At 42.4% G+C, this 60,948-nt stretch overlaps 1 protein-coding gene across 1 annotated transcript; it reads left to right on the top strand.

Annotated features, from left to right (window-relative positions):
- Positions 1-8,796: 8,796 nt before the first annotated feature.
- Utp23 (UTP23 small subunit processome component) lies at positions 8,797-13,335 on the top strand. The gene is made up of 3 exons (XM_059247298.1): positions 8,797-9,055; positions 11,537-11,711; positions 12,788-13,335. The coding sequence occupies exons 1-3, from the start codon at positions 8,868-8,870 to the stop codon at positions 13,166-13,168; spliced, it is 744 nt and encodes a 247-aa protein (XP_059103281.1). The 5' UTR covers positions 8,797-8,867; the 3' UTR covers positions 13,169-13,335.
- Positions 13,336-60,948: the final 47,613 nt, after the last annotated feature.

Genomic DNA, 60,948 nt, shown 5'->3' with positions numbered 1-60,948 from the left:
TCAGATGTCTCAAACCAGTAATCTAAAAACCCCTTTCAAAACCAAGGGGTAGCCAGGCGGTGGTGGCAAACGCCTTTAATCCCAGCACTCGGGAGGCAGAGCCAGGCGGATCTCTGTGAGTTTGAGGCCAGCCTGGTCTACAGAGAGAGATCCAGGACAGGCACCAAAACTACACAGAGAAACCCTGTCTCAAAACAACAACAACAAAAACCAAGGGGTGGGGAGGAAGAAAGGGAGGGAGGGAAGGAGGGAAGGAGAGGGGAAGGGAGAAATATACCTAAAACATGCTGATGAAGAGAAATAATAAATTACACAGGAGTACTGAGTATCCTCCAAAGATGGTTGACCACCATGGTTCCATTACATTTTCCGTGCCCCTAGAAGGCAGCGGGCACTGATTTCATTGCCAGTACTCAATTACTGGTTAGCATAAACGCAACCTGTATCTCCACTACATTCTTCATTTTTCTCTGTCATAGAACAATGTTTTTTTTTTTTAAGTTCTCTATTTGCTGGAAATATTTCAAAGTTAATTACACGCATGGGGGGAGGGGAAGTAAGAAGGGAAGCCAGGAAGTGGGGGCAGGATTGAGAGCCTCCAAACCCAGTTCAGGACCCCTGCAGATGTGTGATTCCTGCCTGGGGACAGGATGCTCCGACAGCCTGACTTTTCACCTGAGTGAAAGAGTGAAACACAAAACAAAAAGCAACAACAAACACCACCAAAGCAACAACAAAGACAAAAAATAGTCGAACTGGTTTTGCAGAAGCTCTAACCAGTAGGAAAGCACACCTGGTAGGGCCAGGCTGCAGATTCAGTCTGCGCCCGAAAACCAGCCTTAAAGAGCTGCTTGCTTTCTCCTCTTTGTCTAAGACTGAAACCCCTTTCAAACCAATAAAATCAGAGGATAGAAACACCGAAGATAGACCAAACTTCGCTTTTAACATCACAGCACGCTACTTAACCCTGGGGAGTGTTATGCCCGTGTCATGAGTCCCCCAGAGACCATCAGGAGTCCGAGTTCCTATGCAAAAGCAAAGAACATTTATTGCGATTTCAAGCTTGGGCTTCCCGTCTGTTCCGACACAGCGGTTGGATCAGGGAGAGCGTTGAGCTCTGTGATGGAGGGTTTTTAAGGAGTAAAGGATGGGGGTTAGGGGAATTCCGGATTCAGACGGAGGTTGAACTCCTGATTGGGCAGGAGTAGGGCAACAGAAGTTTCGTCAAACAGGGATTGGTATTGGCGCTGCTGTAAGGAAATTAGCAACTATGCACAAGTGATATAAGCTATCCTTAATGTTTTGGAGCATCTAATTCTTGTTTGTCTCAGTTCTGATTGGTCCCCTGCAGGGTACAGTTTGTGGGTTTTCCTGGTTATTGTAAGGGTGAGGCCTAGTCCCAGTACTGTTAGTCTGCAGCCTGTCATGGCCGCACTAATGTTAAGTTAGGCCTCTTGAGGGAGTTTCTTTTCACCTACGTTTTTATTCCTGTTTGGTTGTGACTGCTTTCAGAGGGGTGAGAGGTCACTCGGAACATCCCTCAGGCTTGCTTCTAAGCAAAGCCTTTGGTGATGGGGCAGAAAGAGAAAGATAGGGAACGTTTCTGCTTGGGCCTCCAAGCCAACCTCTACAGCACCTGTTTAGCTGTGCTCCTGCCTTGGTGTGACAGAACTGGGCACCTTGGTCTGATGGAACTGGGCACACTGTGATCGCACACTCCATCTCTTACACCTCCAGGAGACATGAATGTCAGTCCTCAGGCGGAGTGTGTTCTGTACCACCAATTACAACCTAAAGTGAAGGAGCAATGTTTCTAACAACGGAATGTTTAACAGGATTTATGTTGGGGGTTTAACAGGATTTATGTTGGGGTTTCTATTATTTTCTTGTCTGCGCAGATTGTGCCGTAAGAGGGGAAAGGCACAAATATCTTTTCTCTGGCTTTTTTTTTCTTTTTTTTTTTTCTTCAAGACAGGGTTTCTCTGTGTAGCTTTGGAGCCTATCCTGGAAATCCCTCTGTAGATCAGGCTGGCCTCGAACTCACAGAGATCCACCTGGCTCTGCCTCCCGAGTGGGGAATTAAAGGCGAGCGTCACCACCGCCCGGCTCTCTAGCTTTTTGAATGTTTATTCTTTGAGGTGAAGGGGAAAAAAAGCAAAAGTTTATAATCTTCATTTGTTCCCTAGAAAAGGACCGGTTTTTAATGCAATGATTATTCATCTACTGAAACATTAGCTGAGCCACTCCCCCAGGGAGGGAGTCACAAGTAACAAGAGTACAGGAGGATGTAGCAACTCAGCCTTGCAACACTACCTATAAGAACTATCAGAAACTCTCTCTTCTTGGAAAGGTTAAGAACTGCTAACCCGCCGGGCGGTGGTGGCGCACGCCTTTAATCCCAGCACTCGGGAGGCAGAGCCAGGCGGATCTCTGTAAGTTTGAGGCTAGCCTGGGCTACCAAGTGAGTTCCAGGAAAGGCGCAAAGCTACACAGAGAAACCCTGTCTCGGGAAAAAAAAAAAAAAAAAAAAAAAAAGAACTGCTAACCCCTCCTCCCCAAGAAAATAATACAAGGCCATCATAATTCACGAGCTAAGTCTAGGACAGGGAAAACAGAGTAACAAAGTCAGAAGGTACTGTGTTGGCCAGAAACCGGTCAGTTTTCCAAAATACCTCAAATAGTCAATTTCAGAGGAAGAAAGAAGCTGGGTGCGGTGGAGCGCACCTTTGGTCCCATCACTCAAGAGGCAGAGGCAGGAAGATCTCAGTGAGTTCAAGGCTAGCTTGATCTACATAACGAGTTACAGGTCAGCTGAAGCTACAGAGTGAGACTCTAGCTCAAAAGAGAGAGAGAGAGAGAGAGAGAGAGAGAGAGAGAGAGAGAGAGAGAGAAACAACAACACACACAATCCTAGCCCCTTAAAATATCTTTAGAAACGTAAAAGCATAAATGTCCTTCCAAAAGGCTTCTGGCTTTTTAAAAATAAGAGGCAACTGAAGGGAGGAAGAACTGATTTTGACTCATAGTCTGAGAGAACACAGCTCACCCTGTAACAGAAGGCATGGTGACAGACAGTTCCATGATGGTGGCAGTATGGTCTGGGATTCTTCAGCTCCTTACACCTCGGTGGGACAGAAGTTGACAAGGCCAGACTAAAAAGCCTCACAGCCCACCACTGATGACCCATTTCCTTCAGTTGCATCATCTAGAGGTTCCAGAACCTTCCAAAAACCACACCACCTGCCGCAGACTAAGTAGTCACCGTAGCCCATGGGAACACTTCATATTCAAACCACAACACCCGTCACAGGAAACATTTCCCCTTCGCTCTGCTGGGTATCAGTCGAACCCACACACCTTTTTTTTCTTTTTTTTTGGTCCTATGTGTAACAGGAGCGCAAGCTTGGAAAAGTTAAGTGATGTTTTTCAATGCTATAGAAAGAGTAATAGGAGGGTTAAGCAAGAACCATTAAAAAGAAAACAATATTCACTTCACTGAGACTCAGCGTGTGGCCATTTTCTATAAGTTTGCTAAAATAATAATTTTGAAAATGACATTTGACCTTTCTTTCCCAGTGTGTTGATTTATTACTTACGGACTAGTATTAAAACAAATTGAGCTAGCACTGAGAAAATTTCAAAGATTCTAAGAGTGAATTTATTTTGTATAATATCATGTAATTAATACCTCATAGTGGTGTAATTCAATTATAATTACCAGACTCTGTAATAATATTCTACTGGATTAATAAAGCACATTTATTTTCTTGCCTCCAGGAGTTCAGTTTCTACCCCAAAGTCCTCCTGCTGCTTAAAAATATACATGGAACTGTAAGTGAAAGGTTGTCTTCAACATCTTGCTCTACGTAAATAAATAGCGGTGTTAGAAAACCCTTTTAAAGCTGTAATCTGAGATAACTTTGAATCTTTAAGCTCATTTAAGGAACAGCACTAATATTTGCTTACCTAAAGTAATTTCATAAGGGCTCATTAATCCCTAAAATACTTCGGTGGGTTAAAATGATAGCTCCCTTACAGTGTGAACTTTGCAACTCAGTTCAGTTATGATGTAATTAAACTTCAAATGGCAACGTGTTTCCATCAAAGCAAAACATTTTTCTTATTGCAGCTGCTTCATTTTTACCAGGAAAAAATTGAAAATGGTTGCTACTGCTGAGCCTTTCAGTCCTCTCTACTAGTTTCCCTGACACACACACCTTTATAGAGTAAAATTAAAGTTCTGTAGAAACTCCAAAGGCAAGTACTGTCCAAACCATAGTGGAAAACTGAACTTTGTTCAGTTTAGTCAGGTGGGCAGCAACCGTGGATGATCTTGTCCAAATAAACTTTCTAGTCTAATTTTATAGTCATCAGACAAGAGTCATCTGATGACTAATCCTAGGAAGTCTCGGTTTGGAAGTTGGAATGAAAACAGTCTACACTGCAGGGGAGCTCCTTAGGCAGGGGGGTTAAACAACCAAGTAGTAGCGGTGGTAGCTTCTAGAACTCCCTGAGACTGACCAGATTCACCATTCTTCCCTGCCAGAGCAAGCAGAATTCAGCTATAAAAAAGACTCTCAGATAAGAACTTTAGACCAAATGAGGCACCGGGAAAGGTCACTTTCCAGCCTGTTTGAGATGCCTGCAGGCTGTGCGATGTGCTCCAGGTCCCCAGCTTTCGTGCCTTGTCACTCATGCTCGGTGGGCTTCAGTGACACAGCTGTCTCTGAGTCATTTCTGCCCCTGAAAGTGACCTCTCACCTGTATCCCTGTAAGTAACTGAAAAAAAAAAAAAAACCCGAAAACAAAAAGAAAAACGAAAAACCCTCATTGGGTCACCAAGTTTGGTGGTATCCGTACTTTGGTCTGATGTGGGTTCCCTATCTGGGATGAGTAGACATGTGCATTGTGTCTCCCCAGGAAAAGTTCTGCCACACAACAGGCATTAACATCTTGTATTCATTGTTCCATTTGTTATATAATTGACATGGAGGATTTTGTAATTTGAAACTTCAAAATATTTTTAATGTGTCACCTGTATATTTAATCTTAATAACACCTTCAGACAGGTAGGAAATTCCACAGTCAGGGAGTCCACATGGTTCTGTCCTACAGAACAAAATATATCTGTATAACTCTATCTCTCTATCCAGTGAAGAGCCTAATAGGACCTGACTATGTAGCAGTTTATCTAACTTGTTCTAAAATGCAATTTATTTAGCTAAACTATTTACTTAGAGAGAATGTTAGCTGCATAATTTCGGAGGAAAGTAATATTCTTGTTGAATTAATGCCATGTTAACAAATGTTTATAAATATTTACATATGAATACAAGGAAGATAACATCACAATAGATATGTTACATGCATCCCTTGATGTCCATGAAATTAAATAAAATTACACTAGCATTCATGAGTGAAACAGAATAACCTTTCTGAACTGAACTTAATGTTTACCTATTTAATTCCATTTAGACCATGAATCTTTCATGAAATAGTCTTATTTGGGTATTAGTCACACCTTCCAAGAATAAATCATTCTCCTGTCACCTTGCTTCATCAAACTTTCATGAAGAAAAAAAATCCTCCAAGACCATGTACGATAACGTCACTTTACAAATTATATTTGATCCAGACACAATAATGAATATAAAGAGTATTTTAAAAGTAAAGAAAAGTGATTTTCCACCCACCTCAGCTGAATGTAAATGTCTGGCACAGGAAGTACACAGTGCAGCAACCCAAGACAAAGCTAACAGGTAGCAATGTTAGGTAGGGTATTATTGTGCTTGCCACCGTAAGATCATATTTTCAAAGACTACTGTAGCTTTTAAAATGGTATCACAATATTTATTTTCAAAAGAATTAATTCATTTTTAAAACTTTAGACTTATATCCTAATAGTTTATTGAATAATAGCAATGTTTAGCTTCTGCCTTGGCTGTAACCAAATATTGACTTGCCATTAAAACTAGGTCATTTGGCATTTGGGCAAAAATGTTTTAGGTAGACCGCCTAGTGGAAATACCATACTGGATAAACAGTACTGTTTTACTGCAAAAGGTCAGTCAGGAACACTAATGAGCATAGCGATGACTTGGAGAAATTTTCATAATAAATGTGCCTTTCTATCTGAATACTATCTATACTACCAGCCTGTTGGTTATTTAGTAGGTGGGTAGAAGTTGAAACCAGAAGTCAGATCTTTGAAAGAGACATAGACAAGAGAATTTCACGTAAGTTTTTTTTTTTTTTTACAATATTAACTGCTCTATCTTATTATTGTTGATAGTTCCCTACTGTGACTGATTTATGAGTTAAAGTTCATCGTAGGCCTGTATCTATCGGAAAGGACAGTCTATATAAAATTTACTACTATCCACATTTCAGGTGCCCCCTGGAAGAGTCTAAGAACTTAAAGTAGAATCTCTCTCCAGCAAAACTAGGTCTGAACCAGAAATGGCTATCTTAAGCAAGCACACTAAGGCATTTTCTGCATGGGGATCATGTTTAAAAAAAATTAATAGAAAATGATCTCAAACTTGATAATCACTGTTATACGGTGCTTTTGTACTTTGTAAGAAGAATAGTGCAAATTGGCAGTCAAACACAGAACTTGAAAAAGACTATGCTGTAGTTCAGTAAATTAAAAACAACAACATCCCTAGAATATGATTCAAGTCCTTTCTGGTGTTGCACATCTTTTTAGAACTAAAAGGTGTCTAGAAGTTAGATCTAGATTGAAGATGCGAGTCTACTTTTTAAAGCTTTTATTGTATGACGAGTCTGGGGTGATATTTCTTTGTGATGAGAGTACATTCAGGACAAGGAGTGTGCATTCAGGGACAAAGGAAAGATTAAAGTAGAAAATAGTGAGCAATTATGCTTACGAACCACAAATCCAACCCTGCTACAGTTTCTCATGATTTCAAATTCCTAATTGTATTTTCAGTTAAGTGAAAGCAGCCTTCTCAGGGGAATGTTGGGATTCAGGTCAGAGTTAACTTTTCAGAATACCTTAGATCCAATTCCATAAACCTATAAACTGAAACAAAATGCCAAATGCAAGCAATACATTTCAATCACATTATAAGTCATTTAAAAAAGGGTTCTTTCAAACTTTGTCCAAAACTAGATCTGGGACAGATTCCAGGCAGAGACAAAAATGCAAAATCCATACTCTCCATTCTTTGATGATTTTACCTTAAAATGGATACCCTTATGTGGTTAATCTAATTTGAAAACTTCTGGTTCATTCTCTTCATTTAACCAAATTGACTAAGTAACTTCGAAATTATTTAAATTAGGTGTGTGTCTTCCTATTTTTAACCCAGTATGTATTTTTCTTATGTCAGAAACTGTGGACAGAAAAACATCTATAAAATTGAATCAACCTTCCAATTGATTTGAAGAGGAAGCTAGGCACAGCTGTCCTGGAGAGTCCCCAGCTCAAATGATCCAGGTTAGTGGTAGGATTAGGCCTCCAACTCAACAGACATCAGGGAAACGAAACCTGGGAATTCTTCTAAAACAATGAGTCATTTAGGATGGACTTTAGGATGTGGAGATACAAATAGTGGTTCTGTAACTGGCCTGACAGAAATAAGATATTCTTTTGTGTCCCTCGATTGAAACAACTGACCCCAAGAAATGGGAATTTCCCTGGGGAATCTCATGCTGGGAGAAGAAAAAAGCTCAGAACCTTTGTCTTCTGGGAAAAAGATTTTGTAGTCTTAACACCTTGTTAGAATACCTTGCAAAAAAGCCCAGAAAAAGAGGGGTCAATAGTGGGCAATAACCTACTGTTAACTGAGAAAATTTGGTGGTTCTCAACCTGTTGGCCGACTCCTGAGGGCCTAATGACCCTTCACAGGGGTCACATATCAGATATCCTGCATATCAGATTCATAAAGGTTGTAAAATTATAGTTATGAAGTAGCAATGAAAATAATTTTATGGTTGGGGGTCACAACATGAGGAACTGTATTGAAGGGTCACAGCATTAGGAAGGTTGAGAATCACTGTAGATATTCATCTCCATGGCTACCTATGTAAACTTGAATTTCATTTCAGGATCTCAGAGATTGACTGCATTGTGATGCTCACAGGTCCTCTTTGGCCCTGTTCTCCAATTGGCCACATTAAGCAAATCTTTTCACTGTTAATTTGGCTGTTTTAACTGGGTTCTCCAGAACAGGTTTATGGGGGCCAAGACTGTGACCTCGAGTTGGGTAACATTTTTACCATGACATGTGGCTCCTTGAAGGGGTCGATTCCAAGAGGGGTGTGGGAAAATACCTGGGAACATCAGGCAGTCAGTGTGACTTCCAGATGCTGAAGAACCACGTGCCCTTAGCAAAAGTGCTTTGCTTCCTTACAGACTAGCAGCCAGCAAAACTTCCCAGGTTAAGGCTGTCCAACACTGGCTCCTTTCCCTCACTTGGAAATTAAAAAACATGTATGGGGGTGATACACGGTAAATGGCAAATTACAGGGTGCCTGGGTCAGTGGTGTCATCACTGGTTATTTTCCTATTACTAGTGTTTTAGAGACTTCCTAAGTGCCAGGCAACAATCTTACACAAAGCAAGAACACTTTTATTCCAGCTCACAGTTGCGAACGTGCCAACACGCGAAAATTTGCAAGCTCTCTCTTAGGGGCTTCTGGGCACAGGAGGAAGCTCCGCCCCCTAGGGCTTGCGCTGGGAGGTGGGAGGGGGCGCTCCTCTGAGTGACATAAGCCAGCGAGGCGGGGCGTGTGCTTCCGGGCCGAAGGCGCTTCGCTTCCGGGGGGGACACGGGCTTCTTCTAGGAGTGCGGAAGCGAGGCTGGCGCCGCTGGGTCCCGGATCCGGTGGCTTAAGCGGGCATGAAGATCACCAGGCAGAAACACGCCAAGAAGCATCTGGGCTTCTTCCGTAACAATTTCGGAGTCCGCGAGCCCTACCAGATCCTTCTGGATGGCACTTTCTGCCAGGCGGCGCTGCGGGGCCGCATCCAGCTGCGGGACCAGCTGCCCCGCTACCTCATGGGGGAGACCCAGCTGTGCACCACGAGGTGGGCTTGCGGGGCGGGGGGGCGGGTGTGGCCAAGAGAAGTCTGTTACCGCCCACGGTAGCTGACGGATAGGTCAGCGCGTGGTACCCTGCCCTGCGAACGTTCCCCATTATCCCTGCGAAATCAGAAGGGCAGTTTTGTAGTACGCCGGCCTGGCTTTGACTCCTGGTCCCCATCTTAACGAGCTGTGTGACTTCGGGCAAGAAGTGACATTAATTGTGAAGTAGAGGGGATGACTTACTCTTCTTTTTTTTTTTTTTTTCTTTTCCGAGACAGGGTTTCTCCGTGTGCTTTTGGTGGCTGTCCTGGATCTCGCTCTGTAGACCAGGCTGGCCTCGAACTCACAGAGATCCTCTCGGCTCTGCCTCCCGAGTGCTGGGATTAAAGGCGTGCGCCACCGCCGCCCGGCGGAATAACTTTTTAAAAGTTGATGTAAAGTCAGATGAGGTATAGTGTACATAGGACATTTTCAGGACTTTTTCAGCATACAAAAGCCCCCCCCCCCCTTTCTATGGTGGTTGGTACCTTTAAGTTTAACCCAAAGGTTTTCAAGCCTTCCAACTGCCAGTGAGGTATCATCCTCTTCAATTTCTAGGAAAAGAAGTCAAGACTGGAGATTGAAACCTTTGCCCAAGGCCATTTATAAATCCCAACCAAATGTCAAGCGCTGTTCCAGACTCTGAGAACACTTAGTGGGCAGGACAGAGGCCCAGCCCTCATGGGCTTTAACGTGTATAAAGTCAACTCTCGGTGGTTGTTTTCATCCCACGTCTGTGCCTCCTCACTCCGTGGAAGTGAGCACACTTAGGGTGGAACACTGTGGGAGCAGGAGCCAGCGGGAGGGTGGGAGTGTCATTTTAAAAGGTTTCATAGAGTCGATGTTTGAGTCCTGAAGTTTGTTCTGACCCCAGGAGGGAGAGTCTGTTTTGAATATGTAGCAATGGTGACGCTACCGTTTGAGAGAACTTTTGAACAAATGCGGTTGGTTGACGCCTGAAGAAGAGGTTGTATCTAATATTGTGGGACATGAAAGTAAGGAAAAGGTGAACTGAAACTAGACCATGAACAACTCTTAAAAACTTTAGTAGGGCGGGAGAGATGGCTCAGTGGTTGAGGGCACAGGCTGCTCTTCCAGAGGACCCGGGTTCAATTCCCAGCAACCACATGACAGTTCTCAACCGTCTGAAACCTCAGTTCCAGGAGATCTAACACCTTCATACCAATGCACATGAAATAAAGTTAAATAAGTTAAAAAAAAAATTAGTGTTGCCCAGCATTGGTGTGCACGCCTTTAATCCCAGCACTCGGGAGGCAGAGGCAGACGGATCTCTGTGAGTTCGAGACCAGCCTGGTCTACAGAGTGAGTTTCCAGTTTTTGCTGTTTGTCAGCTGTTTTCATTTTATTCTTCTCTCATATAATACATCCTAACTGCAGTTTCCCCTCCCTGCACTCCTCCCAGTTCTCCCTAAACTACGCCTGTCCCCCAGATCCGCTCCTCCTCTGTGTCCCTTCAGAAAAAAGCAGGCCTCCAAGGGATGTCAACCAAACACGGCATAACAAGATACAGTAAGACTAGGCACAAACCCTCATATCCGGGCTGGCTGAGGCAAGCCAGTAGGAGGAAAGGCATACCATGAGTTAGAGATACCTCCACTCCCACTGTTAGAAGTCTCACAAAAACACCAAGCTAACAGCCATAACGTATGTGCAGATCTAGTGCAGACCCTTGCAGGCTCTGTGATTGCTGCTTTAGTCTCTGTGAGCCCCTATGAGCCCTGCTTCGTTGATGCTGTGGGCTGTGTTCTCCCGGTATCCTCAACCCCTCTGGCTCTTACGATTATGAAGAACCTTTTTAAAAATCAGGATTCAAACAAGATACGCAAGCTGCTTTGGATTCTGTGTTAGCATATTTTGAAGTTGTAACAGCAACCTGGAGTCCTGCAAGCACCTGGAGGTTCACTCTCTGGCACCTCTGTAAGAGGTATAGATTTGAGGATAAGTTAGAAATTAATTCAATTTATCACCTAGCTTCAGGAGTCATTTGAGGTTAAGCAATAACATATGTGAAGAGCACTCTCCATGCTTCCTGTACACGCAAGTGCTCAGTATATTCTGGCATTGATACTCTTTCTGCTTGGAGTATGTATTTTTCAATTCTTCATTTGAGAAGAAAACGGCAACCATACTATAAATTCAAATTTTGATGGTATAGTTTTACATTTTTTTTTTGGTTTTTCAAGACAGGGTTTCTCTGTGTAGCTTTGCGCCTTTCCTGGAACTCACTTGGTAGCCCAGGCTGGCCTTGAACTCACAGAGATCCGCCTGCCTCTGCCTCCCAAGTGCTGGGATTAAAGGCGTGCGCCACCACCGCCCGGCTAGTTTTACATTTTTAAAACTTGAGTATTGTGTTCTTGCTTGCTTTGTATAAATGAAAGGAATGCATCGTGATGGTGAGCTTCTCATGACTTTTTTCCCAACAGATGTGTGTTAAAGGAGTTAGAAACACTGGGAAAGGAATTATATGGAGCAAAACTGATCGCACAGAAATGCCAGGTTCGAAATTGTCGTCATTTCAAGAGTGCAGTGAGTGGATCAGAATGTCTCCTGTCCATGGTGGAGGAGGGAAATCCTCATCATTATTTTGTGGCAACACAGGTGATGTTACTTTTAAAACTGCAGTTCTAACCATTTCTATGTATACTTCATGTGGAGCTATTTATAATCAGAAAAAAAAATAAGTGGAAGAGATAATGTAGTGTTGGAATTTTATTTACTTGCTTATTGTGATGTGTTAGACAAGGATTCTATCACTTAGCTATAATCCACATTTCATGTTTGGACTTTAAAAATGCAGACTTTTAAATGGAACCAATAAAAGCAGTTACTTGAACATATAAGGAGAAAACCTTAAGTACATGCAGTTTCTTCTTCCAGAAGTTTCCTTGTAGAGGATAAGGAATTGTTAGAGTAGTGTGCTGATGGCCGCAGGTTCTTCAAGTGGGGAAGAAGTGAGGCAAAATCTCTGCAGTCGTGTTCATAACTGTTTTTCATGTTTAGAATTCATACTATTTCTCAAAAGATCATGGTGCATACCCTTTAAGACCAGCTTCAGGGGGCTGGAGAGGTGGCTCAGTAGTTAAGAGCACTGGCTGCTCTTTTAGAGGCCTGGGGTTCAATTCCCAGCACCCTCTTTTGGCCTCCAGGCCGTGCATGAGGTGCACAGATGTACACGCAGCTAAACATCTATACACATAAAAAGAAATAAACCTTAAAAGAAAAAGACCAGCAACACGTGGAATGTTGAAGGCATTTAAAGGCTGGGAGGCAAAAGGAGAGACTGTCGGGGTTGACATTGAAACACTCACATGCCGATTTGCTCAACTATACTTTCAGAACGATTTCTGAGTCGGCTCACTACTCCACTTCAACCTTTTCCCATGTTGATGTTGAGAGAATATTTTAGCATAGAAATGAGAAACTCCCCAATGCATTTACTTTTACATTAGTTGATAGTTCATGGCCCCTGAGTATTGGCCAGTCTAGCCCAGACTGCTGTTGCCTACCTTTCTTCAACATAGTTTTTATGATTCTTGTCTTCTATTATAAGATAGGCTTTGATTAATAAAACACACTGATCTGAGAAATAAAATCCAGTCTCTTTTTTTCCATATAGCTTTATTTAAACTCTTATAAACTGGATTGGGAAACTAAATCCATTTTCTTTTTAATAGGATCAGAATTTATCTGTGAAAGTAAAGAAGAGTCCCGGAATTCCCCTGATGTTCATTATTCAGAACACTATAGTCTTGGACAAGCCTTCTCCCAGAACAGTGGCCTTTGTGAAGGCGGTGGAGTCAGGCCAGCTGGTCTCCCTGCATGAGAAACAGAGTATCAAGCAGCTAAAGGAGGAACAAGGCCTGGTGAGGAACCCTGAGCAGAGGAGGAGGAGGAGAAAGAAGGTGGGCGGCCCCAATCCTCTCAGCTGCTTGAAGAAGAAGAAGAAAGCACAGGACACAAAGTTGCCTGCTTCAGAAAAGAAGAAGAGAAGGAAAAGAATCCGAAACAGATCGACCCCAAAAGCCCTGTCGGAGCAGCAGGGTGTGGAAGGATGATGCGTGCTGTGGATGTTCTGGAAGGCAGTGGGAAAACTGATGGACTTCTAAAACTGTCAAAGTGTTTACAGCAAAGGACTAAACTTAGTTTTGTAAATTAATACTGTCACATATACTTTTGCCTAAAATTAAAGATGGTTGCGTTTCTTTATCAGCATTCATCTTCAGTTGCTTTGGGAGGTGCTTTTCTATTATAAAATTATTGTCTCCTGTTTCTCTACTCCCACCTCCCAAGTGGTGTGTGTGTGTGTGTGTGTGTGTGTGTGTGTGTGTGTGTGTGTGTGAGAGAGAGAGAGAGTAGGTGTGTGAAGAGACCAGAGGTCAACATGAAGTGTCATCCTCTATCACACTCTACCTTTATTTTTGGTGCCAGGGTCTCTCACTGAACTTGCCAGTTAAGTGATACTGGTTGGCCGTTAAGCCCCAGGGATTCTGTCTCCTCTCTGGTGCTGGGATTCCCAGCATGCACTGCTGAACCGAGGCTTTTTGTATGAGTCCTGCGATCTGAACGCAGCTCCTCATGCTAGTGTGGCAGGTATGTTACTGCGCCATTTCCCTAGTACCATGTATGTATAGTTTTTTTTTTTTTTTTTTTTTTTGGTTTTTCTTTTTTTTTTTTGGTTTTTCGAGACAGGGTTTCTCTGTGTAGCTTTGGGCCTTTCCTGGAACTCACTTGGTAGCTCAGGCTGGCCTCGAACTCACAGAGATCCGCCTGCCTCTGCCTCCCGAGTGCTGGGATTAAAGGCGTGCGCCACCACCGCCCGGCCTGTGTGTATAGTTTTAAAAACCAGTCCTAATGGCTCACTGGGTAAAGATGCTTACTGCCTAGTTTAATGACTAAATCTGATCCCTGTGACCACATGGTGGAAGGAGAGAACTGACTCCCAAACGTTGTCTTCTAACCTCCATACCTGCAAAAAGAACAGAGTAATGCACTTTGTAGAAGTCAAGGGAAAAGGGGGATAAACTTAACCCCATTATTTTGTACAGTAAATATATGGCAATAAAAGCTTAATACAAGAAGTTCTAAAAGGCTTAAGACAAAAGTAGTTCCTTTGAGAAACCTTCCACATTCATTGTTTGAATTTCTATCTCTAAATTATACAATAGAGTGCTCTCAATAGATTGGAAATCATGCTTATACACCCTCCGTTTTTCTAATATATGTCTTGTATTATTTATATGTCACTAACTCATTTTCAGCATTTTTCATGGCTGAATAAAGTGGCATGTAGGGTGGCTGAATTTGTTACATTGTTTGCTGTTCCTGAAACTAAGGGCACCGTAATTGTCTTCTACATTGCCCAGTAACAGCAAAGGTCCTTACAACCTGATATTCCATATAGTTACACTCACCCGATAGTGCCAAGTCATTTTTCCCACAAAGCATTTGGCTGGGTTCTACTGATGCCCTCCAGTGTGTCTAGGTTTTCTAGTGACATGCTGCTCAGCTGTCATTATGTACTGTCTTCTCCAGAAAACTGTCATGTTGATTTCCCAGGCTTTCTTAATATTGATATTCTCCTGCTGTAATAAAGCATAGAGCATGGAAGGAATCTATATTTTGAGAATCTGTATCTATTGCCTGTACCAACTACATGATTCTTAGCTGAAAGACATTTCAAATTTCTTAAATCTTGTTTATTTATTGTCCTGAGGAAAACCTGCCATTTTGCAGCCCATGTGCTCATTAAGATGTTGATTTTTGTTTTTAATAACTGATCTGAATACTGCCCCTTAATGGCAAGAATTCTAAAGTAATGTTCTAAGACTGAGTATCCTGTTGAAGTATCCAAGTTATTCAATTCAATTAGGAATATTATATGTCTGGATCTATGTAAAACAAGGTGTTGTGATTTGACAGGATTAATAATAGTTTTTCATGTGTAGGTAAAATGAAAAGCTTAAAAATCTTCAAAATGTTTTAAAATAGCCATTTTATTGTGCTAACTTATACTAAGAATTTTTAGTTTAGATGTAAATGGAGGGAAGAAGGATTAGTTACTATCAGAAAGCCCTAGCCCTCCTCCACAGAGCTGGGGGAGGGTGTTGAGGTACTGTAAGCTCTCCTAACCACCTGGACCTGGGCAGTAGACCCATGAGGAGAGCTTATTGATGGTTCCCTAAATTGCCATAGCAGCAAACAACCTTTCACGTATCTGTGCTCACACCCATAAACAAAAAGGTTCCTAGCTGTAATCACAGCAACCCCTCTCTGCCATGAATGATGGTGAACACAGAGACTCATGCCTCCTCAAGATGCAGCAGCGAGAGCTGAGAGCCCAGCTCTAAACAAGACATTGTTACCACCAAGGCTCAGGGAACATTATGGAAGAGAGGTCAGGAAATATTCAGAACCAGAAGATGGGGTGAAGCTGCAGAATTTTCTAGACTGGATATAATCACTGCAATCATTAACTCAAAACTTGTTACCTGCCCTGGACCCACCCAAGAAGTTCCAGAATTTATAATTGTTAGACACACTTAGAAAGTGCATGTGTCGTCAGTCATGTTGTCTCTCGTGTAGATTAAGGGTCACTAGGGTAGGAAAAGTCAAGTGGAAGCTATTGGGATTTCTCCTTCCATTAGGAGAGTAAATGAAAAACCAGGCCCTCATTGGCAGAGTAGCAGAAATCACCGCCATTGTTGCATGCTTGAGTAAGACAGATGTACTGATTTCATGAGTGGAATAGATGGACAAAGGAGAGCTAAGAATCCACCCTATTCAACACAGTAAAATAGCGAGTCCTTAACACAAACAGATGCAAAAGAACAAATAATCCAATGGTTTAAAACCATCAACAAAACTGCAGGGATAAACCTCTTCTTTACATGATTTCTCTCATGTATTTGTCACAGGGAGGACATTAAAATTCTAATTAACAGCCACCAACTTTATATCTAACTACTATTTCTTTATTTCCTCTGTCTCATACGTGTTGTGATTTTTTTTTCCCCCTCTTGACCTAATGCAGAGGTTCTAATTGGCCAATCCTGCTTCTCACTCTCCAGATCTTGGATAAAACAGTCAGTTCCAGCCGGGCGGTGGTGGCGCACGCCTTTAATCCCAGCACTCGGGAGGCAGAGCCAGGCGGATCTCTGTGAGTTCGAGGCCAGCCTGGGCTACCAAGTGAGTTCCAGGAAAGGCGCAAAGCTACACAGAGAAACCCTGTCTCGAAAAACCAAAAAAAACAAAAAAAAAACAAAAAAAAACAGTCAGTTCCCCCTAAATGACATAAAGTGAGACTGAATAGGGGACAGTTGACCAAACAAACCAAAAAGGAGTTACCAATGCCAAGACAGTTAAAGGCAGACCAGGCCTTGAAGAGTCACATCTGACACTGTTGTCTTCACAAGCTGTGACACACTGAGTCTTTTCTTCACTTCAGAATTACTCTTTTTGCTTGTTTGCTTTTTCAAGACAGAGTTTCTCTGTGTAGCTTTGGAGCCTGTCCTGGAACTCGCTCTGTAGACCAGGCTGGCCTCTGCCTCCCAAGAGCTGGGATTAAAGTCGTGCGCCGCCACCACCTGGCACCAGCATCCCTCTTAGTTGCAGGTGAAAAGGCAAACAGTAGAGTGAGAGAGAACACATGTCTTGTAAAGGACATATGTGGAAAACAGAACAATGACTAATACTAAAAGGACCACACAGCACCTAGAATTGGGCACAGAATATATCAACTATAGACACCACTACAAAGAAATTTGCAAATGGCTAATGAGCACACGTAAAGATGCTCCACATTGCTAGCCTCCAGAGAAATGGGACATAAACAGAGACAAGATGTCTCCTCAGTTCTAGCAGGACTGCTATAATCGGACAGAAAACAGCAAGTGGATGAAAAGGAAAAATCAGAAAGATCATATATTGCTAGTGTCATTTTAAAATGGTACAACTTGCTTGGAAAACAGTTTGGCAGTTTTTCAAATTGTTAAACATGTGTTTACAATATTATCTGGTAGATTCACTCCTAGGTATTTTTTAGAGAAATTAAACAGATGCCCAGATAAAACTTATATGCAAAAATTCACAGTGGCATTATTATTACTAATAAGATGAGAACTTCACAAAAGTCCACCAATTGACAAATACAGTGAGATGAAATAGAGTACTGCATGGCAGTAAGGAAGAAATACAAACACATACTGTGAGATGGTTGAGCCCAGAAGACTTTCGAACTGGAAGAAACCAAAGGATCAAATAGTGTATGACTACGTGTCTACGAAATATGCAGAATAAGCAAATCTATAGTCAAAAAAGATTAGTGGATTGCTAGGACAAAAGAAGTGGTGCAGGCAGGAGAGAAAGAAGCAGAGATTCTCTTTGGGGGGTAATGAAAAGAATAAACTTGACTGTGCTGACTGACGCATTGCCGTGAGAATATATTAACATCGTGTGGTCTTGTACACTTGGTGATTCAGTCATCTATTAAATGAATCATATATCAGCAAAGCTGTTTGAAAAATGTACCCATGCAAAGCATAGTATGCAAATGTATTCATGAATCAGTAGAGTAACCAAGAGGACTGAGCAAAATATACTCTGTACTTTGGATGCTAAAGATGAAAAGAGAATATGTGCCATTGTTTCTGGTTTCTTTCAAGGAGAAAAAAAAACCATGTCCTGACAGCTCTTTGTGTGCTAATATGCCATTTCTTTTCTTCCTGTGAACTAATCTCCAGCGAGTCTCCGCCAGCCTAATGCTCACTGTCCTCTGCTCCATGCAGTTAGAAAGCCGCCATCTGTTTCATTCAGTTGCCAGAATGGTACAGATAACCCACAGGTAGTAATTGCTAAAAAGCTAAGTCTTCCAAACACTTCTCATTCTACACAACCATTCCACAATGATGTTTTGACCAACCTGACATGAAAATGATAATGCTGCTGTGATGGAGGAATTCTGATCTCCAGAATCGAATTAGCAAATGTAAACCTTTGAATGGTGAGCAGCAGAGCAGGGTGCAGCTTAGCTCTCTGGAGCCATCAGGTCCACACTAGCCTGTCACAGTTTTCCATATTCGGAAAGAGTTGGGCATGAAGGAGAATGTGTGAGAACATCATTGAGATTTAGGTACCCATGTTCATGTCCTGTTCCATCTGAGCCCCCTTAGAATGGTGGTAAGCTAGATGGCTGGGCAGATAGGAAGCAGCTCCGACTGTAGTAGCTCTGGGTTTTGTTGTGTTTATATTTCCTACATTAATATTTTTAGACACTTTCCAACTAGGATGCCTTTTGATGTTCAAAGACATATCTCCTCCCCTACTTACTCCTTTTTCTCCTCCTCCTCCTCCTCCTCCTCCTCCTCCTCCTCCTCCTCCTCCTCTTCTTCTTTTTCCTCTTGATGCTTATGTTAGTTAGCTTTTCTCTTCTGAGACAAGAAATAGGAGATGGACCACTTACAAAAGAGGACATACTGATTTTTGCTCATGGTTTCAGAGATTTCTGCCCATGTCTGTTCAGCCTTGTTGCTTAGGCCTGTGGAGGCCCGATATGTTATGGAGGGAGTATGTGACAGGGGGCCATACACCACATGGTAACCAGTAAGTGAAAGGAGAGGAAGTGAGTGGGTAAGATCTCAGTATCTTCCTCCAGGGCATGCACCCAAGGGCACACTCCTATGAGGCTGTACCTACATGTTCCATCACCTTCCAATAGCACCACACCTGTAGGCTAGGACAACACCTGCAGCATTGCCCTTTACAACAAATTATATCGCCATTGTTTTATGGTAATAGCTGATAGCATTGGTAACACATATTTAATGAAGTTGATGAATGTTAAATGAATGAAACTGACTTAGATGAAATTACTGTCATCAGTGTTACAGGGTCTCCAGGCTTTATAACACATGACTATCTAGATCACAGTGTTGGTCTTCCAGGTGGTGCAAAAAAAGTGTAGCCATCTTCACTTGGCTTGCCCATTCTGCTCACACATAGATCAACTCCTCCACCCATCCCCCAAGACTCACTGATACTTGGAAATAACCAGCAGCTTAAAAAAAAAAAATCACACTAAATGGACTCACTGGGTCTAAAATTGGAGCACATGTGGTGGGGTGGGAAAGGAACTGGAGGGAGGGAGTGGGGAAGGGATTTGATCAAAACATATATGGATGTATGAAATTCCCAAACAGCATAAAAGGAAGATAGAAAAGTTTACATCTTGGTATGAAAGAAGTCATACTTAGAAATACGTCAGCTAGCAAAATGCCATATATCCTAACTGAAAAATTACTATGTGTAACTCTAAAAGGTACCTTTTCTCACCACCCTACGTTATGAATGTCTGAGTGATGGTAACGTGTGTGTGTGTGTGTGTGTGTGTGTGTGTGTGTGTGTGTGTACTCCATATGTTGTGTAACAATACTTTTTTGGAAGAGATGCGACACACACATATATTCGCTCCAGATAGGAAGTCCACAACAGACCAAAGTCCAGCTTGGTGAACCACTGAGTTTCACTGCAGTTACTTGCAGGAGGAATATGGCTGAGGGGTTTCTTATAGAGCAGAAATGACTCAAAGACAGCTGCATCACCAGCATGGGTGACAGCTCCCAAAATCTGGGACCCTGGAGCACACTGCATAGGCCGCAAATAGCTCAACAGGATGAAGAGTGTCCTTTCTAGGTGCCTTAGCTGGTCTAAACCTCTTCCAGGCACTGCTGCTGGTGTCTGTTTCTTCGGGGCAAATTGGCTTGTCTTGGGGTCTCCTTTGCAGTTTTGCTAGTTTGAGAATCACGTTTGCAGCTTGAGTTATCCGAGCATCTGTCTTCTTTCCAGCTTGGCTTGTCTGAGAGTGACTCTCTGCCCTCTTTTTTTTTTTTTTTTTTTTTTTTTTTTTTTTTTTGGTTTTTCGAGACAGGGTTTCTCTGTGTAGCTTTGCGCCTTTTTCTGGAACTCACTTGGTAGCCCAGGCTGGCCTCGAACTCACAGAGATCCGCCTGGCTCTGCCTCCCGAGTGCTGGGATTAAAGGCGTGCGCCACCACCGCCCGGCGACTCTCTGCCCTCTTAATTGCTTACTCTGGCAGGGATGGACCTAGTTAATCTGGTCAATTTCAGGAACTTCCTTTCAGGTATTTTGAGTTGTTCATCTTCTGGTTTAAGAAGCTTCACTGAAGGTTGAATTGTTTCAGTCTCAGAGGAAACTGTTATATAACACCATAGCACATAAAACATGAATGATTTTGTGGGAGGCCTTGCATCCTGCTCTGCCCCAGCAATTCTGAAGCTGTCTAGAGAAATCATCTCTAATTTTATCTGCTCTTAAGAGGACAGAAGGCTGTGTCTTTCCTTCTTACGTCTATCAACCAAAAATGATTGATGATAAGTGAGCCATTGTTGGGCCAGCATCTGATTCTTATCTTTCTTGATGCATCATTATCCTTTTCCCTGTCATGTACCTTTTCCATTCTCTTGAGATGACAGCAATCTACATTTCTCAGTCCAACCAGTGAAGGGGATGCTGCACATTGGGGGCTCCCTTCCAGATCTCAGATTAGGCACAAACACACCCAAACATTTGTTTTCACAGAGAAGTCCTTTATTAAGTGGGGAAGAAAAGTTAAAGTGGCTGCTTTCTGACTCAGGCAGAAAAATATCAGCAAATGATCTTGGAGGTGTCATTCTGTTTTTTAAAAAATTTTTTAATTTTTAAATCTTTGCTTTATCTTTTTTTATTTAATTTTTTTTCATTTTACATGCCAACTACAGTTCCTCTTCCCATTCCTCCTCCCATTACCCCCCTCCCCTCCATGACTTACCCCTATCCACTCCTCCAAAAGAGTAAGGCCTCCCATGGAGAGTCAAAAAAGCATGGTACATTCAGTTAAGGCAGATCCAAGCCCCTCCCCCCTGCATCCCACCATAGGGAATGGGCTCCAAAAAGCCAGCTTGTGCACCAGGGATAGATCCTGATCCAACTGCCAGGGGCCCCTCAAACAGACCAGGTGGCCAAAACACATTTAGGGAACATCCTTAGTCATCAGGGAAATTCAAATCAAAACAACTCAAATACCATCTTACACCTGTCAGAATGGCTAAGATAAAAAAAAAACACTGAGGACAGCTTATGTTGGAGAGGATATGGAGCAAGGGGAATACTCTTCCCCTGCTGGTGGGAGTGCAAACTTGTACAACCACTTTGGAAATCATTATGGTGACTTCTTAGAAAATTGGGAATCAATCTACCTCAAGACCCAATGATACCACTCTTGGGCATATACCCAAGAGATGCTCAATCATACCACAAGGACCTTGCTCAACTATGTTCATAGCAGCATTATTTGTAATAGCCAGAACCTGGAAACAACCTAGATACCCCTCAACCGAAGAATGGATAAATAAAATGTGGTACATTTACACAATGGAGAATTACTCAGCTATGAAAAAGAATGACATCATGAAATTACCAGGCAAATGGATGGAAGTAGAAAATATCCTGAGTGAGGTAACCCAGACTCAGAAAGACAGACATGGTATGTACTCACTCATAAGTAGATACTAGATGTAAATAAAACAAAGGATAACCAGACTACAACCCACAGCTCCAGAGAAGCTAGGTAGCAAGGAGAACCCTAAGAGGAATGCATGGAGCACTCTGGGAAGGGGAAATAGGTGAGATCTTCTGGGTAAACTGGGGGCAGGGTGGAGTAGGGGGTAAGGGGATGGGGGATGAGAACGTGAGGTAATGGGATGGTCAAGCTGTGGGAGGGATGGAATGGGAGAGCAATGAAAGAGTTATCTTGATAGAGGGAGACATCATGGGGGTAGGGAGAAGCCCGGTGCTAGGGAAATTCCCTGAAATCAACAAGGACGACCTCAGATTAGACTAGTAGTGGAGAGGGTGCCTGAGCAGGTGTCATTCTTTTTGTTTGTTTGTTTGTTTGTTTTTTTTTGTTTTTCGAGACAGGGTTTCTCTGTGTAGCTTTGCACCTTTTCCTGGAACTCGCTTGGTAGCCCAGGCTGGCCTCGAACTCACAGAGATCCGCCTGCCTCTGCCTCCCGAGTGCTGAGAGATTAAAGGCGTGCGCCACCACCGCCCGGCCTCAGGTGTCATTCTTAAGAGAAAAAGGGAAGGTCTGTGTTAGAATGGGCTAGGATGCAGTGGTAAAGGAGATAGAGGATGAGGGGGAAAGGAACAAGGAAAAGGGGGCAGGGATATATTACTTTGGATAGAGAGGAGACAGATGCGGCACATAGGCAAATGATTATAAAGGTAAAGGGGGAAAACCCTGTGTTAGGATGAGTTGCTTGATTTTAATTGGGCATGTTAATAAGATGAACCAAAGGGGCTTCTGATTGCTGGACTTTGATAGTCACCCTCAGGAGGAAGATGTGGCCAAATATGGGAATAGACCTTTAGCTTTAGGAGTGTAATCTAATGGTTTTTTAGCAAGGCAGAGGGAATGGGGGAGAAGGGCAAAGTCTGCTATAACCACATACTGAAGTGGACTAGTGTTACTCCAACCAGAAAGTACTGTCACTTTTGTCTCTGTTATGTTCAGGACCTTGTTGTAGAATATTATTTTAAGGCGTGTTACTTTCATTTATGTTGCATTTGTTTAACTCTGTGAAGCTGTGTTACTTGGCCTGTCTAAAACACCTGATGGTCTAATAAAGATCTGAACTGGCCAATAGCGAGGCAGGAGAAAGGGTAGGTGGGGCTGGCAGACAGGGAGAACATAGAGAAAGAAAAGAAGAAGTAGCCAGAGAAGGTAGAGGACTCCAGGGGCCAGCCACACAGCTACACAGCAAGCCATAGTGAGAGTAAGTAACATTTACAGAAGTAAGAGAATGGGAAAAGCCCAGAGGCAAAAGATAGATGGGATAATTTAAAGTTAAAGAAAGCCGGCAAGAAACAAGCCAAGCTAAGGCCAGACATTAATTAATTAAGAATAAGCCTCCATGTGTGATTTATTTGGGAGCTGAGTGGTGGGCCCCCCCAAAAAAGAGCAACCCCCCTCCAAAACAAGACCTTCTGAGGATTTTGTAGGGAAGATGTGAAACAGAAAAGGGGAGAATGAGGAAATAACTCAACCTGGACAAGGGAAAAGAAAGTCAGAAATCACACTGCAGTGGCTAACATTATGTTGATGACTCACTTTATGTTTAAAAGTTTTAAGTTTCTGTGCTTAAGAGAACTATAAAGCAAAACTGGACTTCCAAATGTTAAGGGCTGTTAAGGGTTGATTTTTTTATAATTGCCTGGCCTTGTACAATTTTAACCAAACTATTGTTTCTGCAAGGTAATAGGTCATAAGGTCAACCGCTGTTTCTGCTTCTGTACACAAAACCTTGTTTTGCATGAGAAGACCTTCTGCTTGCCCTAGACCAGAACGTAACTTTGTGTTCTTTGCCTTTATAAACCCCAGACTGAGGTGGCTCGGGGCTACATTCCTGAATCCTGGAGTCCCTGGTGAAGACCAGGCATCAGTAAGTGAATAAAAGCGTCTTCTTGGTTAAAATGTATTGATGGTCGGACTGGCAAGTCTCTGAATCACAGGAGACTCATAACAATACCTTTACAGGGCTGGAGAGGTGGCTCAGAGGTTAAGAGCACTGCTTGCTCTTCTCCAAAGGTCCTGAGTTCAATTCCCAGCAACCACATGGTGGCTCACAACCATCAGTAATGAGATCTGGTGCCCTCTTCTGGCCTGCAGAGATACATGCAGACAGAACACTGTAGACATAGTAAATAAATAAATCTTTAAAAAAAAAAAAAAAAAAACACAATACCTTTACAATCAGCCCCAGAAGGAGAATACTGAGAGATAAAGCATCCGGCCCTGACTGTGCAAAGGAATCATGGGAAACCAAATACATTTCCAACCAAAAGAGTTATGTTCCTTTCACTGGGGTCAGGGTCCAGGCACTTGCTTAATTTAAATATTCTCCAGGTAATTTTAGTGGGCAGCCTGGCTGGAATCTTTGATGTAGCGCTGAAGAACTGGAGTGGGAAGATTAGATCAACCTGGGTATCTGTCAGGCTTCTTTCAAGTTTGTTTTCTCATGTGCACAGTAAAATTAATACAGAAGCCAAATAAGGGAATAGGGTCCTTCCAGAGCTGGAGTTACAGGTGATCATGATCCACCTGATGTGGGTTCTGGGAATTGAACTTTGGTCCTCTACAAGAGCAGCAAATGTTCTTAGCCACTGAGCTCTATCTCCAGCACTGAGGAACCTCTATTTTAATGTGATTGCCGTGTGACTCTTGGCTGTCTAAAGTTTAAGAGCCACAAGGCCACACTAGCCTATAGTAAAGCAAAACCCAAAAAGAAGCAGTGGGATCTGGGAAGTCACTATGATTCTAACAGTTCAGGCTTGGGTCAAGTATCAGCTCTAGATCCAGAGTACGAGGCCTGTCTCAGCCAGACCAGTACCACCAGGCACAAGGAGAGGCAAACCGGAGGAGAGCTTAGAGACCATTCCCACCATAATCAGCTAAGCAAATGCACAGCTATTCTACACACACACACACACACACACACACACACACACACACAACACACCTATGTGTCTGGTACATAAATATTTAGTCACCTACAAGAATTATTTTTATTAAAGCAACTCATTGTAGACACTCAGCATAATTGGGTTAGGAAATAGAACCTTGACATTTCTGGGTTTATGTCTATGATCTGTACTAAATTTACGTTTGTGTAGTAAGCAAGTTAAGGGTAAATTTTGATTGTTTTCCTCTTGGAGATATCTGGTTGTTACAGGACCTTTAAAAAGACTTTTCTAATTGAATTACCTTGTCTTCCATTTTTTCCATTTCTATAGCGCTCTCCCTCAGAGCTTAAGCTTGGCATTTTATGCTGTTGTAGCTGCATTACTTAGAATTTGTTCCAGTTCTGAATAAAAACCACAAAGACAAGCGCTCAAACAAGTCCGTCGATTACACTACTCCTCAATGACAAACCATCCCGCAGCTCATTGGCTTGAACACTAACCGTTAGGATTGCTGGCTGTGTTTGCTGAACCTCACCTGGCTGGGTTTTTGAATTGGGGCATTTGAGCAATCTGGCTCCTGACTGAAGGTCATGTGATGATTCCTGCCAGAAGAAGAGAATGGGTGAAGCATTAGGGACTACCTGGAGGAGTCAAGAGAACTCTGTTAAAAGCATGATACATGAGTTCTTGTATTCTCTTCAATAGTTTCAGGATAAAACTCTGGATAAGGCCAGGAGGCCAGGGTGTTTATAGACCTGGCACAAAGGAACATGGTTTATAAAGGTAGAATGTTAGGATGAGGTGTTTAATTTTAATTGGGTATATTAATTAGGTGAACCAAAGAGGGCTTTTGATTGGTGGATTTTAGTACTTTGAGGTCCCTTATGACAAAATCAAGCTGATACTAGCAGGCTTTGAAAAGGCCACGCTGAGAGGAAAAGTATCTGCTCAGGAACCCCAGGGCCAAGTTCTCTGCACAAAGGAGATTTATTTGCCCCAGAGGGACAGATGGCAGGGAATAGGAACCAAAGATGAGACAGAGGACAAGGGAGAAGGGGAAGGGAACAAGGGAGAGGGGACAGGGGTATTTGTCCCAAGGGGACAAAGGACTGCCTCTGGATAGACGGGAGACAGGCGTGGCACATAGGAAAATGGCGGTTTATAAAGGTAAAAATGGGAAACCCCGTGTTAGGATGAGGTGTTTAATTTTAATTGGGCATGTTAATTATGTGAGCCAAAGGGGCTTTTGATTGCTGGATTTTAATACTTTGATAGCTGGACCCTGGTGATCAGCCTCAGGAGGAGGAAGTGGCCAAATAAGGGAATGGACCTTGGTAGCTAGCTTTAGGAATGAAATCTAGTGGTTTTTAGCAAGGCAGAGGGAATGAGGAGAAGGGCAAGGCCTGCCAGTGTGGTTGGTATATTGTGCACCCCAATAAATTTACCTGGGGGTCAGAGAATAGAACAGCCACTATGTTAAACATAGAGGTTAGGCAATGGTAGCACATGCATTCGGGAAGCAGAGATCCATCTGGATCTCTGTGAGTTCAATGTCACATTGGAAATAGCCAGGCATGGTGACACACGCCTTTAATCCCAGGAAGTGATGGCAGGAAGCAGGAAGATATATAAGGCATGAGGATCAGGAACTTTAGCTTTCTAAGCTTTTAGGCTTTTAGCAGCAGTTTAGCTGAGATCCATTTGGATGAAGACTCAGAGGTTTCCAGTCTGAGGAAACAGGATCAGCTGAGGAATTGGCAAGGTGAGGTGGCTGTGGCTTGTTCTGTCTCTCTGATCTTTCAGCATTCACCCCAATACCTGGCTCTGGGTTTGTTTTTATTAATAAGACCTTTTAAGATTCATGTTACATGCCAGAGCCTTGAGCTGGCCAGAGCCCCTTCACACACAAATGACAAAGTCAAAAGAGAATTGTTACTAGACAAACACGTATATAGGCCCGTTATTCTCGTATGCTCTTATTTGACATAAAAATCCCTATTTGGGGAGGTTGGACAGCTGTGCAGCACATTACCTCCCAACCAGCTTTAATAAAACACCTCTGTGAGGATAGCTTGCTGGAGGTTACCCAGCTAGTTAGAGGAGAAGCTTCGAGCAAGGACCTGTTTGGGACCCTCCATCCACTCAGTCAAATGCTTCCTGTAGTAGAATATTTTAAGATGTGTTACTTTTGTTTATATTGCATTTGTTTAACTCTGTGAAGCTGCGTTACTGTGCCTGATGGTTTAATAAAGTACTGGCCAATAGCAAAAAATAAAAAATAAAAATAAAACACCTCTGACATATGGATTATGATAACAGTCGACTATGTTACTTCCCAGCACCTTGAAGGCCATTTTTCCTAAAATACTGACTCATTCTGGACCCAGTAGATAGCTGATGGATAACTAAAATGAAATAAAAGACTTGACATAATGTTTTCATATCTGTCTACTCCATTGTTGTCTTTTTTTTGTGAGAAAGACGAGTATCTCAGACTGCCCTTGAACTCACTATGTAACCAAGGGTGACGTTGAGCCCCTGATCATCCTGCCTCTACTTCGTAAGTGCTAGGATTACAGATATGTAGCCAGAGCTGGCTTTCCTGTCATGTGTTAATCTGCATCAGCTCTGCATGGAGACACACTGACCAGTCGAGAAATGCTTCACCAGACACTACAATATGTGGTTCTCTGGGTCTGTTATCTGTTGAGGTGGCATTTTTTTTTTCTACAGTGTCCTTATGTTTTCTTGTCATTTTGGTCATCTGCAGTCCCAGACTTATCCTAAGGTACACACCCATAAGGCCAGGATGTTCCTGAGAGATGATGAATCTACCAACAGGAAGGTTTCACCAACTCCTGCCTATACCACTGCCCATTCGTCCACCAAATCATGGCCAGATTGCCTGAGTTCAAGGAAAAATATTCTTTAAAACTCTACTCATGCTTGTGACAAGTGGATAATATCCAAACTATATTCCCGTGTCCCAATCAAATAAAGACCTGCTGCTTTCTCTATTCCAGGAGCTTTCTAATCACTGTTTTGGTCAGACTAGCTCCCTTTCTCCCCTCTAGTTGAAAACCCTCCCTTTCTTCAAAGCGTTGCTGGCCTATTCAAACTATGTGCATTTGTTTTACTCCACTTGTGTCTTGCGCAAGTTCCTACCGGCCAGTATCAGCGATCCAAAAGGGCAGGCTAGGCAGGGCTGCTCTCCCAACAAAGGAAGGCAGAAATGCTGGGAGCATCACAAAGCTAAGAGAGCCAAAGATGGGAACACCTTCTCCCCTGGAAATGATGGGATGGGGACAGGGAGGAAAGAAGAATTAAGGGCAATTTAGTCGGCCCCGTCAAAACAGAAGTCTATTTGTCTCATATACAGTTCTTGCAGGCAAGTGGTTCAGGGCTGGTATGGGCCTTGGAATTTTCAGGAACTCCAGCTCCTTCCATTTTACTGATCTTGTTTGTGTAACCCCATGGTCAAGGTTCACACGTGAACCAAGGTGACCTCTTTAGCTCTAGTCACGAGGTAAGAAAAAGGGACAAAGTTGAAAGGTGGCAAAAGTCACATACCACCTGTTGTGGTGACATATTGTGTACCCTAATAAAATTTGCCTGAAGATCAGAGGACAGAACAATCCACGAGGTTAAACATAGAGGCCAGGCAGTGGTGGCACACACCTTCAATCCCAGCACTTGGGAGTCACATGCCTTTAATCCCAGCACTTGAATCTCATGCCTTTGCTACCAGTATTTGGGAAGCACACACGCCATTAATCCCAGCACTAGGAAGGAAGTGATATGGCTGGGTGGAGAAAGACATACAAGGCGTCAGGAGACAGGAACCAGAAGCACCTTTCAGCTGAGGACTCAGAGGCTTTTAGTCAGAGGATTCGTGGAGATAGGATGTCACCTTCCATTTGGCCTGAAGATTTGGTAGTGGTGAGAAAGAAGTTTCTCTAGTGGCTTATTCCTTTGTCTGTCTGATCTTTCAGCATTTGCTCCAATATCTGGCTCCGTGTTTTTATTAAGACCGTTTATGATTTGAACAACAACCTGTCGTTTATGGAGGGCTCCTAGAAGTTGCCACACCACATTTACTCAAGATGCAGACATAGTTTCTTGGAAAATGACAGTATAATCTTTATCCCAGCCAGCCTTGTATTTAGGTAAATCAAAGACACTATTACTAAGAATGATGTGCAGTGATTTGTACACAGCCATCTCCAGACTATGAATTTAATACATACTTGTTGCTTTGAAATAACAATTCTATAAAATGCAGGTTCTTCACTTTTCTATTAAAGAAAAGGATAATAATTGTCAATTAGATAAAAAGATGGCTCAAATGTATTAATATTGGGAGTCTTCTTTGAGGCCCCACAGTTACGGTACTAGTATTTTTTTCTCCCGGACTCATTGGCCTCAATCAGCATTTTTTATTAGTACATTTATTTATTGCTAGGGGGAGGGATGTATGGGGGGAGTCTCTGTGACCTTCAGAGGCCTGCAGGGCAAAGATCTGAGGGAAGCAAGAAGAAAGACAGTTCAGTTCCACCCGGCTTAGTAGCCTGTGTTGGTTCAAACTTTGAAAGCCTGACCCTGAGTGGTTTATTTTAGGCATATTTAAGCACAGCACAATTTGGTGGAAACTTTTCTGGTGATAATTAACTCAACCCCACATGCACAACAAAGCATAAACGAGTCTCTTTGAGGAACAAAGTAGGCTAAATAAAAGTCGGATATTTGACTATATCGAACTATTTGAAAAGTACAAATGACATCTTTCATAAAGATAGGATCTATAGATGGACGGCGAGAAACAAGCTTATGTTAAGGGTCTGCAGGAGGGGCCAGACCTCACAGAGAGTGCAAATGTCACTAGGCTAGAAAACACAACCACTCCCAGCCTTCTGAGCAGATAACAGATCTTGCACGCCTTCCCTTGAAGGAACAACCCTGTGTGCTTAACATTCCAGGTCCCCCTCACGCTTATTTGTGAGTACAATGACCTCCTGCCTCCTACGAGTGTGCATGCCAGGGCACCAGTGTGCAGGTCAAAGGTCAAAGGAGAGGACGACCTTCAGATTCTCCTTCCACCATGTAGATCCAGGGTTGAGCTTAGGTAGCCATATTTGGCGGCAAGCACCTTTACCTGTTGGCCTGTCTCCCTGGCCCTCAATAAGAATCTAATCACAGAGGCGGCACTAATAAAATCGACTGTCACAGCAAAGTATCACTCTATACCTATTACAAACAACAGTCACATTACAAAACCAGTTGTAATAAGGCTACAGATAGATTAGAACTCCAATATGCTGGTGGCAGAGATGTGGAACAACACTCCAAAATCATTTTGAACTGCTTAAAATGCTAAACATTCATTTATCATTAAGACCAGAAATCCCATTCCTCAGTGCTGACCCAAGAGAAATACAGAAGTGTCTCCATGCAAGAATCTTGCCCTTTATCCTCGTCACAAAAACCCAGGACCATCCTTGGATCTCTACTTAGGCAAATGAGTGACCATTTCTATTATATACGGGCAATGAAATAGGACTGAGCAACAGAAAGAAATGAACTATTGGTCCATGCAGAAACATGGATCTCACAAGAATTGTCCTACAGGGAAGAAGCCAGTGGCAAAGCTACAAAGGGTGTGATTCCATTTGTGTAACATTGTGAGAAGAACAAGACAGGAAAGACTGGGAATAGGCCCGTGGTGGCTGCAGGCTGAGAGTGGGGGAGGGGAAATGACAACCGGGCACAAAGGAGCTCTATCCGGTGATGGAGATGTTCTTTCACTCAGAGTGATGGTCACAAAATCACACATGCTCCCAAATTCATAGAAGGTGTACCTAAATTAAATGATTTTATTATCTATAAATTATACTTTAAAAAAAAAAACCTGACAAAATTCTTGGCTGTTTTTTTTTTCCCCCTAACCCTACTTACACCTTGAGTTAAAATCGATAAAATGGAGGAGGGAAGGAGTGATTATGGCTTAAGCTGATGAGCATAACTTTGAGAAAACAATGCACTCAGTTACTTCCACCATCCAAGGTTTATGCAATTAAGTTCAACTTCAAAGAATTCATTCCTTTTGTATTTTAATGTCTGCAACTGCACAATTTGAAACGGATAGATCTGTTTAGGAAAATGCCTCCCTCTCAGCATTATGTGATACTGACTCAGACAAGACTCGAGTCATAGTCTATTGGACACTGAAAGGCTGAAAGAAGTTGTTCCCATAATGCAAAATGACGTATCCTGGAACCAGGAAAATGATGAGAAAATTCCGTATAAATAATTATTCTGTTCTTGTAAAAGATTAACAGTCTCTCTCACAGCCTCCAGACACAGACAGCCTTTTGCTCTCATTACCATGTAGGCTCACCAATTTCAGGGGCTCCAGTGATTTTCCTGAAGGAGGGCTGTAGTGCTATGGCTGTGAGAACACAGAATCCCCTAGGCAGAGGATAAAGGTCCAGAATAGACTGATGGAGTTAATGAGTATGGGAAGAAATTGCCCAGGATGAGACCTGTTCCACATTGTAAACAATAGGAAACCATTGTGGAAAGTACACTGAATTTATTCATGAATGTTGGATTAAATTATATTTTCAACTCTGAGGAGTTTGGGTAGGAGATGGAGGTGGGCAGTGGAGTCTAACTAGGACACGATTGCACGGTGAGAGATGACCAGCCAGGTCCTAAAATGAGAATCAGTCACTGTGGGATGGAAAGGGACAATTTGAGATGGGTGTAGTATCATCTCTTCTTTAGGATAAAGTTCTGAGGAAGAATTTTCAAGAACAAGAGAGAAGGTTCAAGTTGTTTTTTTTTTTTTTTTTTAACATGACTTATGAGCTGAGTCAAGAGCTGGATCCAGCCTCTTTATATGACTTCATCCACCTCGGTGTCTTTCGGTCCACACCCCATCTTCCTGCCATTCATCATCTTGTTAGTTTGAGTCCCAGGAAGGTTTGCTGAACAAGCTGGAAAAATAGCCAGGCATTTTCAGTCCTAAAGGAGAAAGTGTAGCAATGGTATTATGGAGGTTACCCCTCTGAGGCTAGGAACATAGAGTGGGTGTGTAAACCCACTCTTATAAAGAAGAGTGGTAGTGAGCTGGGAAGATGGCCCAGTTGGGAAAGCGCTTGCCGTCTAACCATGAGCACCTGAGCTTAATCTCCAGGTCCTGTGTAAAAGCTGGGTGCTGCGGAGTTTGACCGTACCCAGTGCCGTGACGGCCTAGAGACAGGAAGATCCCAGAGCTTGCTGGTCACCCTGTCTAGCCTAACCAGTAAGCTCCAGGTTCAGCAAGAGACCCTGTGTCGAAACATAAAGTGGACACTGGCTGAGGAAGACATCTGCTGCTGACCTGTGTCCTCCGTATGAACGGGCACACACGTACGTGCATCTACACATATATGAAACCTTGCTCCCCCCACCCCTCAAAAAAAAAAAGGTGAAGAAGAGAGGCATTACCCGAAGGCTGAAAGTAATTAGTCATGAAAAAAATTATACAAAGGCATTCATTATGTTCAAAGTCTTTAGAAAAGGTGGAGTTGTTGATCAGTACAAAATGATACAGCAAAAACCAAGAACAGGCTTAGAATCCCAAAGTACTCTTGCATTTGGCGCCACCTGCTGGCCCGTGTCTGCTCTGTCCTACGTGGAATTGGCACTTTCCTTTTCCCTTCAAGCAAATGCTAAACTAGACCAATACAGCATAAAGGTGCAAAAATGGTAGGGTCCCAAGACAGCTAGAGCACACGGTTGCCCCCATTCTGCGTCCTCTGTCTGCCGGGGCTTATGGCAATCTCCTGGTTAATTAGAGCTCACACTTCCTTGGCTGTTACTGGAGCAAGAAGCCAAGGTCATGAAGAACCATCCGCTGCCTCTTCACTGAGATAGGAAGAAGGTTCTATTTCTTACACTTTAGCTGACCCTTCCCCTTCATCATCACCAGGACAGATGACAGCATCCTTGACCTCTTCCAAAGGGGCACAAGATGGGGACCAGGAACCTGTGCATTAGATTCAAGGTGTCACGTGTAGCTTGCTTTTTTTTTCTGTATTGCTTTGATAATCAAGAAAAATCACAAATACTTAAAAAATAAATAATCTCTGTCATTTGTATGCCTCCCTGTCTTGAAGAGGCATTCTCTACACCTTTAGCTGCTAGCAGGTAAAAATACTATGTCTGTCACTCTCTGTAGCTAGCCTTTAGGCTCGTTGAGGGTGAGGGCAGGCCTTTCCTCTCTGCCTAGTCCTTCTCCAGCACTCATTCTATTAGGTTAAAGTGTCATTTCAATGACTGAGCTATAATTTCAGCAGTGGAGTTAAACTGGAGAATTAATCTACCGTTATTTATAGACACACTGGTTTATCATAACGCTTTGTTTGATGGTGACAACATTTCGTCTCTTATCATCCTGGGAACAAGCATGAGAGACACCATCACATCAATGCAGATGAGGACACGGAATTTATTTTCAGTAGTACTTTAAGTTTCTTAGAGCAAAATTATTTTTGAAAAGAGAGTGAGCTAAATGAAATAAATTCTGACATATATTTGGCTTCACAGCGAAAATTTAGTCTTGTAATGTTTTCACAATGGTAGGTGTATCAGTCAGGGTTCTCTAGAGCAGTGCTTCTCAACACATGGGCCGCACGCCCCTTTGTGGGGGTCAAAGGACCCTTTCACAGGGGTCGCCTAAGACTGTTGCAAAACACAGATATTTATATTATGATTCATACCAGTAGCAAAATTACAGTTATGAAGAAGTAGTAACAAAAACAATTTTATGGTTTAGGGGTCACCACAAGATGAGGAACTGTAGTAAAGGGTCACATTGTTAGGAAGGTTGAGAACCACCGGCCTGGAGGGTTCCTAACAGTCTCTGGTCTTGAGTCCACATGGGAAGGCCAAAGGGGCTGGACTCTGTGTTGGCAAAAGATGGCAGAGGAGGTGACAGAACAGAGTAGCTGAGCTCACACAGACAGGGCAGATGAAGTCACCAGCAGGACGTGAAGGAAGCAGGCACCAAGTAAAAGCTTCTCCCTTCCACTTCCTTATATCCGGGCCTTAGGTGAAGGTGCTGCCCACACTTAGGGTGGGTCTTCCCATTTTAAATAACCTACTCATGAAAAGCCCTCAAATGTATGCCCAGGAGCTGGTTTCCTGAGTGGCTTTAGATCTTGTCAAGCTCACTATCCATGCTAATCAGCATTGAAAGTGATGGTGATATGCTAACAAATGTGTGGAAATTGGCTTTCCTGCCAACAAACCTGGATGTGTACAGTTTGCCCATGACCGTGATATAAATGGTCTAATGATGGCTTTCTCCGAAGTCCCATGTGAGGTCACTGAACAGGAGCAGAAAAGAGATACAAATATCTTTCCCCAGCTCCTGTGGGCAGGTTCTACATAGCTCTGAGTAGGTCAGCACACGCGGACCCTGGCCTATGGATGATGTCCCGTGGTCTTCAGTCAGCCGACAGATGTTTATTGAGCAGCTACTGCACACAGAACACCAAGATATGAAGATATGTAACTTCTGGGGGACAGAGACGGAAGATGAAAAAATGAGCATAATTTAAAGAATAACAAGGAGATGATGAGTAGGAACAGAAACAGGACAGACAGATCAGGACAAAGGTACTTGAGAGAGTGAGAGATATGTAATGTTAAACTGTGTGTCCAAGGTGGGCTTCTCTAGCAGGGAAGAGGGCTTTTGAAGGAGCTGAGCAAGGCGTCCGTTATCTAGAGCCAGGATATTGGTTCTTGTTTTTTCGAGACAGGGTTTCTCTGTATACTCCTGGCTGTCCTGGAACTCACTCCATAGACCTGGCTGGCCTCGAACTCACAGAGATTCTCCTGCCTCCGCCTCCCAAGTGAGTGCTGGAATTAAAGGCGTGCACCACCACCGCCCAGCATACCTTCCTCTTTTTACGAGGACACTATTCATCTTGCAGGAAGAGCACAGCTTGATCCAATATGCCCTTATCTTGACTAGTTAAACACAACAATGACCTTATTTTTAAATGTAGCCTGACTCTCATTTACGATAGCTTGACTTACCTTTTTTCCTTTTTTAAAAAACTTCATAGTGGCTGGGCGGTGGTGGCGCACACCTTTAATCCCATCACTCGGGAGGCAGAGCCAGGCGTATCTCTGTGAGTTCGAGGCCAGCCTGGACTACCAAGTGAGTTCCAGGAAAGGCGCAAAGCTACACAGAGAAACCCTGTCTCGAAAAAAAAACAAAAAACAAAAAACAAACAAACAAAAAACTTCATAATGGTACAAGAGCAGTAAATGAACAGCAGAAGCCGTATTTTGAATCTTGAGTGTTTCCTCAGGCTAGCCATTCTAAAGCGTGCAGCACTCTGGGTTTTTGGATAGCTGCTATGGGTTGCAGCTCCTTCCTAGGCCCTAGCCATGAGGGTGAATGGCTCGTAGCCTACACTGTATTGTTCCTAAGCTGTAGATGTCTATGGGTTAGATATATTAAGTGCATTTTCAGCTTAGGATATTTTCAACTTATAATGCACTTATTACAACAAAAATTATGTCGCACACCAAGGAATATCTATAACATCAGACTCTAAGGTTCTCAGGGGGAGGATTTTTACAATTTTAAGAGACATGATCCTTGGCTGGGCATGGTGGCACATGCCTATAATACCAGCACTCAGGAGGCAGAGGCAAGCAGATCTGAGTTTGAGGCCAACCTGGTTTACAGAGTGAGTTCTAGGACAGCCAGGACTACACAAAGAAACCCATTCTTGAAAAATATGAGAGAGAGAGAGACAGAGAGAGAGAGAGAGAGAGAGAGAGAGAGAGAGAGAGAGAGAGAGAGAGAGAGAGAGAGAGAGGAGATACAACCTATAACAGGGTAGGAGGAAGAGTGAAAATCTCAGGCTTTGCGTCAGCGGTATGAGGAGGCTGCAGATGCAGTGAGTTCTTTTGGGGTGCGGTGGAGTGGGAAAGACCAAGATTTCCAAAGAACACAAAATCATAGCCACATAGACAACTAGCTCATTGTTCTATGGCTGAAAAGGGAGCAGAGCCTAAATTATTGTAAATTTATGTGGATTACATAGCAATAAGCCAGAGAAAAATTCCTCTTATTAGAAAATCTGTTATACTCTGAACTCAGTATTCCATTTCCTGAATGAGAACTTGAATAATTTACATCAGCAGGAAGCTCTGAATATTCCTCTTCACACTTATCAGAAACATTTCTGTTTTTCAAATTCACCTTTGGACTCAGATAGTTTAACACTGAGGATGGGGGCGGGGACGGGAAGAAAGGCTTTTTGGAAATCCTTAAAAGCTTTCTGAACTCTAGAGAGGTAGAGTTGGCTTTATGGGCAGGAGTCTGAGTAAATGCTTGTTCGTTATGTAAATTAGTTGTGGGCGCCACATCGGGACCACAGTGCAGTTGACTTAATGTTCAGAACTTTGAGTCATTTTCAAGCCATTCTGTCTTTAGGGGTTACTGGATGGTACAGATTGAAGCCAGTTCAAAGTGTTATAAATAAAGGGACAGTTCTACTGGAGGACACTGGTCTCCCCCAATCCCCTGGAACCTGAGAAGCTGGGCTCCATGATGACCAGCAATAAAGAATCCTGGACAGCCACTCTTCAGCTCCACAGCTCCCCGTAGAAATTCAAGGGCTCCTGCTTTGTGTTCACTCTATGTATTGACTTCATTCATCCACTTCTAGCTGGCCGATTGCCTCAGCTGTCCTTGTCATGCCCCCTACAAGGGCATCTCTAGCCACTGAGTTTATATCGCTGTACAAAACCGAGGGGACCTGCTTATTATTCATCGTCTCTGGACCTTGTGTTCACTTACTTGGAAGAGGCATTCAATGGTCTGTCCTTGGTCTAACCAACTGTGTCACAGGGAAATGGCAATAGTCCCTCCAGTGCAAATGCTGATGGAAATCCTAGCTTCAGTCACTCATTCTTATGAATCAGATGACCACCACAGGGAGTAAAGACCTCACTCCCACTGCAGATTAAAATACACTGGTGATAAGCAAAAGTGTGTGTGTGTGTGTGTGTGTGTGTGTGTGTGTGTGTGTGTGTGTGTTTCCGGTAAACCTGCATCTACATGTGGTGTCAGCTAGGTAGTGGCTGGGCTTAAAGAAGGGTGACCCAGCATCATAAAGCAATGTTCCACTTTGGAGTCAGCCTGAGCTAGGCCATACATTGATTCTTTTGGCTGTAATGACAAGGGCTTTCATCCCCTTCTGGACCTCAGCAGAAGCCAAGCCACATACTGCTTTAGCCTTTTTTGCCAGTAAATAAGATTCTTCAGCCAGGTGGTGGTGGCAGCGGTGCATGCCTTTAATCCCAGCACTCGGGAGGCAGAGCCAGGCGGATCTCTGTGAGTTCGAGGCCAGCCTGGTCTACAGAGGGAGTTCCAGGACAGGAACCAAAACTACAAAGAGATTTATTTATTTATTATGTACACAGAAGAGGGCGCCAGATCTCATTATGAATGGTTGTGAGCCACCATGTGGGTGCTGGAAATTGAACTCGGGACCTCTGGAAGAACAGCCGGTGCTCTTAACCTCTGAGCTATCTCTCCAGCCCGAACTAGAGGCTTTTAAGCTTTGAGTCTTTTAGCAGCAGTTCAGCTGAGATCCATTTGGGTGAGGACTCAGAAGCTCTCAGTCTGAAGATTTGTGGAAACAGGATCCGATGAGGAGCGGTCGAGGTGAGGTTAGCTGTGGCTTGTTCTGCTTCTCTGATCTTTCAGAATTCACCCCAATACCTGGCTCCTGAGTTTTTTTTTTTTTTTTTTTTTTTTTTGTTTTTTGTTTTTCGAGACAGGGTTTCTCTGTGTAGCTTTGCGCCTTTCCTGGAACTCACTTGGTAGCCCAGGCTGGCCTCGAACTCACAGAGATCCGCCTGGCTCTGCCTCCCGAGTGCTGGGATTAAAGGCGTGCGCCACCACCGCCCGCCTTTTTTTTTTTATTTATTTTTTTATTAATAAGACCCTTTAAGATTGGTGTTACGCCGGGAGGTGGTGGCACACGCCTTTAATCCCAGCACTTGAGAGGCAGAAGCCGGCAGATCTCTGTGAGTTCGAGGCCAGCCTGGGCTACAGAGTGAGTTCCAGAAAAGGCACAAAGCTACACAGAGAAACCCTGTCTTGAAAAACAAAACAAACAAACAAACAAACAAAAAAGATTGGTGTTACACAAAGTCTCACTGTGACTAGTCAGGAAGTCTCTATGTAGACCAGATAGGCCTGGAACCCTAGCTCTGTACCCCAAGTTAAATATTACTTCACAACATGTGTATTACCTTGTTTAATCACCTAAGGAAAAGATCCTCATTTTATAAGTAAGAAAAAAAAAAAAAGGCTCAAGTAATTTCCCTATGACTCCTTAACTAGAAAGTGATGATTCAGATTTGGACCTGGGGGCAATTACTAACGTGCATACCCTTCAAGACACTGCAGGTATTCTCAATGTCTGAGGCTTCTAACTGCTCTTAGTATTTTTCCTGGGATAGAAATTGAAAGGTCCATGGAGATGCCCCTTTTCCATTTTCATTTATTTAATGAAAATGTTTATACTTCATTAAAGATGTTTATACTTCAGACTAATAAGCAAGCAGGATTTTTAACCAAAAAGGCCTTAAGCAGAGGATCTATGAGAGTTACAGACTCTTTGTCATCAACATACACAACTCATCTTTTTAAAAAAAGACACAGCGAGCTTTAGAGCACCCTGCTTCAGTGTCTGGCACGTTTGTTTAGCTAAGAAGTGATGTTGAACACTAAGCCAGTTATTCCAGAGGCCCTTGTGGTGGTCAGGGAGTCTGAGAGATGATGAAGCAGTTGTGGTCTGTGAATGACCCATCTGCTCATTGATAAAAGAAGACAAAAAGGACATGACTGTATTGGAGTGGAGGAGGTGGGGGCTTAGGCTCCTTATAGGAGATGTGCCTAAAGATCTCAGCTAAAATCTCCTGAATTCAACCCTTGTAACACTTCCAGTGTCTTATGTTTAGCAGAGTGGACTAGGTCATCCAATGTTCTATAGCGTTCCTCAGATGTAAGCTCATTAAATTATGTTGTTGCCCCACAGTCGTATTCTTATTGTGAATTTATCGTCTGTGAGCTCCTACAGATAAAAGGGTTTCCATGTTCTGTGTACTGCTGAAACTCTATTGCCCAAGCACTTCGTTATGTAGTGGACATTTGTAGAAGTCCAGATAAAAGGAAGAGAGGCAGTCTTACTAGCAACCTGAGAAAGAGTCGTCCTCTCTGGCTACTTTGGAAAGCTTTTCAATTGCCAGCATCCTTATTTTTAGGATTAAATGTCTATAAAATGTCTAAACCTCTTGTCATCAGAAGAGGAATCTGGCCCTGTGACATCATTTTATGACTTGGTACTGAGTACAAGGTCATTTATTTTTGGTCACTTTGTGAATTCGCAAACTGAGCCTCTGACTTTCCGTCCCTCATTCTCTTTCTCACATGTATCCATAATAACCACTCTTATAACAGTTTGTGTATCATATGTTTTATCTACCCTAAAGTCAAACTGAATTTCATTTCAGGTTAGTTCGTCATTTCCCCATAAAGTGCTATCAGGAGTGAAATTTGTTCAGGTGATCATAAATTTACTAATAGATTTTAGTCTTGAAGATAGTAATCTTAACGTACAGACATCTGTGTGCTTTAGAAGCATACTATTATGCTTCTAAATTCAAGTTATAACTTGAATTGGTGTAAGTAAAAAAGGCGACATCTTCGGTGATACCAACAGAATCAATTTCCAGATTTAGAGCTGGTGCAGATGTAAATCCCAGATGTCAGAACGATTACATTTGCACGTGACAGAAAACTAGCTTGCAGAAAGTAGAGTTTATTGGGATACATAACGGAAAAGCTCAGAGAAAGACTTTGCTTCTGTCTCAGATGGATCCAGGTGTTTCGTTTCTCAGAATCCATGCCTTACTGCTGCTGTGCGTTTTACTGGTTTTACTCTGAGGGATGCATTCTCCATCTGTGTCTTTACCGAGGTTATAGTTTCAAGGCCAAGAAAAGAGATTACCTCTGTCTTCTTCTGTCTTCCTTGCTCGTCAGATCCTAAGACTAGACTGCCCCTGCACCACTTGAGGAAGCCTCAAGTGTGGGGCTGGTGCTCCAACTCTGTAGTCATGCCACACGCTGAACTAAGGCTATGATCGTGACACTGACGCCACCCAAAACGCACGAGGGCAGAATGGATGAATGTGTCTCACCAGGGAAAGTGCCACGCTGCCTAAGGAAGGTGGAACAGAGGCTCACATGACAGAAACAGACGGCCTCTGCTTATTTCTGCGTATGAGAGTCAAATTAAAATCCTGTTTAGGCTATTTTATGTGCTCATATTTACCAGTGTTTCTGCAAGCTATGGCATAACTGGCTGTAAGCTCTTGGTATAATTAACTGGCCTCTCAGTAACCATTAGGTGAAGATAACATCTTCTATGGCCGGAATATTTGTGTCTCATTTGTTTCCAGTTCATGTGTTGATGTCTACCCACTATTGTGTTGGGATTTGAGGATGGGCACAATAGAGTGACCAGATCATGAGAGGAGAACATTAAAAAAAATCATCTGCCAGAGGCTGCTACCCACTTCTGCCCTATGAGGTTACAGCCAGAGACACGCCTGTTAACCAGAATAGAGTCCTCAGCAGACATCAGATCTGCTGGCTCCTTTGTTTTGGACTTTCCAGCCCCCCTGTGAGAAATAACTTTCTACTGTTTGTAGGACACCCAGTGTATGATATTTTGTTATGGTGACACAAAAGGCTAACATAATACCCATCATCCAGGCAAAGAATTTCACAACTTATCTCCATCTATTGCCCACCATTTTTGCTTCTTCATCTGGTTTTGGCCTCCAGGTATAATTAACAGGAAATGAATATAATTTGGAGAAATGCTGTAAGTACATTTGCTTTATCTGTTAGATTACAGTGCAGAAAACACCGGACAATTCTCTTTCCCTCAGGTATCTCTGAGATCACAAAGTAAGATGAAGCTAGTCAACATTCCAGCACGGAGTGGGAAGAGGCATGTGGTGGTTTGAAAGAAAATGTCCCCCTAAAGGGAGTAGCACTATTAGGAAGTGTGGCTTTGCTGGAGTAGGCGTGGCCTTGTTGGAGGAAGTGTGTCACTATGGGGGTGGGCTTTGAGTCTCCTATGTTTGAGCTACACCCAGTGACACAGTTCACTTCCTGTTGTCTGTGGGTCAAGATGTGTAGCTCTCAGCTACCTCTCCATCACTGTATCTGCCTGCATGCCACCGTGTCCCATCATGATGATAATGGACTGAACCTCTGAAACTGTAAGTGAGCCACCTCAGTTAAATGTTTTCTTTTATAAGAGTTGCCCTGGTCATGGTGTCTCTTCACAGCAATAGAAAACCTGAGACAAAGCACATGAGTTCCTGCTCCTAACCAAGGAGCTGAGGATTGTTGATGACTTCTGGGGGAGGGACAGTCAGTTTTCTTTAATGCCGTGGCTCCTAGTAGGTTGGTCATGCTTCGCTGGATAGTTCCACACCCAGGAGTATATGCAGAGCATAAATTAAATAGTTGGGCTATTTTTTTTAAAAGGAAGACACAAAGTTGAGCATATAGGTAGGTGGAGGTGAATCTAGGAGGAATTAGGGGTAGGAGCTGGGGGTGAATAAGATCAAACTACATTATATGGAATTTTCAAAGAATCCAAAAATATTTTTAAAGTAAATTGCAAAAAAAAAAAACCCACAACAACCCACAAACATGTGTGCAATAAAAATTAAGCAGCAAAACTGAAAGTCTCCCTCTGTTCTTGACTATTAGAAATATTTATACAGCTTAGGGACTTTGAATGGCAGAACTAGATGCCTTTTGAAATGATAACATCTCATAAAATGTAATAATATTGAATTATTTAATATTAAATGATTGCAGTTACACAGTGTATACCAAAGACTCATTTTTAGAAATATAATTTCCATTGTGTGTGTGTATGGGGGGAAGATGGTAAAGATGCTTGCTACCAAGTCTGGTAACTTGAGTTCAATCCCCAGGATTCACTTAGTGGAAGAAGAAAATTTACTCTTGCAAGCTATTCACTGACCTCCATAACCACACCGTGGCTTCATTCCCACCTTCCCCTAGCCCCCACAAAATAAATAAATAGATGTAAGAAAATTAATGAATTTCAACTTCAATATTCAAATACCTTGTATCTTACATCTCGATAGTTAACAGACCGTTTTTTGGATGGTTGTGTAACCCAAAGATTATTGTTAATTCTATCATTTTGTGATGTGCTTCAACAATGCTCCCACAAAATGTTTTTTCCTTTAAAAAAAAAAAAGGAATTTCCTATCCAAGCCTGCATTTTTAAAGCTACCTCATCTCTGCCCCTAGGGGGAGCTCTAGCCTCCTCTACGAATCACCTCATCACCATTCTGCAATTTTATTTTATTTTATTTTTTTAATTTCTTTTTATTTTGCCTTCAAGAGAAATTGAAAAGAAATTTGTTAAGGGCAGATTTCTGAGTATGTTTCTTGAAGAGTGGATCTTCTGACCAATCATTCATCCCAACACTCGTCCAAGGTTTCTGCTGTTTGGGACTACCCCACTAAGAAAGTCTCTGGTTGGATTTTGCTGTTCATATTAAATGGATTGAGTGTGTTATCTAAGTGCCTAGTATGTACCAGGTATAGTTGTGAATGCTGGCACAGAGCAGTAAACAGTGATAGAAGTTGTCTATTTCTTGATATATACACCCTAGTGTGTTTTACCAGCTCTGCCTTGGTCCATAGAAAGAAATCTTTTTTGTTTGTTTGTTTGTTTGTTTTTTTGTTTTTTTGTTTTTCAAGACAGGGTTTCTCTGTGTAGCTTTGCGCCTTTCCTGGAACTCGCTTGGTAGCCCAGGCTGGCCTCGAACTCACAGAGATCCGCCTGCCTCTGCCTCCCGAGTGCTGGGATTAAAGGCATTCGCCACCACCGCCCGGCTCCATAGAAAGAAATCTTAAATACAGGTCCAACTTTAGTAGGCTTACCTAGCATCTAGATTCCTAGTGATATAAGGTATTCTAAGTCCTCCCCATTTTAGCAAGGATGGGTACTTAAATATACACCACCACTGAGTTAACTGTACCACTTTCCTCCTGACCCTCGTATGCCCCGGACAAAGCTCACTGGCTAAGGGGAGGGGGCCTTTGACCAGAAGAGGCCATCCTATGGGCTGATGATATTGTGACCACCTTGGTCATCAGCGTGGACCTCTAAGGCTCCCTCTCCTTAGAGTTTTGTTTTTTGTTTTTTTTGTTTTTTCGAGACAGGGTTTCTCTGTGTAGCTTTGCGCCTTTCCTGGAACTCACTCTGTAGCCCAGGCTGGCCTCGAACTCACAGAGATCCGCCTGCCTCTCCCTCCCAAGTGCTGGGATTAAAGGCGTGCGCCACCATCACCCAGCTTAGAGTTTTTAACAATGAGTTATTGAATTGGTTTACCACAGCTGCTACAACAGATAGCAGAGATGGTGTGGCTTAAAATAACAGAACTTATTCTTCTCACAGCTCTGAGTGTTCAAAGACTGTCATCAAGTGTTCATAATGTTGGCTGCTTCTTCTTCCTCCCCCCTCCTCCTGGACCTCCTCTTTCTCCTTCTCCTCCTCCTCCTCTTCTTCTTCTTCCTCCTCCTCCTCTTCTTCTTCTTCCTCTTCCTCTTCCTCTTCTTCTTCTTCTTCTTCTTCTTCTTCTTCTTCTTCTTCTTCTTCCTCTTCTTCTTCTTCTTCTTCTTCTTCTTCCTCTTCTTCTTCTTCTTCTTCTTCTTCTTCTTCTTCCTCTTCTTCTTCTTCTTCTTCTTCTTCTTCTTCTTCTTCTTCTTCTTCTTCTTCTTCTTCTTCTTCTTCTTCTTTGTGTGTGTGTGTGTGTGTGTGTGTGTGTGTGTGTGTGTGTGTGTGTATCTGTGTGTAGCTCTGGCTGTCCTAGTCTGTAGACTAGGATGGCCTTGAACTCAGAGATCCTCCTGCATCTGCCTTGTAAGTACTGGGATTAAAGATGTGTGCCACTGTCACCCGGCTGTTGGTTACTTCTGAAACCTCTCTCCCTGGCTTGTATAGGGCCACCCTCCCCCCATGTCTTCACTTTGTCTTCCCTCTGTGTGTCTGTGCCCTCTCCTGAGGGCTCAATCATGTTGGATTTGCACTCTTTTTTCTAAGGACTATATGTTAACTTAGTCAGCCCTCTAGAGACCCTATTTGCAAACACAGCCCCATTCTGAGGCACAGGGCTTAGGAGCTCAGCATATGAGTTTGTGGAAGGCACAATTCAGTCTGTAATAGAGACGAGAGAAGGGTCACTTTGTGATGGAAAGAAAAGTAGACCCTGCCTCATATGAAGAAAGTGTCCAAAGAACCACGAACTATTAGGAGTTGGAAATGTGCAGGGATGAATGTATAAACTGTACTTTAAACCCATATTAAACAGCATTCGTTGAGCTAATACTTAGTTCATTGGCTTGAGCAAGAACATTGGATATGGCCACAGAAGCACAAGCGACAATTGCAAGTGTAGGCAGGTGGACAAACAAAAACACTTCTGTCCACAAAAGGAAACAATTCAGCCCAATTGAGTGGGGAAAATACAGACCAATCACAATCTGGCGTAAGGACCAGTGTTGACTAGAATGTCGAGAGAAGGGAATGCAGCCATTTTGCAAAGTTGTGTGGAGGTCTCCTTAAAAAGCCACAGATAGGAACAATACAGGGTCCAGTGTCCTCAGTTCTGTGTGCATAGCCAAATGAGCTAAAATCAGTATGTGGACGTGATATCTGCACTGGCATGTTCATCCTAATGTTAAAAACAAACCAACAAAACAAAAACCAAGATACAGAATGAACAGATAAAGCTGTGGTATATACACAAAGATATAATATATATGTGTTGATGTAATGCACACACAGACACACACACATACATACATATTTGTATATTCCAGCCTAGGAATATGTATATGCTTCAGATGGGTGTCCTGCCCTTCCATTTATGACAACATGGATTGATCTGGATGATGTCATGCTAATTGAAATCAGTCAGGCATAGAATAATAAATATCATGTGAGCTTACATAGGGGTCTAAATGAACTTACCTCGTAATTAGATGGTTCCTAGAGGCTTGGGGGTTGTGCTGAGCATGATGGCGTTGATCAAAGGATACAGAATTTCAGCCAACAGGAAGAGCAGTTTATAAGGCTTATGCACAGTAGCATGACAATCGTTGATAACAGTATATTATAATTTCAAAAATAACAAAGAGTGAATTTAAGCGTCTAGTATAAAAATAAAAAATAATATATATTAATAAATTTGATTCAGTTATTCTGTACTGTAAACAGTTACAAAAATATCACCATGTATCCCATAAATATCTAAAATTATGATTTTTGTTGATTAAAAAATAGTAATATAAATTTTGTCAACTAAGTTTCAAAAGTGTTCAGTGTAGCCAGGTGCACACCTTTAATCCCAGCACTTGGGAAGCAGAGGCAGGTGGATCTCTGTGAGTTCAAGGCCAGCCTGGTCTACAACGTGAGTTCCAGGATAGCCAGAGTTGTTACAAAGAGAAACCCCCCTCTTAAAAAACCAAAACAACAACAAAAACAAAAAGCTCAGTGTAGCAGGGTATGATGACAAACGCTTTTAATCCAAGCATTTGGGAGGCAGAGTCATGCAGATCTCTGAGTCCAAGACCAGCCTGGTCTACATAGTGAGTTCTAGAACAACAGGACTACAAGGAGAAAGCCTGTCTTGAGAAACAAAAACAGCTCAGTGTGACCAGGCAGTCGTGGCACATGCCTTTAATTCCAGCACTCAGGAGGCAGAGGCAGGTGGATCTCTCTGAGTTCAAAGCCAGCCTGGTCTACAGAGCTAGCTAGTTCCAGGACAGCTAGGGCTATTACACAGAGAAAAACCTTGTCTTGAGAAACAAAAATCTCAGTGAGGTCCTAAGAATACATTGGCTCTTATTTTACTCATTTCAGTGAGAACACTGAGGCACTTTGCCCGCATTGAAGGATTTTGTGGCAGAACTGAGGTTTGAACTCAAATTGCAAAATCGAAGTGGTTTGGAGGCGGAGGAGAAGAGAGAGGCAGAGTGGAATCACCATGGCTGCACAAGCTTAAAATATATGGAGGCCATCCAGATGGCATTTACACCTTCAGGGTGGTGGCTTGTGATGTTTGGGTGGAATGTGACTTTTGCATATAGCCATAAGAAATTTATAATTGCTTTTAGATAATAGATAACTTGAAGGGGAAAGGGAAGATAGAAATATATTAATATTTCTTGACTTCTTGTGTGCTTTTAAAACTTGTTCTGAAGATAGTTTTTAAATCGGGAGGAATTTGAGGCAATGTCAGCACCACAGACAAAGCTTTTTCCCAGGGTATTATTTTGAAGGATAATACCTACTTGAAGTCTGTTTAGATATGTGTAGCTCATTTTCTGAATACCTACATGTATTGGGAGTCAATAATGAGTAAGATGTAGTCTCCCCTCATGAAGTTTGTGATGCACTTGGGAAAGCAGTGAATTTTATTACGCTGAGATTAGTGTTACGATAAAACTCCTACCAACCATAAAACCCCGTGGTTGTAGAATATGCAGAATCAATCTCACTTTGTTTGGCATAGGCAAGATATTGTAAACTAGTAAATAAATTCGTTTCCTTACAAATATTTTTAAAAATTATTTTTCTCGGGAGCTTAGGGAAAGCTGGGTGGGGAGTTGATGTCTGAAATAGGCTTCTAGGTAATTTAATAACAATACACATACAAAGCAAAAACTACTCAATAATGCTTCTTAAATGGGCTAGTGAGGAAAGCTGTCTTAGTTACTTTTCTATTGCTGTGATAAAACACCATGACCAAGGCAACTTAGAGAAGACTTTATTTGGGACTCTGGTTTCAGAGAGCTACGAGCCTATCCTAGTGGGCGGCAGCCCTGGCAGTAGGAACAGCAAGTTCATATCTTAAATCACAAGCCTGAAGCTGAGAGAGTGACCTGGGAATGTGTGAGTCTTTTCAAATCACAAAGCCCACCCCCAGTAACACATCCTTCCTCCAGCAAGGCCACCCCTTCTAAACCTACCCACATAGCACTACCTCTGTGGAACACATATTTGCCCATCTGAGCCTATGAGGGACATCCTCATTCAAACCACCACAAAAGAATTAATCTTTTTTTTTTTTTTTATTTCCCTTGAGAGAGTCTGCATTCTATAGCCCAGCTGACCTCAAGCCTGAGCTACACCTGTCTCCATAGAAGGCTGGAATTATGGGCATGTATCGTAAGGCTCCATAGGAAGCATCAGGGTTTCATTTCATGCCCTATATCTTTAATGTTTTGCTTTTAATATGAGCTACCCATCCTGTTTAAATTCTGTTTACTGTGGTGGAAAAGGCCTTTTGACTTCACATAACGGGTTCTCCGAATGAGTAAATGACAGTAGCATAATCTACCGAATACAAGTTAAGTAAATGCTGGTTGCTCACACCTAAAGCTTGACAGGAGAGATCAGTGCCCAGCAGCCCTGATTTCATGCTCCCGAGCAGTTATTTCAGCCATCCCCGAGTACCTGGTAGCCTTTCACCACGCTGAAGGGGCTTAACACTTTCCCAGGTTACAGACTCTGTATTTTCCCAGGGTTGACTGCTCCTTCCGGTTATTTTTCAGATCCTTCCTTATGAAGGCACAGAACCAGCAATGAAATAAGAGCTGGATTTCTCACATTCTCACCCTGCCAGGCACAGGCGTAACTCTAGCAGGGACGATTCTTTTGACATAGGCCAGCGTTTCTCCAAAGTGGTCCATAGAACTCCTGCATCAGCATCACAGAAGACCTCACCAGCTTGGCATGCACTGTCCTGGGCCCCTCAAGACCTCCTCAATGCATGCTTTTGTAGAAGAGCCTTGGATGTATATTTTATTTAACTTTGATTTTTAAAGCTAGCCTACAAAACAATGGGTTTCATTATAGTATTTTTGTTCATATGCCATTATTCTCCATGTTAATTTGCCCCCTGCCATTAATCTTCCCTGCTCTTGCTGGTCTCTTTCTTATCTGCAAATAGTCTCCTATTTTGACTGCAAGTGACATATATCCCATTATTCTTTCTTTCACTTAAGACCTCACCTCTCTACCTCCTATTTGCATGGTGTGTGTGTGTGTGTGTGTGTGTGTGTGTGTGTGTGTGCGCGCACTTAAGTGATGATTCTCATGTGCCTTGAAATTTGAAATCCGGGGCTGGAGAGATGGCTCAGCAGTTTAGAGCACTGGCTGCTCTTCCAGAGGACCTGGGTTCAATTCCCAATACCCACATGGCAGCTCACAACTGTCTATAACTGGAGGGTCCAACACCCTCACACAGACATACATACAGGCAAAACACCAATAAAGTAAAAATAAATTAAAAAAAAAAAAGAAATTTGAAATCCATTCAAGAAAAATGTAGGAAATGAGACTGTTACCCATCCCTCCCATGGCTTTTAAGTTATCTTGAGAGACGGCTGGGAGCATGCTAGCCCTTCACCTGGGGCTGCCCTTCACTTCAGACTTCTCCTCACAGGACAATTCAATTGCATAATTGTTACTAAGCCTGTTTTACGGTTGAAGTGACTAGTTCCAAAGGCTGAGTGCTCTAAAATTCATAGGTAGCCTTGGGGCTCTCTCACTGGGAAGACTGAGTTAGGGGGTGAGGGTGCTTGCTCTCACTGACATGCCTGCAGATCAGGGGCTGGTGGAGAGGCCCCATAGGAATGACGAATTGCCAGCCACTGCAACACCTCCAGGACTTCAGATAGACCAGACTGTGGACTCATCTTATGTTACTATCTTCGATACTGGGATGAACCTGGGGCCTTGGGATTCTAGACAAGCCCCTTACCATGAGTTATCGTTACCAGCCAAGGCTGCTGGCTCTTGAGAGACAATATTTTGCTTCTTCAACTTTCTTTCCTTTTTTTTTTTTTTTTTTTTTTTTTTTTTTTTTTTTTTGCATGAATGCAATTACACATTTGTAGAAAACTGAAGCATAGTAATGTGACTTAGAAACTAGTACTCGGCTGGGTGGTGGTGATACACACCTTTAATCCCATCACTCAGGAGGGAGAGCCAGGCAGATCTCTGTGAGTTCGAGACCAGCCTGGTTTACAGAACGAGATCCAGGACAGGCACCAAAACTACACAGAGAAACCCTGACTCAAAAAAAACCAATATATAAAAAACAACAACAACAACAACAAAAAAAAAACCACAATATATATATCACTCTTGATAGGGACTGGTGAAATAAAACATAGCATAGTTCCCCTCTACAGAATTCTGTGTATCCATCAAGAAGATCAAATCCTCATTGTCCAGAAGCAGAGATAAGAGAATCATAAGCAAGCGTGAGGCCAGCTTGATCTATGTAGTAGGTTAGGTACACTCAGGCCTGTACTGAAAACAAACAAAAAAACCAAAACTGGAAAAGAAAACAACAGCAAAAGCAAAGGAGAGACTGAGGCAGGAAAACATGCATGGTTACTAGACAAGCTTCGAGGGATGTGAAGTAAAAATTAATGTCAGAACATGACTCTGTTACCATCCTAAATATGTGTACAACACAAAAGATATGTACTCACATACACAAGGTCTATAAATGCAGGGAGAGAGACAGCTGTACTTATATGTGTACTCACACACACAAGGTCTAAAAATGCAGAGACAGGGGGACAGCTGTACTTACATGTGTACTCATATATACAAGGTCTATAAATGCAGAGACAGGGGGACAGCTGTACTTACATGTGTACTCACACACACAAGGTCTATAAATGCAGGGAGAGGGTCAGTTGCTCCCAAACATGTCAAATGGAGTAGCCAGGAGAGGAGTACTTTGTGTTTTGTTTCATTTATTCCGTTCCCAAAATTCATTTTTCTATGGGACTGTGTTAAAATATGTATGTACAAGCATGGTGGCTCATGCCTTTAATCCCAGCACTCAGGAGGCAGAAGCAGAGGCAGAGGCAGGTGGATCTCTGTGAGTTTGAAGTCAGCCTGGTCTACATAGTGAGTTCCAGGACAGCTAGGGCTGTTATACAAAAACCCTGTCTTGAAAACAAAACAAAACAAACAAACAAAAAAACAAACAAAAACATGTATACAATTTAAAAGAAGCAGTACAACTTTTTAAAAGTAGAAGTCCAAACCAGCTTAGCTGATCTGAAGATAAAGAGCTTGGCATATGTATATTCATGCAGTCATCTGTAAATATTCATCTGCTGGATGCTGGATGAGGTGCTAAAGGTCAGTAGATATCACCCTCTAGGACTTTGTTAGAGATAGGTGTGGGAAGCTCAGCAGTAGGGCACCGGTCTAGCATGAAGAAGGGCATGAGGTCAATACCCAGCACTGAAAAATAAACTATTAAAAAAAACCCAACTAAGTCACACTTCTATATTTATTATGACTGTGATATATGTGTGTATTAGGACTTGGATTTGGAGCAGTGGTTCTCAACCTTCCTAATACTGCGACCCTTTAATACAGTTGCTCATGTTGTGGTGACCCTATACCACAAAATTATTTCCATTGCTACTTCATAACAGTAATTTTATTACTTTAATAAAACGTAGTGCAAATATCTCATATGCAGAATATCCAAGATGCAACCATCCAAGGACTCATGACCTACATACAGGTTGAGAACCATTGATTTGAAGAATCAGGTAACGTTTTCCAAGGAAGAGACATGTGCTAAATCCTGAAGGCTGCACAGGACTTAGGAAGAGAATGGGAAGCCATTTCTGCTTAAGTAGATAGCACAGGTGATGACTCAGAGGAAAGTGACCTGATTTCCTTCAACCAGACGGAAAACACTGGACTAGGCTTCCCTGGGGACAAGCAGAAGTCCATCGGTTGCCTAGCAATTCTAGGGGAGAAGCCAGAAAAGGGGAAAACAGCAAGAGATTCTGTTTATTCTCTATTCTGTCCTCTTTCAAACATAGCACAAGCAAGGCTGATGACTTGGGACACACTTGTAGTCTTCTTTTGATTTTAAGTGACACTTAAAACATGTTGAGTTGATTATCAACACAGAAACTGGGAAAATAGACACACAAATATGAACTAATTAGCTTTTTTGAAAAATACTTCATGATCTGGCTTTATTGAGTGGACAAGAATTCTCCGGTTCACCCACTCCATGTTTGTCTCATTGATTAATACACCATTTGTCCCCATCCTGGTGAATGCTTGAGTTCTGATCTCTTTTACAGCGGTTGTACCTTTCCTTGACTCCTTGCGGAGATTGATGGGAAGACCGACAGCTCTGGACTTGGGAGAGAGGTCAAGACATTTCCATGGTTCTCCATGGTGGTTGTTACCTGACCAGCAGAAGTGGCCAACAGCATCTCACTGTCCCAAACTGAGACCGATTAACTGAGCTTGGCAGTACCTTGAAGTAATGCGTGGTGATAAAAAACCACCCCAGTGCCCATCCTTTCTTTACAAATTCCCTTTGCGTGTTTATTGCAAATTGAAAAGTGATGTGTTGGTCAATTTCTGGGTTGTATTGTAGTTTATCAATATACTTGTCTGCCTGAACATCAATGCTATATTTCTTGATAGCTACATCTGTATAGTAGTTTTGGAAGACAAATAGTGTGAGTTTTCAGTTTTACTCTCTTTCAAAGTTGTTTTTACTCTTCTAAGTCCTTTGTTTTGCTTACAATATGCAGAATCTGCTCATCAGTTTCTGCAAAAGTCCTGCTAACCAGAACCTGGAAACAACCTAGATGCCCCTCAACTGAAGAATGGATAAAGAAAATGTGGTACATTTACACAATGGAGTATTACTCAGCAGTGAAAAACAATGAAGCCATGAAATTTTCAGGCAAATGGATGGAACTAGAAAAAAATCATCCTGAGTGACGTAACCTAGACCCAGAAAGACAAACATGGTATGTACTCACTCATAAGTAGATACTAGATGTAAAGCAAAGGATAAACAGGCTACAATCCACAGCCCCAGTGAAGCTAGCTAACAAGGAGGACCCTAAGAGGGATGTATGGATTGCCCTGGGAATGGGAAATAGATAAGATCTCCTGGGTAAACTGGGAGGAGGGGAAGAAGAGGGGAGGATAGGGGATGAGAACATGAGGGAACAGGATGGGGGATGAGAACATGAGGGAATGGGATGGTTGAGTAGGGACGGAGTGGGAGAGCAATGAAAGAGATATGTTGATAGAAGGAGCCATTATGGAGTTAGGGAGAAACCTGGTGCTAGGGAAATTCCCAGGAGTCCACAAGGATGATCCTAGCTAAGACTCCTAGCAATAGTGGAGAGGGTGCCTAAACTGGCCATCTACTGTAATCAGATTGGTGACTACCCTAATTGTCATCATAGAGCCTTCACCCAGTGGCTGATGGAAGCAGATGCAGAGACCCACAGCTAGGCACTGGGTGGAACACCTGGAGCCCAGCTGAAGAGAAGGTGAAGGGATTGTATGAGTGCCGGGGTGGGAGTCAAGATCATGATGGGGAAACCCACAGCGACAGCTGACCAGAGCTAGTGAGAGTTCACGGACTCTGGATTGACAGTTGGGGTGCCTGCAGGGGACTGAACTAGGCCCTCTGAATGTGGGTGACAGTTGTGTGGCTTGGTCTGTTTGTGAGGCTCCTGGCAGTGGGATCAGGATTTATCCCTGGTGCATGAACTGGCTTTTTGGAGCCCATTCCCTATGGTAGGATGCCTTGCTCAGCCTTGGTGCAGCGGGGAGGGACTTAGGCCTGCCTCAACTTGATGTCCTAGACTTTGTTGACTCCCTATAGGAGGCCTTACCCTTTCTGAAGAGTGGATGGAGGGGGTTGAGGGTGGGATGAGGGGAGAAAGGGGGAACTGTAGTTGGCATGTAAATGAAAAAAAAAAAGTCCTGCTAAGATCTTCAATGAAATTGTGTTCAAATTTTATATATATATATATATATATATATATATATATATGAACATCTGTATCATTTGTATACCTGTCTATCTACCTATATATATATGAATATATAGTTTTGATATCTGACCCATAAACATACTATGTATCTTCATTTATTTAGGTACTTAGCTTCTGAAAATGGCAGGAAAACATCATTAATAACAAGTCTAGTGGGTTTAATAAGTTTACCTTTTGGTTCCTATTTGCAACACCTAGTGTTCCTTTGAAATACCAGTCAGGACTGGCAGTGGCCAACAATAAGCTTCTATCTTCCAGAGTTAAAAAGCTCGTCTTTTCTGATCATTCTGTATGGCAGTGGCCTTTGTCCCAGATTGGTGTCTCACCACAGTCAAGGAACTTGAATGTATATATAACAGTGAAAAAGGTTTCTGTTCCCATTAGGGAGAAGACAGAAAATAGCCTATCAAAGTCCAGCCAATCTAGGTTTTGAAAGACCATATGGTCCTTCCTTCTTTCCCATATTTTCAGGCTCTCATGTATTTTTCTTTTTCTTTCAGTAGAGAAAGAAGATATAAATTTAATATGGGTTGTAAAACACAAGATCACAATGGCTATAAAAGAAGTGGCCAGGAGCAACCGGCTTATTTTACCTCTCATGGTATATGCACTTCATCAAAAAACAATAAAATTTGAAAAATTCACCAAAACAACAAACAAAACCCACACAATCAATTTCCCAAAGGGGCTGGAGGCGGGAAGGAGAGGTGGGAGGGGGTGGTGGTTTAGATGAGATATATCCCTCAAAGGCTCAGACATTTAAACACTCGATCCCCAGACATGGTGCTACACGGAAGGTGGTTCGCTCTTGCTGAGGAAGTGCGTAACAAGGGGTAGGGGGGTTGGGGGGTGGGGGAGTGGGGGGGTGGGGGGTGGGGTGAGGGGGTGGAATTTAAGAGCCCAGAGCCTTGCCTCACTTCCCTCTCTGCTTTGTGCTTGTGATTGAAGATGGGATCTCTCAGCTCCTTGCCCTGCCTGCCTGCTGCCATGCTTCACTTTCTCTCTGGACCCTTAAACCAAACTAAATGATCCCTCCTGTGAGTTTCCTTGTTCGCAGTACTTTATCACAGCGATAGAAAAGCCACTCATACAGACAGGAAACTGCAAGGGCAGAAATCCAAGTATTGGAAATCCTTCCAGGCACAGGTGCTGACGAACTGGAGAAAAGAACGGCCGGCCGAGAAACCTGTGGTCCGCTTAGACTCTGTGTGGTGGAAATCTGCATGCGGTCGTCAGGAAGATTCAACCCTCCATGAGAGTTCCAGCTCTCAAAGAGAAGGAGCATGCAGAGAGCCCTTGGCAGCAGATTGACTTCCCGCCTCAGCCTTTGCCCTAACCCGCCCATTCACCATGGCCAGCAACACTCTTCAGTTTAGAAAGAGACGAATGAGGTGGAACGGAAGTGTCCGCAGAGATCGAGTTGCTCAGGGCCAACTGCAGGCTGACACTGTCTTGAGAAAGAGTCTGTTACTCATGTCTGCTTCATGTAAGTTTTCAAGTGTGTTGACAGAAAGTTATTAATAACAATAACAACCATAGTAAAAGGCACCAAGAAGAAGAGGTGCAACGAGAAACAGTCCCCTCTTCTAAGATGTTGGTAAGGAATAAAGGGAACGGATAGAGAGGGGTCAGCCACTGATAATGTCTGGGGCTCCATTGCTACAAGAAAAGCCACGCTAGCTGCACAAAGCCAGAGTATTTTAAGAGATGTTTTAAGTTTAAAAGATCAGTGACCTTATGTAAGGAGACAAGAGAGTAAACACACTTGAGTTTTTAAGGAGGAAAATTGCATAAGTTTTTAAGGGAGAAGAGTTATGTATCATTTGGTTATCTGGAATCCATCTTCTCTGCTTGTTATGAATGTCTCATGGGACAAAATGAAACAATTTGTTCTACTGGTTTCATCCTAGATAGGACAATATGAAACAAAAAAATACCTGAAGAGATGTATCTTCAAAATCTGGCATAGCTGGCTGTCTTAGTCAGGGTTTCTATTGCTGTGACGAGACACCATGGCCACAGCAATTCTTATAGAGGAAACATTTAATTGGGGTGGCTCACTTACAGTTCAGAGATTCAGTCCGTTATCATCATGAAGGGCAGCATGGCGGCGTGCAGGCAGACGTGGTGCTGGAGGGATAGCTAACTTGTAGGAACAGGGACACGGGGTAGCTTGAACAAAGGAGACCTCAAAACCACTCATGCAATGAGTGACACACTTCTTCCAACAAGCCACACCTACTCCAACAAGTCTATACCTCCTAATAGTGCCACTCCCTGTGAGATTAAGGTAGCCAATTACATTCAAACTACCCATACTGGCTATCTGGAAGGGTAGCATTAGGCTGTACCATTTCTGGAGCCACTGATGTGGAATAATAATAATAATAATGAATACTTATTTGGAAATATGTAATTTATTATATATTATATAAGCATAATGTTTTTTATTATGATAGTATAACTATAAATATAAACTATTATATTTCATATACTTGATGCATATATAGGAAATACACACTCTTAAAGTTTATTTAAGTATACACCAATCCTAACATAGAGGTATTTTATCTTCATTTCCTAAGTAACAGAATTGAAGTTCAGATAAACATTAAAAATATTCTTAGTGTTTCTCAGCCACTGAAAGTTACAGACGCAATTTAAAACCAGATCAATAAAATTCCAAATCCAAAATGCTTGCAACAATATGGCATGCAAAGGTACTACAGCCAGCCACATTAGCAGCCCTTGGGAAGACCTTAAAGGATGCAGAATTTAAGAAGGTGTGTGGGTGTATTTCACTGCTGGATTTGCCTAACAATGTAGATGGTTTGCAAAGCATGTGCAGGACCTTGAATTTTATTCCCCGAACTTTGGATTCAATCCCAAACACTGAGAACAGAAAAAGAACGCAAGAAGTGAGTTTTACCTCCACCCACACTCAGGAGAGCATCCTGAGGACGGGATTACAGCTGTCATCGACCAAGCTGGCCTAACTTGATCATTCTAGGGCAAGAGAAATGAGGGGACTTGAATAGTGCTCTCATCATGAATTCATTTGGAGGTTCAGGGCACTGCTGAATTCTGCCCTTTGAAATCTAAACTCAACTTAAACAGAGATTGACAGGTTTCCCTTAGAAGAAATATCATGTTTGCTCAAAGCCTGGGGGAGAGTTGGCCAAGATGTCATGCTGTTCCACTTTAGCAAGTCCTTTGAAAATAGAATCAGGAAAGTTGAATTTGCATGATCTCGGGTAGGAGCTCTAAGGTTATGTGGCTGCAGCCAGGATTCAATTTAGTCTAATTCAACCAACATTTATTAAACAGCTTGTATATGCCAGGTGCTGTTTTAGACTAAGAAATCAAAGAAAATGAGACACAGTTCCTACCCTGCAGGAAATCAGGGTAGCTGGGGAGATGGATACAGTCATTACAGTAGGATGGAATAAATAGGACACAGCTAATGGACACAGAACATGAAGAGGGCTGCTGGGGAGCAGAGACCCTGCGTGAGGCTGGGAATGTCAGGCCCAGACTCGTCAGTGTCACTTGGGTATTTCCTGTGCAGGTTTTCAGCTCAAGACTTTTTTTTTATGAGCCTGTGCTATTCCAGGTATGTGACAAACAAAACAATTGTTGTTGTTGTTTTTGGTGATTTCTAATATAATTCCAGGTCTCTGTGATCAGATTAAACTGAGAGGAAGAAGGGAATCCCAGGTGGGGTTGTCGTGTGCTGACCCTCTGGCAGCCTCTGTGAATTGAGGATGGCACACAGCCTTTGAGTTGCCACAAGGAATTGATCCTGTAAGTACACTTTGTTCAGTCACTTGCCAGATCTTAATAAGAGCAGCCAAGAGGTTTTTTGGCAGAAAGATATGGTCAGAATCTACCCTTGAAGGATGACACTTTTCTGAAATATGTGTTGAAATTAGACCATACAATGACTATATTCTACAGTCCCAGAAAACAAGCTACATCAAAGTGTGGAAATATTAATAACATCCACCATTCTAATTACTTCTTTAAATTGTTATTTTTTCTTTGAAAACCTGTACTGCACCAAATTAGAAAATCTAAAAGAAATGGATAATTTTCTTGATACATACCACTTACCAAACTTAACTCAAGATCAGATAAGCAATTTAAACATACTTATAACCCTTAGTGAAATAGAAGCAGTCATTAAAAGTCTCCAAACCAAAAAGATCCCAGGGCCAGATGGGTTTAGGGCAGAATTCTACCAGACTTTCAAAGAAGAGCTAATGCCAATTCTCCTCAAATTATTCCACAAAACAGAAAATAGAAGGAACATTGCCTAATTTGTTTTACAAGGCCACAATTACCCTGATACTCAAACCACATAAAGACCAAACAAAGAAGAGAACTACAGACTGATTTCCCTTATGAACATAGATTCAAAAAATACTCAACAAAATACTCACAAATTGAACCCAAGAACACATCAAAAAGATCATCTACCATGGTCAATTAGGCTTCAACCCCGAGATTCAAGGATGGTTCAACATACAAAAATCAGTAAATGTAATCTATCATATAAACAAACTGAAAGAAAAAAAAGCATATAATCATTTCATTAGATGCAGAAAAGACCTTTGACAAAATCTAACATCCCTTCATGATAAAAACTCTTGGAGAGATTAGGACATACAAATGACAAATAGATTGAGAAAGAAAGCAGGGAAACAACATCTTTCACAATAGCCTCAGATGATACAAAATATCTTGGGGTAACTCTAACCAAGCAAGTGAAAGTCTTGTATGATAAAAACTTCAAGACACTGAAGAAATAAATTTAAAAAGGTAGCAGGAGATGAAACAATCTCTCATGCTCATGGATGAGAAGGATTAACATACTAAAAATGGCCATTCTATCAAAAGCAATCTACAGAGTCAGTGCAATCCCCATTAAAATTCCAACACAATTCTTCACAGATCTTGAAAGGACAAACACACACACACACACACACACAAAAAAAAATTAGGATAGCTAAGATAATCCTGAATAATAAAAGAACTACTGGAGTTATCACTATCTCCAACCTCAAATTATACTACAGAGCTATAGTAACAAAACCAGCATGGTACTGGCACAAAAACAGAGAAATTGATCAATGGAATTGAAGTGAAGAATCAGACATAAATCCAAAAACTTATGGATATCTGATTTTTTCATAAAGAACCCAGAAATACTCATACACACTGGAAAAAAGATAGCATCTTCAACAAACAGTCTGGTCAAACTTGATGTCTACATATAGAAGAATGCAAATAGATCCATACTTACCATCCTGCACAAAACTCAACTCCAAATGGATCAAAGACCTCAACATAAAACCACATATACTGGATCTGATAGAAGAGAAAGTGGAGAATAACTTGAATTCATTAGCAAAGGAGAAGTTCTCAACAGAACACTGATGGTGCAGGCACTAAGATAACAGTTAATAAATGGGACCTCATGAAACTGAAAAGCTTCTGTGGGGCAAAAGACACCATGATTTGGACAAAGCGACAGCCTATAGAATGAGAAAAAATTTTTACCAACTACATATCTAATAGAGGGTTAATATATATATATGTATATATATGATATTATATATCAAGAAAATAAAAACCCAATCAAAAATAGGGTACAGATCTAAATAGAGAATTCTCAAAAGAGGAAACTCAAATGGATAAGAGACAAAGAAATGTTCAACATGGGGCTGGAGAGATGGCTCAGTGGTTAAGAGCACTGACTGTTCTTCCAGAGGTCCTGAGTTCATCTCCCAGCAACCACATGGTGGCTCTCAACCATCTCTGGCGCTTATAATAAATAGCTAAATCTTAAAAAAAAAAAAGAAATGTTCAACATCTGATGTGAAAATCAAAAGTACTTTGTGATTTCATCTTGCAACTATCAGAATGGCTAAGATCAATAGCAAAAGTTACAGCTTATGCTGATGAGAATGTGGAATAAGGGGGAAACTTATCCATTGCTGGTGGTAATGCAAACTTGTACAGTCACTATGGAAATCAGGGTATTGGTTCCTCAGGAAGACGGGAACAGATCTACCAGCTATACCATTCTTGGGCATATACCCAAAGGATACTTCATTTTATCAAGGAGACACTCGCTCAATCTTGTTCATTGTTATTCTATTCATAATGGCTAGAAACTGAAAACAACCTAAATTTCCCCCAAAAAAATGAATGGATAAAGAAAATGTGGTACATTTACACAGTGGAATATTACTAAGCCATTAACAATTGAAATCAGGACACTTGCAAGTAAATTGATGAAACTAGAAAAAAATCATCCTGAGTGAGGCAATTCAGACCAGAAAGACAAATATGATATATATAAACTTAAATGTTGACATTAGCTGTTCAGTCAATGATAACCAAGCTACAATCTATGGAACCACAGAGGTGTAGAGTAAGGGACTAGGTCCAACAGATTTATCTTCCTAGGAAAGGGACATAGCATAGATACTTATGTATTGGGGGGGGGGTGATACTGAAGCAGAAAGATCAAGTGGGGAAGGGGAGGGAAGAGGGGAACTAGCAGGGGAATATGGGGACATACAGCAAAATCAAGGGCCATTTGGGGGAGTAGTATGAAAATGTAATACAGTAGAAGCTTTGTAAAATAATATGCACAGATAAAGGGGATCTAAATGAAATCACCAACAAGGGAGAGAGAACCCCAACTGGAAACCTCTTGCCACCAAATGAAGCAGCCAGTACAGGGGTTGGGTTATATGTAATTGAATTGTTGGCCAAAGGAGTCTCATGGGAACCCCCAAACAAGCAGGCTGTTGCCAAGAATATAGGTTGCTCTCCACAAACTGACAACAAGGCCCCATTGCTGAAGACAACACCTACCCAACTCATTGAATGTGGAGAAGTCGAGCTGGTGCCCTACGAGAGCCTTCACCCCTATGTTCTAGGGTCTTTGGTACAAGAAAGTACCCTGCCCACTACCAAATGAGAAATGCAAATAGCAACCCAGCCACATAGCCTTTGATCTACAATGGTGCCCTGTCTGCAAGATATTGTTGGGCAATGGTGACTCCAAGCTCGTGGAAGGAAACAACCAATATCTGATTTGACTTAAGGCCCCACTCCACAAGGTGGAACCCACACCAGACATGAGACTAGATAGCCCACGAACCTAAGGGAACACCAAACAGTGCTCTTCTTCCTAAGGAAGTAGCAATAAAATGACTCCCAATGACATTCTGCTATACTCATGCATCAGTGTCTTGTTCAGCCATCACCAGAGAAGCTTCCTCCTGCAGCAGATGGGAACAGATACAGAGACCCACAGCCAGACAATATGCAGAAAGTCACAGATTTTGGAGCACTTAACTCTAAATGGGATGTCTCCATCAAATCCCTCCCGTCAGAGTTCAGGGAACCCCATGGAAGAGGAGGCAGAGTATAAGAGCCATAGGGGGTAGAGGGTACCAAGAAAACAAGACCCTCTAAACTAACAGGATTGACTGACATATGAACTCACAGAGACAGAGGCAGCGTGCACAGGGCCTGCACAGGTTTACCTCAGATGAGAGCTGAAAGGAGACGTGAACACGTGCCCCCATTCTCAACTCAAAAGCTGTCTTCAATTGATAACCATTTGAAAATGAAGATTTCGTTTTCTCCAAGTCAGTCTCACTGGAGAAATACAATACTCTCGAGGGTAGGCTGCATGCCCAGCAGTAGATGGTCCAACAGACAATGAATCCAATGTCATGATTGGAGGTTTCTTGTCTCATAATGTCTTAAACATTTTTTTATCTTATTTTTATTTCATTTTAATATGTTGTTTCTCTTTTTACTCTACAAGTCTTTTGTGGCTATTGTGGCTTCTAGTTTAGTGGGTTTTTGTTTGTTTGTTTTTATGGGATTCCTGGGTTATCGGTGACTATTGGGGTCCAGCCCCTAATAGTCTCCTTTCCAGGGTCTGGGGAAGAATCTATCAACCAGCTGAGAATCTATTCTTTAAGGTCGGCAAATCAATCTACGCATGCAGAGTTCTTTGGTCCATTCGCTTTAATTCTTCCCCTCGTCTCTTGCTTTACAGTTATATATCCCCCCAAAATCACAATCCTCCCCTCCACCCAGGACACTCAGCCTGAACTTCCTCAGGCAGTGATTGTCCGCTATCAGGATCAAATGGAGGGGTGATAAGAATCACAAAGAGGAGCACTAGTTGTTAATTACCATTTGCGACCCAAAGGGG

The sequence above is a fragment of the Peromyscus eremicus genome, chromosome 20 (assembly GCF_949786415.1).
Source record: "Peromyscus eremicus chromosome 20, PerEre_H2_v1, whole genome shotgun sequence".
Classification (NCBI taxonomy): Eukaryota; Metazoa; Chordata; class Mammalia; order Rodentia; family Cricetidae; genus Peromyscus; species Peromyscus eremicus.
The sequence above is the reverse complement of the archived record's forward strand: the minus strand, read 5'-3'. Positions and strand labels throughout refer to the sequence as shown.

Coding starts and splice junctions, on each gene's coding strand:
- Utp23 (XM_059247298.1), top strand. CDS start 8,868: ATGAAGATCACCAGGCAGAAACACGCCAAGAAGCATCTGGGCTTCTTC. Junction 9,056..11,536: donor ACCCAGCTGTGCACCACGAG/GTGGGCTTGCGG, acceptor TTTTCCCAACAG/ATGTGTGTTAAAGGAGTTAG. Junction 11,712..12,787: donor ATTATTTTGTGGCAACACAG/GTGATGTTACTT, acceptor TCTTTTTAATAG/GATCAGAATTTATCTGTGAA.